A 72,089-nucleotide genomic window follows, 5' to 3' on the forward strand; every position below is an offset into this window, starting at 1 on the left:
CGCATGTACAGACCTCTCCAAAACACACATGGCTGCTCAGTGCCACTGCCTCTACAGCTGGCCTGGGCTTTGAGCTGGCAGCCGGGACATTTAACCCTGGTTCAGTACTTCATTTTATTCACAGACCTGATTTCTAAAGACAGCATTTAGGTTTCTTCCTTTTAGCATTTCCTTGTAAATCAGTCCCATGTCAATGCAGGGGACTCCAGTTTTCTGTCCACTTACTCCAAAACACTGAATGCAGCAATGGAAGCCACGTGATTTGTCAGGCACTTCTGAACAAGTTCTTCAAGACTGGAACATTCTAATTATAACACTGGAAAAAGCATCCGTTAAGAGGAAACTTTGCCAGCATTGTGAGGCAACAGAGGAACCATTTCTTTAAATGTCCTTCTCAATTCAAATTAGGAAAATTAAATTCTTGGTATCAGTTTTGTCTACAACATGCCAACATAGTTATGCATGCATGCACGTGTGCACATGTGCACACAGACACAAAAAAATCACATATTGATTTATGTCTGTGTGTGTATGCATATGCATATTATTATATATGTATACTTAGAGATACGTATTTTATATTTATCTGTATACACACATAATTATATGCATGTTTATAGCGAGCCTGTTAAAGATGGGTCTATTTCTGCCTGGCCACTGCCTTCAGGAAAAGCTATAGGGCTGTGGGCTTCATTCCCTGAGATGTGCACATCCCACATGGCTTTTGTGGTGGAGATTCCACATCCAGTAACTGTCAAGAGCTGTTAGAGAGGGCACGAAATCCATGCTGCATCTGACAGCACAGCAGTCTCCGGATAGCTGGAATCACAATCGATAGCTAACAAATGGCCATTCCACTTACAGTATAATGAGCCCCGTCTGAGCCTGCTTTTCCCACAGAGATGTAGGCACTAATTCTAACACCATTAGCTCCTTTAGCTGGTTGTAATGACAGTTAAAACATGTAATACCATTTAAAACACAGACTGTAATTTCTTTTTCTCTGTTCAGAATTTGTACTTGGCCAGCAAATGGCTTAACAAACTGGTTTTGGAGACTTTTTTAATTCCCAGCTGTCCCTGGAGGATTTTTTTGTTTTATTTTATTATGCAAAAAGTCACTAGACTAGCATCTATTTTGGCTGCTCTCAGAAACATTCTTCCTTCCAGTTGAAAGAGAGTGCATCTCGCACTAGGTACTAAGGAAGCACTCTGAACAGTTTCAAAGTCACTCTCACTAGCTTCCTCATAAGCCTTTGCAGCTCTGTGGAGTTGGATCAGTCCACTAGGCTGAACTTATTGTTTTCCTTTGGTAGTATTTTAGTTCTGGGTCAGATAATGCACTGGCAATCTCTAGTTTCTCCAGTTTCAACTGCAGACCTTTAAATTCATGGTGAGATAGGAAATAGTACACATGGTACATTAGATCTATTTTAAACCTAACTCCCTTCCGAGGGTCAGGCTCAGCCCTGGCTTTTAGTCTTGACTGTGCTTTTTGTCGGGTTTTTTTGCTGGTTTTCCATCACATACGAAATGTAAGAATGAAAATCTGAATCTTCCTGTGATTAGGTTCTAATCACTATCCTATTATCAGAGTGGCAGTAACATTTCCTTCTTTCTTCTTTTCACTTCCAGCTTGGTGCTGACGACCCGCTTGCTGTCGGGACACAGGCTGTGCACCTCTCAGGCTGCAGGGGGTTAGAGCCCAGGTTTCCCCTCTTCTTCTGCCCACTCCTGACTGTAGCTCCTAATCATGGTGTCTACAAGCCAGAAGATGCAGCAGCTCATGTGGGATGTCACACAGAAAGGAACCAGAAACTGAGGACGGTGTGCATATGCTCAGCAATGGTTCCCCAACACCCACTGGAGCGACCACCCTGGCACAGCTGAACCCAGACTGAGGTCCAGAGGGGGGATGCAGCCCTGCAGGTCTGGGGCTCCTGGGATGCCTGCAGCCTCTCACTGGGGCTGGGGCCAGGGGGATGGGCTCCTTGCCGGCAGGAGGGCTGTGCTGGGGAACAGTCTGTGCAGGGCCTGCACAAAAGAGCTGCAAGAGGTCAGCAGGTTGCACAGCATCAGGGGTGCCAAAGGGGAGACTGGATCTTCTCTGAGACCCTGCAGTTTCACCAGCACAAATCCCAAGGGGTACTGAAGGAGGGGCAGGCAGAGCCTGTGCTTACGTTGGGAAATTGAGTCTTCTCTGATGCTGAAGGCTGGGAGCTTGTGACTTCTGGCACTAGAGGATGCATGGGGGATGAACAGAGGATGTAAGGTTCTGTGTGCAGTTACAAGGCTGGAATCACAGAGGTATGGTGGGACAGCTCACACGACTGGAGTGCTGCCATGGATGGATATAGACTCTTTAGGAAGAACAGGACAGTATGGTGAACCAGGTGAGTTGACCTTTACGTGATAGAGCAGAGGGGACATTTGGAGATCTGCCTTGGCACTGGTAATAAGTGAAAAAGTAAAAGCGATCTCATTGTGGTGGGCATCTGCTACAGACCTCCTGATCAGGAATAAGGAGATAAGGCCTTCTTCAGACAGCTGGAGCCTCTTGCTCACAGGCCTTGGTTCTGAGAGGGAACCTAATCACTCCAACATCAGCTGAAAGGGCAGCACAGCAGGGCACAGGCAACCCAGGAGGTCTCTGGACTGTGTTGATGGTAACTTTCTGACACAGGTGATTCAGAAGCTGATGAGGGGAGATGCTCTGCTAAACCTCATACTTACAAACAAGGAAGAACTAGTTAGATATGTGGAGGCTGGGGGTGGCCTTGGCTGCAGTGGCCAGGAAATGATGGAGTTTGGGATCCTAAGAGCAGAGAACAGAGCAAAAAGAAACACAACTCTGGACTTCAGGAGAGTAGATTTCATGGATCTTCTTAGAAAAACATCATGACATACAGCTTCAGAGAGAACAGGGGGTCAGGAAAGCTGGTTGATTTTCAAAGATGCCTCTTCCAGGCTCAAAAACAGTCTATCCCAGGGGTCCTCAAACTTTTTAACCAGGGGGCCGGCACGCGGGTGCAGTGGCAGGCAGTCATCTGCGGCTGCTTGGTTTCCCCCCCCAACCCCCGGCGGGTGGTTCTGTAAATACCAGGGGGCGGATTGAGGACCCTGGGGGGCCGTATCCGGCCCGCGGGCCGTAGTTTGAGGACCCCTGACCTAGGAGAACTGGAAGAAAGGCAATGGAAATGAGTCAGAGGTCTTGCTGCAAAAACCCAGGAGAATTTGCTGGCTGTGTGGGCAGAAGCTGCAGATTTTCATCACAGGATCTTTCCTGCTGACGGCCGCCGGCAGCTCTGGGCAGCCACACTGGCACGTGCATGTCCCAGGCAGCATGGCTGGCCCGGCAAGGCTTCTTCAGCGCTGCCTGTGACAAGAAACATTTTGAAGCCAGCATTGTAGAGTCTGATAAATCGTTTATGACCAGACATGCGTTTTGTAGTTGTTTCTGACTTTCAGCTTGCATTTTGATTGACAGACCACTGTGTGAGCTTGGAGAATGGCTTGTATTAGCCAGTGTTACTAATTATACAAGAAGAAGAATCAGAGCAGACAGCTATGATCTTGCCTTCAGGCAATGGCCTCATTATAATAAAGAAGAAAGATAGCAGGAAGGTCAAGAGATTCCCCAAACTCTGATACCTCCAGATTATTTTCAATAGGACAATTTATTTATGCCTTTTGATTTTTGTTTGGAGGGCCAATTTTTTTAAAAGGTGTGGAATTTCTTTTTTATTTATGGTCTCGACTCTTTGGCGAAGCTGGAGCTGGGTGCCTGCAACCTAACAGGCATAAATTTAAAGGCAATATTTAAAAGCCTGTAAAAAGGTAGCCCTGAGACTCTCTCATGACCCGTGAATAACAAGGTAGTGTTTGCACCGTATTTAATATGAAGATTGTGACCAAGCTGTTAACCTGTAGTAGTGGCCACTGAGTAAATGTGTCACTTAGTACAGAAGACACAGTAAATCTGTGAAAACAGCGCACAGTATGTGGAGTGGCTTCTCATCTGCAAGCTAAGATAAATTAAAAGTTATTCATCAGTGTGGTCTTTATTCCTTCTAACTTTGGGACCTTCTAAAGCACAATTTCTGAATCCTACCTCATATCTTTACCCTGGTGATGGCTTTTTAAAAATTTTTTGATTGGTGACATTTTATGTCAAATGATGCACTCCTGTGTTTTTTTAATCATCAAATTTTAATGTCATTTAATTTCTGCTAATTCCATATGACAATAATGGCTACCACTCAAGTACTGACTGTGGTTGAAAAACACATTAACAGTACAGCTGAAAATTGAGAACTTAATAAGCAAACGCCCATTCTAATACCCTGGCCTAGGAAATCTGACGTTATATGGTTTAATGTCCAGCTACAGTTTCCTCTTTCTCAGTCTGTTATGTATATTTACAAACTTATTCACACTTCTGTTTCTAAACTGAGGTCTGCAGGCTGCCTCGGGTCCAGTTTGATTTTAAATGTGTAGTGTACCAAATTCATTGACAAGACAGTCAGGTTAAGTATTGCACACTTATAAGTGAGTGATCATTGTCAAAGATTTAAGAAAGAGTTTCAAAAATGTAACACTGAAATTGAGCTGTGTTATTCTGAGACCTACATATGCATCACAGAAAATGTAGCAAAAGTGTCCTCTTGTAGGCTGCAGATAGGTCTCAAACGTTTCTTTTTTTAATATCCACTTAAGTTCCTTTCATGTCAACAATTTAAGTATTTCTCTTCTTCAAACTGATGGATTAATGTATTTCATAAATGTATGAATACACTTAAATGAGCAAGTTACAATGCTGAATTGCAGGCTTTATAATTTACTATGTTGCCCAGCATTGTATTTCTATTTTACCTGTTATCAGTAAGCAGACAGATTACAGCTCCTCTTTTTGAATCTTTTGCTTATGTTCCCCGAAGGCCATCTCTTAACACTCGGCAACATGGCATTTGTTAAACACAAAAGTCAGTTTCAGCTGTGACTTTTACTCAAAAAAGGACGGAAAACTTTTACAGCTGGACTTAGCTATAGTAAACCTTGAACACATCATCATAGACAAGATACTTCAACTAGAAAAGATGAAGTCAACATATTTGGAGAGAACTAAGTTATGTTCACATGCTGAAGGACACTCCTACATTTATCAGCATTGAACAAAAGGATAACAATGTCTGGCTCACCAAATGTGTTCACTGCCCATAACACTTTCCTAAAGGTGTCAGTCTAACTGAAGAGACTTTGAGTTACAGAGCAGGCTTTTCTCTGATGTTTTTCAGCTTCCAGGGTGACTCTCAGCAGACACATCTCTGTATAGAAATGGGCAGTTTCTCCAGTTAGATGACATCCCATATATGTCTTCTGCCTATGTACTTTCCTGTATTTCCTCCATTAGGTCACTCTGATCCAAACCTAGATCTATAGAAAGACTTACCCATTTGAAACCTGAGCTTTTGCTTTCACTATGTCTCATAAAATCCATAGCTCCAAACCAGGCCACTAAACATATATATATTTTATATTTTTTATTTATTTATTTATACAGGACTTAAGCTAGGATGCATAAAAGCGCATGTATGAACTAAGAGACACATAGATTAATTATTAGGAATAAAGCTGTGGCCAAGATGCCAAACAATCTTTGCAATTCTTTCACTGCTCTGCACTACAGGGAAAAAACTTTGCAAAATTCAGATTCACAGATCTGACCAATTCATCTCACAAAGATCTTTCTTTGCTTTCACCTGGGAAGTGGCAGCTTCTTTCTAGCCCTTGCTCAAGTCAGTCAGATGTATTTCAAAGTTTAGAAATCTAACTTTTCATGCTAAAAATGCAAATCCCATTTGCTCTCGTATGAAGTTCAAATGATGTAATTCAGAACATATGTGATGAGTGATCAGAGGATGATTTAGCATCAGGTCTGGCTGCACTGGTAATCTGTTTTATCCTTTCTCTCAGGGGTTTCCAGCTTCAATGGACAGTTTAAAGCCTGTCGCATTAAAAGAAACCTGTATCAGCGCACTGATTTATTTTAATATGATAGGCTACATATTACAGAAATGTGAGTTCCCTTGAAAAACGGTGAGATGCATTTGCAAAAGTGGCAAGAATCCTAGTGATGGGCCTAGTAGCAAGACAAGAGAGCTACCAGCACATCCAAGACAAACCCATTCCTCTCTAAGTCACAGTCCTCAAATTCTAGGCTCTGATTTGTCCTATGTCCATTATTTTTCAGATGTTGCTGAAGGAACCCAAATTTCTCAAATTCACAGGTACGCTTACCACATTTTGCTGATGTTTTCCCTTATGGGATTGTTAGGGGGTTTTATTTACCAGGCCTGAATGGCTGCTTAATTTGTTTTTCTAGTGTCATTAAGGTGACAGAAATATTATGGATGCAGCCACCTCCCATCATCTGTAATAGTAATTGTATCATCTTCTCCGTATCTCCTCAGGCAGACTTCCCTGTACATCTTCTCTGTACTAATTTACCTTTATTTATAACTTAAAAACTTCTCACTCTCAGGATTGACAGTTTAAGTAATCACCCTGAATATGATTGAAATCAGCAATGGTTTGGGGCAGAATATACTAATGTATGTATTAAACAGAGCTGAGCAATCTTTTCATAGCTAATAATTGAGGTGCTGCATGTGAGGCATTTACCTGTTTTGTAAGGTATTTGTTAGTGTATTCCTATCCTTCCTAAAGCAAGTTCATTACCACAAATTGTTCAAATGCATGTTGTTATATTTCAAGTAATTTTTTAATTATTTCATTCTGTATTTAGCTATTTGCTATTTTTTTTTATTTTCCATTCAAGGTACTGGCAAATGATCCTGTTACCAAAGTCCTGCATACCAAGAATTCTAGCATGAAACTTAGGTTCTCTTTCCTACAAAGTACTTGAGAACCTGAGCCACGTAAATCTACTTCATACAGTAGGCCTATGCGAAAACTGAGATTTGAGTAGAACATTTTGTATCTCAAGTAGATCAGCAGCTAAGAATGCTGCAAAGTCCGGAGAGATTCATCCCCATTTGAATCACTTCTAAATTCAAGTCAGATTATACAATTTGAAAATGCAAAAATAAAAAATCTATACCTCTCATCTAGTGTGAATGTTCAGCTAAGAATGCTTGTAAAAGAGAAAGCAGTGTTAGAAAGTAATTGTAATACAGAAAGATTGGAAAAAAAAAAAAAGATAAAACAGACATATGGACTTTCTGAAGTGGTTCATTAAAACAATAGAAGGTAAAAGAATGAAAGAAATGTCATGAGATATACTTGCCTAGATTTCACACTCTACTACCATTTGATATAATCTAAATGCCACAAAATCCTTTTGTGAGATCAAATGGGGTTGGCAGTGACCAGGAGAAAAAAATGACATTGATGAAAAGTCCCCACATTAAGTGTAAATAATTAAGGAAGACCTTGACCTGAGGACAGATAGAACCTCACATAAAAAATTATACAAACTGGATCATAACTTAAGAGGTACCTTTAATAGATATTCATCATGTGTAATTGTTATAGATAGGAATATCACAATTATTCATAATGTCATACAAGTGATTTCTTCAAATATGTTCCATCTTTTATCAAGACAAAATGTGTTACTATTATACAACCTAACTAGGTGAAAAGTATCCACTGGGAAACGGTAGGCTAAAAATATAAAAACATCCCTATGTGGCCAGATACAACATTCACTGACCAGAGACATGGGTTTGCCAAAAAGTGGAAGTACATACCAGCAATGTATGGTTTCAGATGTCCCTGATCCAAAGATTCAAAGTGGGTGCATCGTGATACATTTTTAATGCAACTTGATGTATTGCTCTTGTGGATGTGTTTTGTTCCTTTCTAAGCTCACATATATTTTCAGTATCCATAACTTCAAGTTTATCTGCTTAATGATGTTTTGTGTGGAAAAATATTCCTTTTCTGCTTATTTCTGATAAGCCTGCTTATAATTTCATACAGGGCCATCTTCTGAATACTTTCACCTTCTCCATGCCATTAGTAACTGTTTAGAGTTTTCAAAGCCAAAAAATTTAATCTGTTTTGTTTTTCCTTAATCCATGTTTCTCATAACATTTTCCAATCTTTTTTTTAATCTTTTCTGGATCTACAGTGTGTGTGTGTATATATATATATATATATGTATAATGTTTGTTGTCTGATTTTTAATTCAGTAAGGGACAGTCTCTCTTGTCTACTTACAGCTTAATTTCCTTAAGAATTTTGGTGAGTGAAAAGATTCTTTCAAATCCAGATCTGAATTCCTCCCCTTTAACTAATTCCTCCCCTCAAATGATTCAAAGATGCATGAATAAGAGACATCTCCTTAGAAAAAAAAAACATGTTCTCAATCATATACTTTCTCTGTGTTCTATTCTCACTGTTTTTTGCTGTAATTTCTCTTATAGCTTAAAAAAAATTCCACTGGTGGAAACAAATCAGTATCAGAAGTGTCGTCTTTTTTTTTTTTTCCCCCTCCCAAAAAAAACTCTATTCCTCTGTAGCGAGTTATACCATAATGATAACTTTGGAAAATTCTTATTTCAGTTTCTGTAGAACTCTTCAGGAAAAACCATCTGGCCCTGCAGTTTATCATCCATTTTATCAGTTTGCACTTAAGACTCTTCTTCTGAAAGTTCAATTTGAAACAGTTTCTTAAATTCAACCCCTGTGAAGATGAGTTTCAATGTGGGAACCTCTCTTGATCTCTTTTGTAGCAAATGCTGGCACAAGGGATTCATTTAGCTTTTTTGCTATGGCCATATTTTTGTGTTTCTTTATACCTCAACTGGGAATCAGCAATACAAGCCGGCAAAATTTCTGCATTTGTTGTTTTTGAGAAACTGTTTAGTATTTGCTAGTGTTTCTAGCAAGTTCTACCTCAAAATAATTTTTGGCCTGCCCTATGATGGCCTTATGTTTAACTAGAGAGTATTTATGCTGCCTGCCAATTTTCTCATATGGACAAGTCTTCAACTTTTTTCTTAAGCATGCCTTTTACTTCTAACAGCCCCTGTGGTTAATGATGCTAGAATTTTGTTTAGCATTTTAATTTTACGTGTTCCTTTCAGAATCCTTTCTTTTGATAAGCAACACATACTTACACACTTTCACTGTCATGTCTGAAAAAAGTCTTCGTGTTACCTACAAGAATTTCATACTTTTCCACACTCTTATTAAGTCCCTTTTAATCAGATCACCTGTTTCTCTTCCTATAAGAGCCTGTAAGGCTGTTGAATGTTAGAGAAACTTTTGTAATTATGCCTTGAACTTTGTTCTACCTGTTGTTCAGGACTTAATCAGGAGTAGCTTTTTTTTTTTTTTTTTTAGCTTTTCAAAATAACTGTTCCAAGAAACAGTTGTTTATGGTGCCTTGGTGCCTAAAATTATTCTGTGGCACACTCCACTGTGATCAGTATACTACCTGTGCATGACATAAATTAAATTTCCTGCTGTTACTGGGGTTTTCCTTCTCATAAGTACACAGATTTCCTTTAACATGCCATAAGTATTGCCCCTATTTTTTTGGGTTATCCCAACTAATACCATAGGCTAATACCACATTCATTCTCCTTATGTCTGGGAATTCAGTCCTGGCAATTCAATCTCTCAGGATTCTGTAGTTCTCATTACATTACTCAGCTTTGTTTTCTCTAAGGTATAGCATCTGTCATCAATACAATTTATTTTATCATTTGATCAAAAGGTTTAAAACATATAAGGAATTGCAATGGACAGAGGTCAGGGTTAGAGCTGATCAGGAATTTTAAAATATGATTTCTTGTATAAATTGCAATTTTTTTACATTTAATTAGTTTACTATCATGTTTAATGAAATGTTTATTGAAAGAATGTTCTCAATTTCTAAAATTCTGACTAAATCTAGGTGAAAAAAGTAAAATGCTATTTCATAATGAGCAAGACAAACACATAAAACTGGCTATGCTAAACCTTGCTGTATCTAATAAATCTCAATACACCTACTTCAGACCCAAGTCATACACTCTGGTGCCCTCTAACTCACATATGTGTCTTTATTTCACCCTTTGGCTGTTCTATTACACCTCTCTATACAACAGGGAAAAAAATGAAATGTCAGAAGATGGTAGTACTTGAAAATTTCTTCTTACTTTGGTCTTTCCAGGGTTTGATTCCTAACTATGCTACTGACTCCCTGTGCCATTTCTCTGTCTCTGACTTCTAAGGGCTTTGAATTAGACCCTATATGTATATAAGGCAGAGAGAACAGAAAATTGCCTAAATCGTTGTGGAGAATATTAAATAGCATGAGTCACATGGAGTGTCATCTTAATTCTGCATTTCTGGGGAGGTTTTTGGAGGTTAGCCTAATAGACCTAACTACTTATTACTTACTGTAAAGGAAGGTGGTGGCAATATTTACTTGGGCAAAATTTAGTTCTATTCTATTGCTTGTATATGACTCATATAGGTGTTAATGATATTCATCCCCTAATTTTTGCAGGGGATCTGTTTTACAAAATATTTTAATACCTCAATATGCATAATAAAAATATTATTGTAATTTATTCCTTCTGGGAAAAACACAGTCCTGCTTAGTCATTGTCCTAAATTTTCTCTAGATATTCTGAACAACTGTAAAGTAAGTTTAAACTGTTCCTAAATCCGAATTAACTCTATCTTGTATTCACTTGGCACTAAGGGCACAATCAATTTTTTTTCTTGACTAGAAACTCAGAGAGGCAAATGGAATTAGTATTGATGGATCTAGGAGGGTTTCATTACTCAGTGTTGCTGAGTGGTACAAGGGCTCCATGGATAGAACCAGGAAAGGTCAAGATTGACTGGAGACTGAAATCAGGTTTTTGAAAGGAGAGGTGGTAGTCAATGTGAATCACGTGGTCCAATCAACAATTCTGTTGTGGGTGATTCTGGCAGTTTGATGCTATTTAAAATGTAATACTTAACACAGCCACAGAAGAGGGTCAAGATTGCTTTTCACATATTTCCTTAGAACAGTTTGACATGTGGTTGGTTTTGTAAGCTCTGCCTAAAATCTCTTTCACTATAATAAAACAAAATACATTTATAAGGTAGCATGAGGTTTGTTTCAGCTAATAATATGACACAATTCATTTTTTTACGTGAACTCTAAATCAGCAAATTGTGTAAGCACGCTTCTGTATACATGCCCATTCAGGAAAATTCTTGAGCATATGCTTAGCCATAAATATGCAGTACAATCCCCCATATCTGTAGGAAGTGAATATATGCCATATGCTTTCCTGACAAGGGTTGGCTTTCCAAATTTGACCCTATAACATGTTGCTCAAGATAAATAAGCATCTGGTTCATAAATGGCTATTTTAAAAATGTCAGTGTTGACAAGTAATAATTGAATAAGTGAAGGTCCCCTGCAAGTATAACATTTCTTTTAAAAATGCATTGTTAGGAATAAATAAAGTTTATATTCTTATCTGCCTTCTGTGAAGCGTTCAAAATCCTGTGATATTTAATTTTGTCTTAAGGCCCATTAATCTAAATACAGGAATTATGGAAATTAACTTTAACATTCTGCCCATCTTAAACCGAGAAATTAAATACCTAATCCTCCTGTAATGTAGCTTTAGTCATCAGTACCTTTCTGTACAGGGGGTTTTTTGCTAGAGATACCTGGGGACTAGGTGAGAATAGTTTTTTAGAGCCTCAGGGTGAGGAGGCTGCTCTCCTCTGTTTGTACAGCTGGGCAGACAGTGTTCCTGACCAGCCCCTGGTGTGTTTCTGCATGGAAAGGTGCTGAAGACTGCCTTCAAACTTGGCTCTCATCTGCAGGCAATCACAGACCTTGTTAAAGCTTTGGAAAATGTTCAGCACCTTTTATATAAGCTAAATGGATGAAACAATTAGGCTCCTTTATGTAGTAAGATAGTTGAAATAGGCTTGGAAACTCTGAACAGAGAAGGCACTTTTTTTTCCTCCTGCCTTAGGAGAAGCCAGACCTCTTGTGTACACTATAAGTAATCAGCACCAAGAGAAAGTGACAATACAAGCCAGGCATTTTTCTTCTCAAGAACAAGCTGGCAAGAACCCAGGTAGTGACTCAGGTCAGAGACATGAGTACGCTAATAATGTATCTTTTGAAAATGCTTACTGGGCTCTGCTTCTTCAGTTTCCCAATGACAATTCAACAAATTAAAGTGAGATTTTGATGATTCATTTTTATGTGCTAAAGTACAGTAATACACCAAGAAAATCTGGCTCCTTGAAGAGAGAAATCAGCTTTGACAGTAAGAAGCATATTCTCCATCTAATATGTAGCAGTTACGACAGAAAACACAATAAATAGAGAGAGGGGAAATGAGTGCTTGAGAGGCTATAGTTTTCCAAGGTGAAGGTTTTTGGCGGCAATACTGGCCTAAAATGTTCCTGCCATCAGTATCTCCCTTTCAGCTATATTGGCACTATGACCTTGATTCAAGAAGTGGTATGGCTAAAACTAAATAAAAAGAAATAAGCTCTTTGCTTGAGAATTTTCATGCCAGAAATTTTCCATTCCTCAGTCCAGCTCAGAGACAGAATCCAGTTTCTGAATACCAGGGGGTATACAAAATTGTCATCTACAGTACATCGTGCAAACTGTAGAGGGATTCACACCAGAACCACACCTGTACTACACTCTAAACTGCTAGTGTAGACGCACTCAGAATGGCTGAGCTTGATTCTCTCCCAGATCTCTCCAATCTCATCCAAAGCTAAATAGTTTCCTGTGAGCAGAGATCCCTTACCCCATATGTTATTTTGATCAATAAAGAAACTAATGCATGAAACACCTCAATATATTGTATTACTAAGTGGTTAAGAGGAATACTGACTGCAAAGCTTAGTGTCACTCTATAGCTGCTTGATAACCCATGAGACAAAAACATCATGAGAGTAAGAATTTTCATTACATATGAGGAATTCTTTTCCGGCAGTACAGGAAGCCTGTGTTAAAGTTGTAATCTACCATATTTTAATGCATTATATAGTCAATATGCATTTAATCATAAAGGTTTTATAACACAGAAACCTTAACAAGAATAAGCTATGGCAATGCCAGTATTGTCATAATACACACCATCAAGGCAGAAAAGGTAAATCCCTCTGTCTAAACAGGTATCAAGGTGCTGCAGTGATTCTTTTTTATTTCAGATTGAAACAATACACCTATTTTTTTAAATTTCAGGGAATGCAGTACCAAACGATGTTATGTGAAAGACACACCTGAATTCTGAGAATACTGCACGTGAAAAATCCATCAATGTCACTGTCAAATTGCTGACTTGATTTGTTGGTTTGAATTTGGGACAGATCACAGTGTGAGTAAAGAATGAACAGTTCTGGCAATGAACAAGTAGAAGAGGAATTAAGGCTTAAAAGCTTTAAGCTGAAAAAAGGGATGTTTTAAAAGACACCTTGAAAATGTGATCCCAGTTGAGTGTCTAAGGTGCATTATGCTGAGAGGCTGGAAAAGCAGGAGAGGGGGAGACCATAATAGTGATCTGGATGGTGGCATTTGTGATCTGATACTCCTCTGTAGTTCCTATAAACTTAAATAAAGCTTAGGAGGTCCAGCTGCACTGGGAGATGTTACCTTATTTTTGGAATTTTACACTGCAAGCTCACAAGCAATCTTACCACAGAAAGGTGGTAGGAAAATGCCAGTCTGTAAGGAGACCACAGCCCAGCTCCCATCCTGGCTCCAAGGAAACAAAAATCTTCCACACCCAGAAATTTAATTCAACTGTACTGGTGGCCTGAAAACGTTTTGTAAACAGTTCTGTTAATATTATTGCTAAACACCCCCTAAAATATGAAGAATTAAGCTATTTTTTAAGAACTTTGGAGTAGCAACAAGAACAGCATCACCTCTGAGTAATGTTACCCTGCCCTTTTGGATTCTGCCTTTTACAGTATTTGGGCTGCTAGGGCTGCAGTGGGATGGCAGGCTTTTTTTGGGCTGAATTATTTTTTATGTTAACAGCAAAATGTTTCTACAGCAATCAATTTTTATCTTTTATTCTAAAATAACATAAATTTGGAAGGTAAGATATCTGAAACCTAAAAGCTAAACAGTGCAGAGGACAGCCTGTACCAGGAGCTCAATGGCTGAAAATGGACATGGAAGGACTGTTCCACAACTTAAAACTTATATTAAATCCATACTTAGCACCACAATACAGGGTTTGGCTTTTAAGAAATGGAAGGTGACATGGTTTTGGAAAGCAGGAATCATCTGTAAACAACTTGGCTTTTTGCCACAATTTGACTTTTTATGGATATCTTTGATAGTAAATTTCACTGTTCCAGAGAGCAAAAAATTACTTTTCGCATAATAGGTTTTTTATTAACTGAGTTTTCTTACACTGTTCTGTATATGAACTCTGATCCAAATCAATACATACATAAGCTCTTTCAGTGTTTGCAAGAACATAAACAACTGGCTGATGAACAAGTCAGTCATGTGATGCCAAAAAATTGCAGTAAATGGAAGACAGCAAATAACATGGTTTATGACTTGGAAATAATACATTTTTACTTATTATTTTCTGTCTCAGTGTGCAATACCCCTGAAAACAGAAACACTGAGTTTTGCAAGTGAGACTGAAAGATGGGTTCTCTTCTAAGTTGTTTAGGGCTGTTATGGGTCCAGACTACAGGACTAAAATCTATAATGGACATGCTAGAAGGATATGACCTCTCTGGGCACTGTACCCGGGCAAGGTGAGTAGAGTGGGTCACATGATGGTGACAGACTACTCCAACAATCCAATGACCATCAGAGAAATGTGAGATGGCAGGTGAAGGACCATCAGTCCTAAGTAACAAGCCAGGTCCACCTACCATTGCTATAAGTAGGGCCTTGAGACCACATCTCTAGAACTAGACGTTCCTCAGTCCTATCCCACCACCTCAGTCCCAGGCAGACAGCACCAGGTCCTGTCCAGCTGGGGGAAACAGCAGGGCCTGTGGTGGTGGGTGAAGTTGTCTGGAGTCAATATCCAGACCTGCTTTCAAGCTGAAAAATGGATGGCATTCAGTCTGAAGGTTCGTTTCTTGCTGTAGGTCAAAAGGGAGCTTAAGCTACACCCACAAGACAACGCAGCTACTCTGTATTAGCAGAGCTCTGAGACAGAACTCACATGCAAGTGTCAGCTGGTGCTGCCAATTCTTGATTATTCAATCACAAAGCTATTGCCAAAACTGCGGGAGCAATGTAAGAGTTGTCATGAAATCTGATCCTGAGAAGTATCAGGAACCATTTGCTGCCCTTAACTCCCACTGGAAGCTAAAAGACCTTTACCACTTCTGAAGAAAATACTGCAGGACTTCCTATCTTTCACAGCACAAAGCACTACAGAAAGGCAAAAATGCATTTTCAGTCCAAAACTGGGGGGCAGAGAAACTTTTGCTCATAGCAAGGTTTTGAGCTGGAATCTGATTTTCTGACTCTGAAGCACTGAGGAGTGAATTAACTAGAGTAATGCTGCTAGAAGGGAACTCAGCTTCTCACTTAACACATCCTTTGCAGAACTCCCTGGGTTTTGTTAGGTGATGGAAGTAGCAGGTTGTGTGTCTGGGCTGAATATAAGTGCAACTGACTACCAGCAGTCCATAAATAAACCCAGCTGGATACTGCAGGGTGACTGAAGAACATGCACTGTGCTGTATCCAATTAGTGCCACAGACCAAGAGGGAAGGGTGGTGAAGGATGCACTTGAAAAGTCCTCTATGTTCTTCCTGCTTCTGGGCCTGGCAATACTTGAATTCGTCTTTGGTGCAAATCCTTGTAGTTTTTTTTGACCTTTGTGAGATTGCTCACAAGCCGCGGGGTAACATTCAAACCTTTTCCTTTTTTTCCATTCACCTTCTCTAAATGAATCTTCCTCACAAAGCTTGGACCAGCTCCAAACAATGTGCGACTGGAGCTATAGGTACTGTCTATTTCCTTGGTAAATATTACAGAGATCCAGAGCAAACAGACAGACAAAAGCAATAATAAAAATTTTAAAAAGCCTAATAAAAATTGAAATTACTCCTTTGTACTGCCTGGAATGGAAAAAAGGAAGATGAGAGGCAGGTAGAAAAGAGTGAACAGACCCAAAACAGTTACTTTCCAGTGTTCGTGTAACGTCCACAGGTAGAGATGCAAACAACACCGCGACCCAGCTCTTTAGTCCCAGTTGCTACTGATAACAGATTATACTGTTTGCAAACACAACACAAACTTAGAAACTATGTGGGAAATAAGGTTGCTACTTACACCCAGTAGAAATCGCAAGCTTTTCACTGATAGCTCAAGAGCAGAAATAGAAGCAAAACTTCCTATGGATTTGTCATTCAGCTCCAGTTAGCAATATGACAGCACGTTAGTAATGGCTGCTTTGCTCATTTCTGCCAAGGGAATTCCACAATCTGTTCTACACGGGCCTCAGATTCCTCCAGGTTAATCTAATGCATGATCTCCAGCCTGAAGAACTTAAATACTCACAGCTTTTCTCCCCAAGAAACAAACATATAATCAAATCTCATGCTTCAGGGAATAAGCTGATGGCTGCAGGCTCTGCAAGGAATACTTCCCCTATTTTATGGCTTTGCACAAATTGTGGGGTTTGCCTTTCCTCTGAAGCATGAGGCATTAGCTACTGCTGGATGCAGAATACCAGGCTTAATAAAACAATGCTCAGAGCTAGCAGTGGCTGTGGGGTTATGTTTTTGTCAGCAGCACACTTTTCTTCCCTCTAAATTCTGAGGTAAAGGAGAACTACTAATTGGCAGCACTGTTTGCAATGGTGTGTCTGAAAGTAGATGCACTGAAAATGACATTACCTGTAAAGCAAGCATGACTGATAACCTGGGGATCGTACCTATGCTTGGAACTTCCTTCAGGATCAGAGGGTCTGCTGCATGTAAATAGAAACACCGCTTTTATGAGCGTTTCTCAAATGAGCCGATCTCTCAGAGGATTTGTTATAGCTCTCCAGTTATTATTTTATGGGCCAGAAACCAGGCTGTCCTTAGAGCACAGAAAGTAATGCAGTTGCTGTTTGGTTTGCAGACATCTGACACAGTACCACAAGTGAATGCAAAAAGCTTTTCCATGGGAATAGGAATGCAGTTGTAAAAATACCTGTGGGCACAGGTGGGCTCTCCTCACCAAGGCTGCCAGCCCTCTTTGTCTCACAACTGATGCTTGAAAGAGAGCAATTCCGACTGCTTTTCACAAAATTAGATTTCATTCCACCATTACCCCTTCTCTATAAATTCTACATGGTGTCAGGACAAAGTGTGGAGCCCAGGAAAGACACTGCAGCTATATTATCTCAAGCAAGGGAAAAACCTTGAATATTTTACAGAACTGAGTGGCCCTGCATATTGTGTTAGTCATAAACAAGCACAATGCGAACTCGCATCTGGGTTCACAGCTTCTAAATATACTGAAACTGCCACGGCAACAGATGAGACTTTCCCATCAATAGCCATTGAGCAGACACTTACTCTGTGATCAGTTTTAGACCAAGAAGTAATATGGCCTTGTCACAGGTAAAGTTCACGATTAGAAATAAACAGCCTTCATTTTAGGCCAATCTTCTTAAAGAATCAAGGGCAATTATTCTGACAACAACAACAAAAGAGCAGATAAAAGATCTGACCTGCAGGTTCATTTAATAGTTGAGTAAATGGGGTGGGGGGGTGGGGGGGGATGTGCTAGAAAGCCAAGTTTGTTAAAAGAAGACTGCAGCTGAGCAGATTCAAACTATCTCTTCAGCTGCCTTTAAATTGTTTCTGCTTTTAAATTTCACATTTGGTGCAGTTAATTAATCTTCTAGATCCCTTTTGGTTGGCGTCTTTGTAGGTGGAGCTAGGAATAAAACACCTCCTGGAAACTACAACGAGCCTCTCAGGACATTACCTTGTAGTCTTCACTCCCTCTAGGTAATTACTGGAGAGCCTCCAAACACATGGTATTTCAGAGGAGAGACATGGTAACATAGCACATCTCTGCGACAGGCAGAGCAGCTGTCAGGGACCTTAGCTCAGAGATGCTTAATCGAGAAGTGATCACCTTGCATTTCCCCTGCCTAGTTCTTTTATGCATCTGAATGCCTTCCATCCCATAGTTGACGCTGGAAGTTGCACAGGACAGGTGAGGTCCCCATTGTAGATGTGAGCAGTGCCAGTCATGGAGCAGCTCTGCCCCCTGGGTGGAGGTCTGCAGTACACAGGCAAGAGATAATGACAATAGCAAGCAGAAACGATGGACTACATTGTCAAGACACAGCTGAGAGCAAAATGTAGTGGACAAACTAAAGTGCCTCATAATTACAGCATAAGAGTAAGAAGATGAATAAGAACCGTATAAGAAACGTATGCTTTTTAACCTCCCAGTTAAAAGCTAGATGGAATTAAGGCAGCAGCACACAGAAATTGAAATGCAAGTACAATAGTAAGAATCAGGATGTGAAAAACAAAACCAAATGATTTATGACTCTGATTCCCAGGTGATAAGAATGAATATAATAAAAGTAGAACAGTAGAACTAGTTAGACAGGAGAACAAATCACCTTGATACCAATTTGTAAAATAAATAACTTTTCAATAAAAATTGGAACTGGAAAAAAAGTGTATTTTCACACATAGCTCAGAGATCACATAAATGCCAAGTGACATGACAGTTGCTGAAATAAATGCTCTTTTTATGAACAGCAGGGTAGTAAAGCAAGCAAAATAGATGCATAAAATGGGTAAATTTCCAGTGTATTAGTTATTGCTGCCTCTGAGCTGCAGTAAATTACAAACTCATTTTTACCTTTTTTTGTGTTCATGAATACATTTTTGGGACCAGTTTTCCACCCCCTTCTTTCACAACTCCATTTTTTAGAGATTTATATTCTATTTTAAAGTCTATATATAAGAAGTATCCAGGTCTTTTCTATATGAGGGAAGAGGGCAGAAAACTCAGAAGAAACTATTTATTATGCATTTCTGAACTTTCTTTGCATAAATTCTGTTATCTGTGAACACACTACTTCCATAAAACTTGTTTTTGTCTGGATATTTTTCCCCTTATAAATGAAAACCAAAGTAAGTTTTCCTCCAAAAATCACAGACCTACCCACCCTGTGGTTTTCTCCTTTATTTTTCTTTACTTGTTTATAGCACAAAATCACAGTATGTTCTCTTTATTTACTGCTCACTATGCCTATAAATAAAGGATGTAAGATTATCAAGACAGAGTGGACTAGAGTCAAAAAGATGAAAGATTTATTTGAAATACAAGTTGACCGTTCCCAGCTGAAAGGAGGAAACCGGTCAGTGACTGTGAAAGTGAATAGAATAAGTAAGTGCCACAGAAAAAAATTTCATCTCTGACTCTGATTACATCCTTTACCATCCCCCTCAAAAAAATCCAGCAAACCCACACCCTGAAAGAAGAAGTAAGATTAAAGTTAAGGATCTTTAAGTTCAGATATGTCTTTGTTTTCATCACCTGTGTAGTCATTTATATTGGTGCAAGAGATTGTCCTGCTCTGCATCCATGGGGTGCTCATTTTTGCACTGAGATAAATGAGCATGCAGAGAGGAGAGCAAACAGGAACCACAGCCACAGTTATTTAGTGTGTTCATGAGTTCACATGTACAAATACAAGAGGGGTTAATTACCTCCTGTGCTTGTATATAAGATACTCCTTAAAATAGCAACACAGGAACTCAGATGATAGCAAATGTTTGAAACCACTTAGGTGTAACCAAAGAACAAATGCCATATCTACTCTTATTTTCAAGTCAAGGTGAGGGACCTGAATCCTGTTTAACCACCATCCATTTAACCACCCATCTGCACCTGTTTTCCAGAGCAGATTCCTGATACAGATTCCTTCCATTCCCATGGGTTCTGTGGCTTTGCAGAGATCAAGACATATTACCCAAACTGAATAAATCTTTTTTTAATTTAATTTCTCAATCACACCATTCAAAATATATCCAGAACAGATTAATGCATTATAACTCAAGCCCTATTTAATATAGCTGCCTGATTAATGTGTAGTTCTGTGACTTTTGCATGAAATTCAAAACAGGCGTACCAAATTATTCAGCAAAAGAAAATAAGCCCAGCAAAGAGAAAAACATCCTGCTAACTTTCATTAAAAATCTCATTCACATTGGCACAAAATTAACCAAGTAAAATAAGAAATGTGTCAAACCTTAAGGACTAGATTTTCTTCCTCCCTCCCCTTTCCCCCATCTTTCTGTACCTTTACTCATCATTAAAGCTGCTAAATGAATTAACAGTCCTCTACCCATGGAGCTGATAGAATTGAAAAGGAGAACAGCAAAGTGTAACAACATTTTTAATTCAAAATTTAAAAGAGTCACTAGGAACTCTTTGATGGGTTTTGCAGTGAACACACAAGTCCAGTGGCACCCGAGTCCTGATAGTCAGTGAAGGACATCTCTTTGTTTTTTATTTTCCCAGGCTGTTGAGTAGAAACATAGCTGAGACTTGATCTTAGAGTCACAGGTGGTATCAGTTTTCGGTCACTGTTGATTCAGGCTGACATATATATCTATACCCTATTAGGCACAAACACTGGGCTCTGTTACCCGTATCATTTCAATGCTTAGCAGCCTGAGCTTTTTCTTGCTTGTTTGTTCCTCCAATCTTCATTCTAGTTTGTTATGAATTATAAATCTCACAATTGCAAATAAGAAAGCCCATCTGGGAAAACCGGAGCTTTGCCTGGGTATCATTTGGACTGAGCTTTCAGACTTCACAAGTATGTTTCCATCTTTCTAAACGGGAAATAAACAGCATTGTTGACTGAAATTAATGACAATGAGACAAAAACAATTTTTTTTCTTTGTTGTGTGACTCCAAAAAAGTTATGGTTTATTTTCTCCTGACAACTGGCTATCAATCATGCATGAGTCATGAAATCTTTTCATCGATATGACTGTCAATCACCAGATGAGCTAGATGTAGGAATCTACAGACCTAGTAAAGTTGATTCCCATTACTTTTAAATTCATCAAAGGCTTCAACCACCAATACAATCAATTTTTTTAAACTTTTCTTTTTCTTCTTTTTTCTTTTTTTTTCCCCCAGACCAGATGACAGTTGCCTCCTATATTGTACAAAGAATATTTTTGAGAAATGGAAACTTCCTTCAACCTCCTTGCTTTTAATTATTTTTTAATATGTTTTAGAGAGTTTGATGATCTTTTAATTAGCTGTCTTTAGTTACATCATGCAGTTCATGCCTCATCTCTCAAATCCTGAAGCTATACAGCAAAGCAGCTACTTGATGGGTAGCTTTGTAAAATTCATGATCTGGAATCTACTAATAATGTCTCTCAGGTCATCATTATCAAGATTTACAGCATCATAAGGTCTTAGAGGTAACTTCACTAGCAAAAAGAAAAAAAAAGTTATTTTAGGGTACGTTTGTATGTAAAATGAGATCTCCACTCACTGAAATTCCTGAGCATTAGACAGTGTGAAATACTGGCATATATGTGAAACTTGCAGGCTTTGTCTCCATTACCTATTCTCACATTTAAAATAATTGTCTTAGATATTTCATCTACAATGCAAGAAAAGAAAGAGAGAAGCAGCTTTCCAAATAACATTCTACTTCAAGGATGCATAACGAACTTCCAGATTATCTAAGATTTATAGATCTATCATTTCAGGAAAATATTCAAAATACAGTTCCTTAAAAAGTTTCAAATTTTATTAATTCAGTATTGAGTGATATTAGATGAACAGAACATAAGAGCTGAGCTATTTATGGCAATTGCAAGAGATCAGTTGTGAATAGCATCCATTGTTCAGCAATTGGACATTCTTTAGGAGAGAAGGCATCTTCAGACATAATTCTATCTTGTACTGTGAAGCCTTTTAAATCCAAAGTTTGAAATTGAATAAAAATGGCAAGATAGAGCAATTTCAGTACCTCTAGAACAATCTTTTCAAAACCATGTTCTATTTGGTGTGATGCTGCCTATTAAAAAAAAAAAAAAAAAAGAGGAAAAGGACGAAGTGAGAAGAGAATGTGGGTGAAGAAAAATACTTGTTCAATTTCCAGAATCTGATTCAATGGAAATAGCAAATTAGATCATCTCATCTCAGTGTGGTTCCTTATTAGGTGGAACTGCAGTGTCACTGTGAACACTATAAAGGGAAGCAGAGAAAGACTATCCATCAGTAACAGTAAAGGAGGACATGGATAGTCCTTGGACAGCCATTGCAGAATACCTGATTCCTATGCATTGCACATAATCAGACGTCGCTCCCTTTTTATTTTCCTCCATTAGAGATTAGAGACTTGTGCCTAACTCAAATTAGATCTTGTTTTACCCTTTTAAGATCATGATCTCCCATGACCTCCAAAAATAAACTAGATAAGGAATGTACTTCAGAATTGATTTGGAACCTGAGGCCAGATCTAACCAGAACTTTGTTCACACTGATTCGTAGCAGTGTACTCTATGCTGGGATGAGGATTGCCCAGGAAGCATGTGAGGGACTGAAAATAGTTTTATTTCCTCCTCATACCTTTTGTACCCATACAGGTGTCACTCATCAAAGCAGCTGTAAAGGATGACCACTTAAAGAAATATAAATGAGCTTTACTCAAGAATTACTTTTTTTTTTACTTATTTATAAAGTCAGTATGGACTTCTGAAGTAATTTCCCCTTGTTTTACTTTAGAAATTCATATTTGGAATTTTGAAGGCTAGAGAACTGGGAAAATGAGATCAAAGAAAAATGAAAGAAAATTAGACCTTTCTTAGCTAAGCAGTTACATTTGTTATTTTTCCTTGACATTATCAGCAACTAACAATCTTCAATGACAGCTTTTAAAAAAAATACTAAAGTGTTAATGCCCTCTACTAGGAGACACTTGAAATCATAAAATATATTCTGTAGGGCCTCTCACAGGCATGACAGCAAAGGCGCATAATGTAGTAACTGATATACCTTTATCTGCAGAAAGAAAGGTGGCATTTTTCTTCTCCTCTTAGTACTTTATCTCTTAAAGGAGTCCAAAACCTGAATGTAAATATCATACAAATCTTAAGTAAATGAGATCAGCTGAAATTGAGTCAGGCTTTCATGCCTAAGATGACTGCTAAGACAACGAGAAATCTTAACCACAATTATTTTGGTGGCATCAACTCTGATAAGAGTTTTGTGCAGCAGTCGTGGCTTCTCATTGATGGTGAAAGGAAGGAGAACAACTATTACATTTGCCCTTCAAGGAAGGCATGACAGGCTAATTTAGGAACAGTTTTAAAAGAAAAGAAAAACAGCTGACAGCCATTGATAGCTACTAAAAAAACCTAAATTAAACACTTGGAGGAGCAAAAGTCATGGACCAAGATCAAGAGAACCAAGAGACTAACAATCCTTCAGGAAGAAGTTGATTTTGGTTAGGTCATTTTTCAGATGAGGGTAGCAAATGTTGTCAGGTGAGCAAGTGGTCTCTGCAGAATTTTTGGATGACAAAGCTTGATCACCAATAGCTCTTCAGTTCAGCTTATCCCAGGGATGCTGATATAGAGAGATGATGAGAGATCCCTTATTTATTCATAAACAAGTGGCCATGGTCATTTGAGAGTGTGTGGCTACCAACTGCTGTTGGCACTTTGGAACGGATATGTGGCTCATGGAGACAGATGAACTGGTGTGGGGAATTATCCTCAGCTGGCAGCCAAACACCCACCCAGCTGCTCACTCACTCCACCCAGCAGGGCAGAAAGGCTAAAAATAAGACAGCAAGAACAGTTGTGGGATGAAATAAAAACAAGGGAATCACTTACCAATTACTGTCATGGGCAAAACAAACTTAGCTTGGGAATTTAGCTTAATTTATTGTTAATTCATGTAAATAGTGGAGTATGTATTCAGGTATTAGGAGAAAAAAAACCAACACACACACACAAACACATTTAAGCATCCCTGGTGGGCTCAGCTGTTTCTTGTGTTGGGTTCATTGCAGAGCCAGCTGTAGCCATGTGGAATGGGCTGTGTCCAGTGTGGGGCCAGCCCCTGGCTCCTTCTCACAGGGGCCATCCCTGCATCTCGCCCCCTACCAAAACCTGGCTGCCTTCACTCAATAAAACCAGTAAGGGTGAACTGATGGAGGTGACAAAAAAAGACAGTGCTATAAACTTTAGTAATAACCTGAGCTCTGAGATTATTGGCAGACAGATCCCAAGTTCCTCTCACCTCCTTCCCATAACTAACCTCATGTACCACACCTCAGGCTCCATCAATGGAAAATGCTAATTCTTTGTATTCTGAAGCCTTTTACTGGACATCATGGCCATAGAAAAGAATGCTTTGATTATTATTTATCTGGGCTCAGACTGATGGTGCCATGTCACCTTTCAGGACACCGGAAGGTGGGCAGAAGATGATGCGAAAGCAATCAGTGGAAGGCTGTAGGTAATAGAGCAGTAACTATGTCACCCAACTGCCTTCAGCTGGCTGCTTGGCCTCGATGAGAACAAGGAGGAAAGAGAGCATCAGCAAGGAGCTGGTGGGAGGAAATTCAGAGATCTGAATGGATTTTCCTCAGAAGGCAGCAAATAATTTTGTAATTCATAGACAACATTAATCAAGTATAAGGCCTGATCCTTCACTTTGTGCACCAAATTCTTAAATAAATCATTGGGCAAAAGAAGTTCTCAGCAATATCAAACTATTTGCACTTGGCTAGATTAGCCAGAATAAGAGCATAAGGTCCTTGCAGTTTGTGAATATAGGCATATTTTATTTTAAATTTTAATCTCTTCCCAAACCAGCTGAAAATCACTTGAATCTCTCTATGCTTCAAAAGCTTCATTTGCAATGCAGTAAGTTTTGTTTTGTTTTCACATTACACTGTGCAAAAAACTGCTAGGAATGCCAGTGTTGGATTGTGATTAGTTCCAGAGGAAGCTGATTGCAACTCAATAGGTCATATGAACAAACAGGCTTTTTCCAAGGCTTTTTTTCTTGTCTAGATGTTCTTTTCTGATGCAAGCTTTTCTTTAAGAACTGAAAAATCTCTGCCTACCTAGGCTTCATGGAGTAGGTCATGCTATGGTTCAATTAAAAGCGGCATAGTAGGTATGGCATATTATTAACTCTTTTTCTATCAGCTTTAACATCATCCTTGAAACTATAAAAATGCAAAAAAAAGACATTTCAAGGACAGGTCTTTTTTAAAAATGTCCAGGGTTGTCCAACCACTATAGCAGGTTGTCAAATTCCTTAATTGACAAATAGCAAGGGATGAAAATTACAGAAGAAATTGCCTGTTTCTTCAATTAAAAGAGGTTGAATCAGAATTACTTTCTGGAAATGGAATGTTATTAATGCATGTGGGTGAAAACAAATGACAAGGAGTTCTGATTTTCTTGGCATTTTTAAGGTTTTGAGCACAAAGATCAAGGCTTTGAATACAAATAATTTGTGTTTGAAGTATTTTAAACCATTTAGAAACAATCAGTCTTGAATCTGCATTCTACTCACAGTTGGAGAAAGCTGCAAGAAAAAAAAGATTTGTAGAGATGAAGAAATAATATGTTTGATTCTAAATTCATAGATTCTTTAAAGGATTTATACCTATTTTTGAATTTTTGTCTAAATGTTTTCTTATGAAGTAACATAGATTTCTGTCTGAAATCTCTGCAGATAGTCTAGTGTCCCATTTGGATACACAGTGCCAAGTCGTAAGGCTGCAATACCCACCCAGGAAGACCTAGAAACAAAACGGCTCCAAGTTGGTGAGCATTTAAAGTTTATCTTTTACAGTATTTGTATTAATAACTACCAGGTACAGAATTTTTCATAAGTTTTGCTGGGCTCATCACTGAATGTGTATTTCAGACCTACTCAATACCCGCTTTTCTCTGAGAACCAAATAATAAATCCCAAGTAGAGATTTGAAGACATTCCTAAGAGCACGGTTTAATTTACGTTGTCCAAGTAACTTTCTATGTCTAAAATGTATTCAGAAAGTTTGCCTAATCCATTGGACATTACTACGTTTCAATACCTGGTCAAAAATCGGAGTGTATGGAGTAATTAAAAAGAGAACAACTTGTGGGCCACTTCCTCATATTGTGTTTGATGCAGCAGCAGAAATACACTTTGTGAATACTTTAGGCACTTTTCACTGCAGCTTTTACTCAGTGTTCTCTCGTGCAAGAAAATAAAGAGAGAGAATGAATCGAGAGAGCGATACTAGGGAGTGACACGGGAGAAAAGGAAAGGGTTTACGTCCAGGTCTGATTGTTTTTGAAGAACATCCTCCTCATCCAGCCATCTCAAAAAGACTCTAACTTTCATGTCTCTGCCTTCCTAACTCCCAGTTTTTCTCTCTACATTTAATAAGTACAGAAATGTTTCTTAAGGACGTAAAGATTGAGAGTGAAATCATGGATGCTTTCAAATTCAGAAGGAACTCCTACAGATGTAACACAACCAGAATTCCAATCACAGGACATTTTACTAAGGGTGCACGTGTAACAGAAAACAATTTAAGTTAAGTTGTGAGAGTCATTAATGTTTCCTACCTGCACCTTACCAGTCCTCCCCGTCTTTTCTCCTTCACAAAAAAAAAAAAAGTTTCTACCTTGCATCATCCTCAAAGAATTTGTTTTATAGTTTTGTTTCATTTCCTTTTAAAAATTCAGTTTCATAGAAGATAAAGTCATTCTCAATTTGAAACTTTCAAAACGAAAAGTTAAACTGTTTAAAAGACATGCAAGCAAATTATTTATAATTTTTTTTTTCCAATCTTTTTACCTACTTCAGTCATTTTAAGGTCATCTGCGCACCAACTTTGCCCAATGCACTGGTAGTTTTGTTCCTTAACTAAGCTGCATTTTGAATAAATATACTATCTACAAAAGCAATTCATCAACCCCTAGCAATTTTTCTCTTTTCTCAAACTATTACCTCACAAATAAAAATACTGTCCTGTATGTCTTCAAGTGTATAAACATGTCTAGATGTATATTATGCAGTAGTGAAATCAGCTGATCATGTTTATTATATACTAATTAAAACTGAGAGAGTTCTGATGCAGATCTCAATGACAACTAACAATTTACACTTTAAGGCACAACCCCTCCCCTGACATATCTTTCACTTATGGTCTTGTTTGTGAGTTTTTATTCCTATTACCAAGTGTGTAGAAACATACTTCCAACACCCATATCAACAGCTTTTCTAAAAACATGTTTATTGCATATGTTCACAAGTTCCATATAGAACAGAATATCTACTATTTTGAGATCTATCCAGTGAGAAACAGTTTTCCTCAAAGTACACAAATTAGTAATACCTGAGAAAGTTCAAATTTCCCAAGCCAGGTAATTTTTGATATGTATGAAATCAATGACTTGCTACAAAGACTCATAAAGCTTTATGAAAAATTATACTATATCCTATAAACATCTAATATACTATAAAAATACAGCAGAAATTTCTCATTAAAATTCTAAATTTCTTTCTGTGATATCTTGCTGTATAAAACGATGCATTTTTCCATTGATAAAACATAATATTTATGTAAAGTAGAGCTAATAGTTTCATAGGACCATAATTCTCCTGCACACATTGATTACACAGCTATATAAACAAGCAAATTTATCTAGATTAAACATCAAGGTTTCACAAACTGGCAAGCTTTAGGTTGTTAAGTCATTAGCATCCTTCTGTGACAGGATGATCCTTTAAAGCAGCACACAAGTGTCAGGATATAATATAACACACTTAGCTAATGTTTTTTTAACACTCTTTATTACTGATCAGCAAAACACGGTATGAAATATTCTGGAAGACTCTGAAAACATGTATAAAACTGGCTTTAATTAGTTGAAGTGGTTTAATTCACTGAAATGTATGGTAGCTATTCAAACAGCACAATTTGTACAAGGAGAAACTTTATTTTTGCCTGCACAATTTTTTATAACCTACTCCTATTTTCTTTCTTCTACAGTAAAATCAGATTTTCTTCTGCTTCCTCCCTTCCTTGCCTTCTATTTTCCCAAAAATAAAATAATATCCATTTATTACAGAACTCTTTTTTACCATTCAGCTGTCTGCAATTCATGCAATTTATGAATTCATGCAATTCAGCTATGGCATGAGGCAGAAACTTAGCTTTTTATAATTTCATTTTTATTTAACCACTGCATGCCCTCTGTAGTTTTATAACCAGGGCCAAGTAATTTGTCATGCATAAGGTAGTTTACAGAAAGAAAATGAAGAAAACCTGTGCTTGTTCAAGATCAGTGGCTCACTTGCTGATACCCATTAATGCCTTTCAGAAAAATTCCTCCAGCTCAATTTTGTCCATCATCTACATGGAATTCTAAATGCTGACAGCCTCTGCAATCTGTCTGTACGACTGAAGTGTTATAATAATAGTAATATTACTCATAAAACTGCCTAAAACTAATACAAATCAGTGAATAGGTGGCAGTCTAAATAGCAATATGTAAAAGCAGTGGGAAGAAGCCACTGAAGTCTGCAAATTCCATCCAAGTCCAAGCCATGCTAACTGAAGTGAGCTGGGAATCTGGCTCAACAATTTGGTAACGCCCATGTGAAAGATGGCAACACACCAGTTCCTGAGCCTTTTCTAATCTCCACACCAAGTCATTCAGCAGTCCACCGATTTAATATCAAGACTGACCTGGAAGTGGCTATCAAAACTGGGGTTAAGGGATTGCTTGGTTACAGCTCTGTGCTGCTGTGCTTAGCAGAAAAAAAAGCAGTAGAGAGTGAAAGAACAATCATGAGGCTGCCCCTGACAAGGGAAGGGTAGATGCAGCTGTACTGGGTGTGTGGGAACAGGGCAACCACTTCAGTGCCGCAGGATGGGAACCCTCCCATTGCAGCAGTTTGGGAAATGAAGGGGCTATCACCTGTTTAGCTCCCTGATAAGTGCAATCCTGCAAGGAGCAGAGGCAGAATATACAAGACAGTCTTTGAAAATGTACACAAGAGGAAAGAGCTTCCATTGCATTCAGAAATCTGTGCATAGTCTTTTAAACATAAAAAGACTGTGGCAGAGAATTACCTGACCCAGATCAGCCATTTCCCTTTCAGCAGCAATAATTTACTGTGGTGCTCTATATTGCCCAAAAGGTAAAGATTTAATGACAATTATAGGCACAGGAAAAAAAAAAAATACTGCCGGAAGTGTTCTGGTTTGGATAGTATAGAAAAGAGCAGAACCAGAAAAACAGACATCCATCTGTATAGTTCTGTTAATTAAGAAAGCAAGCACAAAGTGAATACTTCATGCAAGGCAGTATTGAAAACTGTGAAAAATCTTTGAAGGCTCTTGAAGGTAAAATTATCCCAAATCCAAGAAAGGGCTGTAATGGTGACACCATTGTATTGAAAACAAAGAAAGAAAAAGCTGCAAAGGTACATTTAATAGCCACAGGAGCACACATAAAACACTGGAAAAGGGATATAATATGTTCTTTAAAAGATTTTTCTGCTGTAACTGGTAAATGCTAGTCTAGCAGGGCTTAGTTTAGCACTGAAGTCACTGGAAATGGGAGCAGTGTTTGAGTGGTGTGTTTGCCCTGAGCAGCGGTGCGTGGGATCTTCTTCTTAGAAATACTAGCTTGTCAGAGTCTAAATTCGCATGGGAAACTGTCTTATTAAAAAATTTGCTCAGGTTCAGGATTAATTCTGTGGTAAATGAGAGCAAGAAGGAAACTTTCAGATTAACCTACTGGTTTGGACACTTAACTGTTGTGCCCTTACCTGGGCACAATCTGATCCTTCACATGCTGAGCCTTCAGGTCATCCACATCCAGGGCAAATGCTGCAGATTATGAAGCAGGCACGATTCTGGGATAGCGTAAAAAGAACTTTAGAGAAATTGGTAGATAAACCCATCCCATCCTGGACAGCCTTATACTTCATTGTACATAGAGGAAGATTTATTGAAGACCAAGGAGAAATTTGTATTGAGCACTCCAAATGAGAACCACATGGCACTGCGGTCAACTGGTAGCTGTGGCATGGTCACTTGGCTACCATGCCCTACACACACACACACACACACACACTGGATTTTATTCCTCAGGGAGCTGAAGGCAGAGCCTGGAGGGTGACCACTAGAGTGTTCTGAGAAGCACAAACACAGTCCTTAATTCCCTGTGCGTTGGTAACAATCATATCCTGTGCAAGGCCCATGTAACTCAGTTCCCAGTAGCACGTGGTCCACACTGCCCAGCATACAGCCATGCCTACATTAGCAAGTACTTTTCACAAGCTCCTACCTTTACTCTGCAAGTAGTTCAGAATTTTTTCTGCAAACTACATTTAGTTTGTCCCCCAGATGACACTTTCTGCAGTTTATAGATGCCCAAGGGACCTATGTAGCCACGTATATTCAGGAAAGGCTGAAGGACATTTGGGCCTTCACCTGCAGCAGAGTTCTGATTTTGCCCAGAAAGGATTCTAGTTCATACACAACAAAACTTCTCTGTGAACCAAGCCAAGATACAGCGGGAGATCTGAAGCAAAAACACCAATATAGATGCAGTCAGTGCTGTCCCCATTAGATTTATCTGAGGTCAACAGATCTCATACTTCCTGCAGTGCCTGACTGCAGTTTCTGACCTGTTGTCTGTCAGGAGGTTTGCACGGAGGGTGTTCAGATCTGCTGCTTCTCACCTTGGCATAGATGGGGCTAAGGCCAAAAACAGCCTGGCACAAACAAAATAGTGATGGAAAGAAAAAACTTTTTTTTTTTAAACACAAGGAGTCCAGACTGTGAATCAGGAATCTTAAAAAGTGGTTCAGATGATAGCTCAGGTGACTGGGTGACAAACATTGTATGAGCCAGACTTACCACCCAGGAAGCCTCTGACCCATAGGGAAGATGGTATACTGAAGTGCTGTAATAGCTCTTCGTGACAGCAAATATTTGGCTGAAAACAGCCCTTCTGTGAGGTATTTAGACAAAAGCATATATGGAGAAAGCACCACTGTTATGAGCTTCAGCAAAAACAACTCTGCACTCAATTTCAACAGCTAAACTCCCTTGCAACTTGCTTTAAAACTTGCCGTGTGTTCTTGTCTTAGCATTTACTTCATGCATCATCTTTCAGCTTCCATCATCTTCCTCATTTATTCAGGAAGGAAAATGTCAGTCTAAGCCGTTTGGACTCAAAGTCACTGCCAATATTTCTTGTTTCAACAAGTACTATAATTTTCATTATGTTTAAGTGGGTCTTATTCCTGGGAAAGAAATGGGACATCTCACAACAGGCATATGGCACATTCAAAATTGCAGCACCTGCACTTACTAGGGTTATAACTCACAGGGAGAGAGAAGTATATTTTTCAGGAGAGGAGAGGAAACATTACCAATACCATTGTCTTTAGGGCTCTGACAAGCACCCACTGCAATGGTCAGGCTACTTGCCCTCTGTGTTTCCTTGCTTCACCCGGCTTTCCCAGCTGGGGAAGTCACCTGCACTACTGGAGACACCACCCTATCCTGCTTAAATGCTGAAGAAAAAGCAGAAACTTCAAAACATCACCCTCATTTGGCAAAAAAGGAAAGAAAAAAGAAAGTTTTCCAGAGCTCAAAGACGTTCTTTCACCTAAAACCTCTTTATTTGATGACTTTCTACCTAAAGCTTGTGTAGATCTACAGTCATGATTCAATGGCTTTTTCATCAGCAGATTTATTTTAGGAACCTTCTTTTCCAGAATAGTTACCCTTCAAGTTTTCAATGAATCCCAGTGACTGAGCACCCACAGATCTTCTTTATGGCACCGATTCTTCAACATCTCAGATCTTACCTAGAAACTGTGACTTTCTGAGGGTCACATATCCATCTGTTTTTTTATAAATAAAGCCTTTTGCCTTTCCCATTCTTCCATATCATCCTGGTCTCTTTCCAGCAAAAATGTGGCAATGTGACACATGGATCCCTCCTTACAGATCATTTCAACCCCAACTGCTGCGGTTGTGACTCTGACAAACAGAACACCACTCCAGTTTCTGGGGCTGGTCTGATGACAGGTTTGTCAGTTTTTCTTAACAGGGAGTCCCTAGTCACACAGATCTGCGGTGTGTATCCTCAGTCCTTTCCCTTCTGCTCTGCCTTCTGTCTGCAGATCTTTCTCCCTTCTGTTCCCATCCTCTCACACAGACTTCTGCACACTGGCCTCATTTCTCCTCAGGCCCCTCTCTCCAGTGTGTCTTGAGTTTTGTTTATTGACTTTTGGGTTTTTGTGGGAAAATTATCTTTTTCTTTTTTTTTTTTAATGTATTTATTCTTCCCTTCTTCTTTTCCACTATATTTTTTTCTCCTTATTCTTCAGCAAATCTTTTCATCAGCTGTGTATTTATCTTTCTTCCCTTATCCCAGGATTTTCCCTACCTCCCCAGGTCTTTCCTCCCATCCAGGAACCTGCCTCCCACAGAAAAGTTCCAACTTTTGGCAACACTCTCAGAGTTACTATTTAGATACTTCAGACACCGCTATTGACTTTATAGAACATTTCAACAAATCCTGTTTAATAGCTGTTGGGTTAGGGATAATCATTAGTCACTTGCACACATCTGTTAAATTTACAGTGATATATATTATAATACTTAAATATCTGGTGTCCCAGGACAATACTACCTTACAGATTGAAGCATTCTTGCACAGTACTACAAGATTACACCATCAATCTCTTTTAGAGCTGAGAATTTTCATAACTTAGTACTGAGTTTCATTTCATAATGGGCCAGATCTTGCTTGTCTTATTCTTATGGTACATGCATTTCATTGTTTGCAGAAAGAGCACTACAAATTCCAGCAAAACAGTGTAAGCATTTGACTGTGATATTCATCAATAAACTGTGAAAGCAGCATGGACTTCTCCACTTACCCTTTGCATCTTGTAACTGTCCAATTGTATCCTCTGTTTCAAAAGAAAAATTGCAGCAGAAAATTTGTCCAAAATAGCCAGCTGTCAGATTGGATATGATGCTGCATTGTGTCTGAAATCAGAGAAAACTGGATTGCCCAAGTTTGACTGAAAAACATAAAATTTGAACAGTTTCTGTCTTTAATTTTGAACATAACAATCTAGTTTCACTTAAAAATCTCTGAAATGCTGCTAGCTTTTAGATGAAAAAATTATTTATATATATGTATATAAAGAAAACAGATCAATGTTTGCTCATAAACCACTCTAATTTCGAACAAAATCCCCAAGACAATTCTACAGCTCATCAGGAGGAAAAGGGCAAAATCCTCTCCAGCAAGCAAGCAAGCAAGTACTCTTGACTGCTGTTTTGTCCAGAAACCCAGGAACTGAGCATGTGTAAGACCTTCCTCCTGCAGACCTTTTTACAAAACCAGAGACATAGGCCTCCACATCTGGGAGCAAACAGCACCTGCTTTACCTTCTCCAGCTTCTCAGCCAGAGTGCACCCTCACCTGCCTGCACTGAACTGCCAACAGTTTCGTATCACCCCTGCTTCAGCTCTTGCTTTGCATTAAGATTGCAGTGGCCATGCTGTCCAGGTCCTCTAAGAAACTGAAATATTTCTACTAACTTCATCATCTACTAGGTGAGATGTCTTCAGATATCTAAGACCCCTGTGTTGCCTAAGTGGCTTTCTCATAGATACACAGCACAGCTGTCACTGATAACTGAGGCATCTAATGTATGAAAAATCCTGTCCCCTCTTGGTGCAGTTTCCTAATTCTCTGGAGTTTCGGTTGTGCCTCATTAACCATCAATGGAGTCTTGTTCTTGGGGAAATCCACTCCTGGCAGCTTGGAAATTAAGTTCCTGAAGTAAGAATCAGATTGAAAATGTCTGCTGCTGTACACTCATTTTAGCTTTTCAGCACAAAGTAAGAGAAGCAGAAAGAGGGAGGGAAGGGGTTTCAGACAAGGAACAGCAGTTAGGATGTATTAGGTGGGGCCAAGGAACAGGCATAAGGCTAAATGGGGTCAGCCCTGAGAGCTGTGTGGATGGGCACAGCATGAGAAGAGACTGGATCGAGCCTAGATGAAGGATAAGGGAAAGATGGGAGAGACCTAATTACAAACGGAAACAATATACAAATGGAATATCAAACGCAGAACTCAGTAAGAAGTATGTCTTAATTTCATTTCCTAGAACTTAATATATTAATGTGACATGTTCTTATCAGCTTCATAAACCTGTTTTGTGGAGTTCACTCTAGTACTTATAAAGTAATGGTTATTGCAGATTCATCTTTTTCCTCACTAAATAAAACAATTATAGGTAACAACCTATCCATTCTAAAATAATAAAATATCAAGTCTCCATTTTCTTTTCTAAATAAAAAAACAGATCATTGTTCCTGTTCTGCACAATAGGCCAGCTTCTTTATAGCAACATATCAACAATGCAGTTCACTTCGGGCCTTTTTTGCTTTCCTTTGTACCCTTTGCAAAGCTGAAACATTTAGTAGAGTCAACAGAGTATGTATAAAATACTTGCACAGTTCTTCATATGGAAGGGGGAATGATGCTCAGGCCTTGTAGTTCAGATACCCCAAAACCACAGCACTTGGATTTCTACGTTAGAGTCAGCAACATCTTTAAAATTAATATCATCCATAAGATAGGAGCATCCCATACCAGAATACCAAATGTTCTAATGACATGGGAACTTCCAAAGACAGGTAAACTTTTGAGCAGGTTCTCCCCACACAGGTGAGACATGGAGTCCTATAAGTCTGGTGAGTCCCGCAAATATTCTGCTATGTTCTTCATTAATTAAGCACTAAAATATTCCATCTGCAGCTATTCAATTTCAGTCAATATGGGAGAGGTAGTTTCAAGCTGATGAAAAACAACAGCTGACTTTATATCTACTTGGCTTTACCCTGCTGCAGTTCTGATACAGACCTGCTGCTGAAAAGTAGCCAAACTTTGTCTTGCTTTCCATGTAGAAAGAAGATATGACTAAATTTTTAGCTTATTTCCTGAGCACTGACAGTTTCACCACACTGCATGTTCTTTAGAACAGAACAGTTTGTCAAGAATGAGGATGCTGTTGTTGCATAGAAGTAGAAAAAAATTACTTTTCCTGAAGCGAAGTAATGATAAAAGATTTAGCAAGTCCTGATGCTTTCAGCAGTCACACCTATGGAATAAATTTGGCTAAGAGAACTAACCTAGTTAATTTCATTTTTCTGTGGTTATCTGATGGTGGAGAAGACAATCCCTTCAAAGAGGACTTCACAGGGCAAATGATTTGCATTCATACATAAATGAAAGAGAGAAATCTCTTCATATGAAACTCTTCTGCAAGAATGCCACTAACAAATTTAACTTCAGTTGGTATCAGATATGCATCGTGTCAGCAATTTGGAAGACAGAATAATACTGTTACTGAGGCTTTTTGAGTTATCCTTGAAGGTTCAAGCAGCAGCGATGTGGTTTTTATAGTTTTGTTTATTTTCTTTCCTAACGACAGTAACCCCATGATTTATCTTAACATCAAAAATGTGTAAAAAAGCAACAAGAAAATAGAGTAATTACTTTTGGAAGACATGACAGAGTTCAGGGTGTATCCAATGAGAATAGAAAGATTTTTTAAAATGCAGAATTATGGTAATCGTGTCTGTTTACCTGTTATGTGCTGTGCATGGTGAATTACCTATGCTTAAAAATGTGCATTACCTGGAGCAGCCTTCATTACAAGGGTAAAATTAATCATGAATGTACCAATATAAATCACTGAAGAGACATAAACATAGTGTCAAGAGTATGAAAAATTGTGAGATGTCCTTCTTTATTATTCTTTTAAATGAAACAGACATTTCCTACAATAATAGCTTTCTAAACGGGATACTGTGACGTTCACTTCCAGTTTTGCAGTAAGTTCTGTGAGATCAGCCAGCTTCACAAGCGGTACTCCCTTGGATCTTAAAGGAAGAACCGGCAAGCCTGGAGACTGTCCCCTCCCCTGTTAGCCCTCCTCTGAACAGACAGATGAGTGCATATTGCAGGCAACCACAGATCCCCAGCTATGCTCTCACCTGGTGAGACATGACACTATGTTGATCCAAAAAACATGTGACCATGTTATCAGATCGTCCAGTCAGAGCTAACGTATTTTTTTTCCCCTCAGCAGAATTTATTGTCTCAGCCTGAATACACCCACAGTTCTGCAAATTTTGCTTTTCTGGGAGTGCAGCAGCATAAGCTCATGTTGCTGTGTCTCTGGCCACACGCATGCTGGTCATCTAAGGATGTAGCACCTTCTAGACACAAATGTAGGAGCTCAAGCTCACTAAGAGTAAAAGGTTACAATTCCTTGTTCCTGGATCTAGCCATTGCCTCCTTTTGTTTACTGTAATTCCACTACTGCAGTTTCCCTATAACTTGCTGTTTGCCTATACCTTTCATCTTTTCTGAAAGGAAAACTGCCATAAAACTCTTAGCGTTTGCTTCAATAGATGCCCATCTTACTTTTTTGCACGTTTATTTCTAATGTTTAAAATTACATCCCACATTCAACATAACTGTAGAATGTGTTCCTCAGCCTTTTGAGGTACTCTCCTGGACCATCTCAGAAATGTTTTCCTCTGAACCAGGAAAAGATCCTTCAGCCCTTTCAATTACATCACGTTCTTCAGACCTATCAAACCACTCTGTTGGGATGTTTCACTGTCACACAGGGCACTGAATATCAGCGAGGTGCCTTCTAGCATTCCATTCTACTGTTCCATTGATATTCTGATCTCACTCAAGCTTGTTTTAATTTTCTACAAAAGATATAATTGTACTGGGGTTTTTTTCAGGAACTTCCCTTAGCATTCTCTAAATAGCATATACTCACAAAGGAATTTTCTTTTTTATTATTTCTTTGCATTGATTGATGTACGTTTATCATCTGAATAACCAGAATGTTTTTGAAGTCTCTGTACTCTTTTAGTTTCTTGTACCAACATTAGTTTTGCTAAGTGCTCTGTGTGACTTCTGATCCTGATTCATCTCATCTGCAGAGGTGGAATAGGGCAGAGGAACTTGTTACAGCTTTGCAGACTCTGAGATCTTCAGCTGTGAAACTGCTCTCTGTTTGCCCAATTGGCCACCTGCCAGCACAGAATAGCCAGAGCATTTTCAGAAGCAAGGCACGTCTCTCAGCTTAGTGTGCCCTACAGTGGAGAAATGCCCAGCTAGTAGTCATACCAGAACACCGTGAAAGAACAGGAAAGAGAATGTGCCTTTCATTTTCAACTGACTGATGCAAATTGTGCAAATGCATACAAGTGTCTAAAGGTATATATCCATTTTCCCCATGCATGTGTGTCAGAAAATAACAATGTGTTGAAGTCTGCACATATTCTGAAAGTAAGGCAGAGGAAAAAGGACTTATTGGGACTAAGTGCTAATCAGTGATGTGAGTTCTCCTCAATACTATTGCCTTGCCTTCCCTCTTTTTTTTCTCCCTTTTGTCCACCACCGTCTTACTATGCTATTCTGAAATATCTTAAGCCACCAGCAGTGTAAGAGAAACTCTGAGAAATGAATTTTGAGGTTTTAAACAGAGCACTGTTGTGAAAGTTCATTTCCATGAGGCGTTACTCTGTGTGAGTCTCCAGTTCCCAGGGAGTTAGTCCTCAGGGATTGCTCTTCTGTGCTTCTTCCACAAGAAAACTCTCTCTAGCTGTTCTAAGCACTGGTGTTCAGTAATGTATGAAACAACTTTTTTGACAATATGAAACTTGTTCTCTGGAATGCTTTCTAAACAGCTGCTCTCTTCCTGCTTTACAGTATCCTTCCCTCCATCATGTGTTCTGCTTCCCTGTGGATTTGTTCTGAAATCCTGTAAATAGCAGATTTACAAGTGATTCCCATGATCCTACATAAGCAGCAAATGATAAATGTGTAGTAAAGAAGTTCTTGCTATTTACCAGAATCCAGAATTCTGCAGTAAATTAATGAAATTACAAAAATAAACAAAAAATAAGTAAGATCATAAGGCAAATTAATACTTTAATTTCCACATGCAAAGAGAAAAGAAATCTACAAAGTTATCCATAGCATAGGGAATTAGACAAAATCACAAAAACCGAGGGAAACATTTTAATTTTCCATTTTGTAGAAACGTTTTAATGATATAAATTATATTAATCTAATAGATATAAATGTGAAGGTTCTTTACAAAGAGAAAGTCTTTCATTAGATTTTTTTCTGTCTTCTCCTATTATCATGAATACCGTAACATATAGTCCGTCTGTAGCTATAGAAATCCACAAACAGGCTATTCCATTTAAATGGAATGCTAATTTCCACAAGGAAACTACATTTGTAATTTAAATATAAGTTTTCACATGAGGCTTATTAGCTGTGTTTTAATCTGCATTAGTCTGGTTAAAACATCCAATTTTCTTTTTTCCTCCTGTGAGCCTATCAGACTTTCTTTAGCCATTAGGAACAGTAATAGCAATTAGCAACATCACTTCCAGCACACAGTCATTTCAGGCTTAGCTGTGTAGGCTCCATGCTTAATGAATCCAAGATAACTAGGAATGCATGAAATAATAGAAAATACAATAATCACAGAGGAACGTCAGCCTCTACTTAATAGTCTACAGTAAATTTTACATGTCCGGTTTCTAGACTGTTCCAACTCTACTTGGTCCATAACTGTAAGTGTGAAGAAAACTAGCATTTATATTTCTGTACTTTTGTTTAACCCCGGGAAAAGAAGGACATTCCTCTGTGACCTTTACCCTGACTTGCCAGCATCCACTGCTCCCAGTCAGTCCCTAATAATACCTCTCAAACAAGTCACCATCACTGGTGTTTGTTTTAATGAAGTTCATCCTATTGTTTGGGTACATATGTATATAGGGTGAAAGTGGCCAGGTTTTGATAGAAGGGGGGCTGCAGAGGTGTCATCCATGAGAAGATGCTAGAGGCTGCCCCAGATCAGACACAGCCAGTTCCAGTCACCTCCAACAGACCCACCGCAGGGTACAGCTGACACCACCAGCCAATCTGGCAGTGCCTCTTTGAAAATGTATTTAAGACAGCGGAGAAAATGCCAGTCAAAGAAAGGAGAGGGGAACAAAAAGAGTGAGAAGCAGCAGAAGGAACGCCAGTGTGAGAGGAGGAGGAGGAGTGGAAGGGGGTGGAGTGGAAGGGGAAGGAGGTGCTCCATGGTAGAGAAGACATTCCCAGAGGGACTGCAGTCCATGGAGGTCCCACACCAGAGCAGAAGAAAAGAGAAGGGAGGAGTGGCAGTGTTAAACCACTAATTCTTAACTGCAACCTACCCTGCACCACTCATTGCCTCACTGAGGTGACTGAATGTAACCTGCAGCTTGTACATGGCATTTCTAGGTTGAGAAGATGGCTCGTTTCCCTGAAAGACAGCAGTAATGTTGTTTGTGGGCCAAGACTTTCAAAAAATAGGCTTCAGAGCAGCCTTCTGAAGTCAGGGAGCATGGAATCAATCAAGAAAGAGCTACAAATTCTTATTTTGCCGCCTCTCTTTCCAAGAAAACACAGAAGGAAAGTTTTGTTGAAAGCTGAAGGGGCAGAATGTGCTTTTTCAAGATGTGAATGAATAAAGCTAAGTTGTTCTATTTTTTTCTCCCCTTCTTTTTCCTTTCTAAGACCACTACAGACAAAGAGTTATAGAAAAGTAAACTATTTTGCCAGACATTAACATAACAAGAAGTAGGGATGCAATATCTAGGCCATATCAGTATTAAGAAGCAATGCTTAAGAAGATAGAAAATATCTTAAAGAACATTTTAACCACAAGTCAAATAAATAGAGAAAACTAATGATAAAGATTGAATAACAGCTCATAAGTTTACAGAGAAAGAGAACAAAAAGGAAAAAGAGAGGATAGAAGTAGTATAGGACTATAGCCCTACAGCTGAATATCATCATTCAACTTAAGTAAAATTGGCCAGACTTTGCTTGGACAATGTTTATAAACTCCAAGGATGAAATACATTAAGATGTCTAATGGAATCAAGGTGTGAAAATCATAGGAGTACAAGCTTGACAAATTATCATGTCAAATACTGAAATCATATGAACATCAATCCTAATGTGTGTGAATGAATCTAGTGATAATAGACATCATAAGATCTGCAATACATGTGTGGGAAAGGAAAGTGATGACAATATGAATTTTTCATGTTGTTAAACAAGGGAAATAATTGTAAAACGATGGTGAAAGTGGTGATAACTCAGAAGAAGCCCTCAAGACAGCTTATAACAAGTGCTACCATTTCTTGCCTGCTTGATTGTCCCCAGAGCAGACTCTGCAGTAACGCAGACACTAGTTGCTTGCAGGGTTTGTTGCACCTCTCACTGATGAGAAGTGTGCTCTGGTGCTCTGACTGGCAGAAGTTGTTCTTAACTAGTTTATTTATTAAAAGGGGTATCTATCACTAGGGTCCTCAACTTCACATTAGTTTCACAGTAAAAATATTCAGAAGGATAAATCTCACTAAATCGCAACTTACTAAATGGTAAGAACCTGTTTCGTTAATATGTTGGACATAAACAATGGAGTATATTAAAGGAACTGAAGTATGGATACAAAACAGACTGTATATTGTCCTTGGCACACCGATAAACCAAACCTCTACATTGTTAGAAGTATCAGTCACATGTATGGTACACCACCTAGAGTTATAAACGGGTGATAGAAAAACCTTTTGAACAACACCTGATAGGTATAACATTACTACAAGATAACATTGAGGCATATGCATAAGTGTATGTGATAGAAAAAATGAAAATAAATCTCTTCACAAAAAAGATCTGACCTCAAATTCTAAAGAGTCCTAACTACTTCTGAGGAGCTTTTCGATGTGCTGTTCTCTAAGAGTCACTCCGTGTAATTTTGTTATAGCTGTCTATCCAGACATCATCAAAGCCCTAGATATTTAAAAGACTTTCTTTCAGAAAAGGTATTATAAAATATAAAGATTGCTTTAAATTCTTTGCTTCAGTTTCTTACAGTACTTTAGATCTGTGAGCACACCAGTATCCACAAGTGATCCTTTGCTTTGCTATACTACAATTTCTATCTGTGGGCACCACGGCCACAGCAGCAGGGACCATCACTGGAGGTGTCATACATGCTAATAAAGCTTTTTGTTACAATAGTTACAACCTGTCCATAAACACACAGACTTTTTTTTTTTTTTAAAGAAAAGGTTTTGTCCATTTTATAAGTACAGGACAATGGTTTTCTTCTCCACACTCCTAGAACTTCATAGTGTAGACTCAGTCACTATGGCCCTGTTTGAAGCTGTACAAATGGGCTGAGTTTTACAGATTGAGATGTCTGTGTTCCTAAATCCATCATTAGGTATAAGGTATGAGACCTTGCCCCCTACTACCACCATGTTAGCCTCTTCACCCTAGCCAGGTTTAATGAAACGCACAAGTTCACAGCACTTCTAAATATCAGATTGTTTAAACTAAGTCTCTAGATACAGACTATGCAAACCGCAGGAATATCATTTAGCAAACAGATGTGATTTTAGAATTTTATTTCCTTCCTCAAAGCAATGCTCAAGGTGTGGTAGTATGCACTGGTTCCTCTATCTCAACACTGTTTACACCACCCAGCACTTAGTGCTGTCATAGGCAAAACAAATACAGTCAGCATGCCAGTAGCAGCTGTCGTGTTGGGGACAGGTAAGGTAGGAATGATCAGCGAGGTTCTTCCCACTGAAATTTTGCAGTCCTGACCACTGCCTTGTGAAGAGCAAAGCTGCTTCCCAGAGCAATAAGAAAACTTGCTTCACAGCAGCTGCAGGAACTGAGCAGAAGCAGGTTGCTTCTGACTGGCCTCATGATGTGCGGGGCACCAGCTTCCCGTGAATTTCTGCAGGCGTGGCAATCGCTGCCTGCTATGCAAGAGAACTCTGTCAGCTTCCTCCTCTAAGAGAACAAGGTAAGCCACCTTCTTTCCTCATCTCTCATGGCCAGGGTATTACTCATAGGTAGGAGCCTAAACACTGATGTAGTTCTCTACTGATCACAACCCTTGGCCTATGTCAGACACAGCAAAACAATGAACATCAAAATATTCACTGTGCTGAATTTGCCAGATGGTCGTCCTTCACTGGACAGTAGAAGAAGCAATGAGAGCTCCAACTCCCAGAAATTGCAGAAAGAAAATTTTTAGTTATAACGCCAGGAATAAAGAAAATTTCTTCCCAGTCCTAGTACAAAGGGTAGTAGAGCAAAGCTAGTTCAACTTAACTGTGGTCTACACTACACACACACACAAAACACTGTAACTTTGTAGGAAAAAGAGTAAGTCTGGTTTGGGTTTGGTTCGGCCAACAATAGCAGCGCTTTCCTCAAGGGAATGAGGGTACAGTTACTGAAAGTGTCAGCTGCACTGAAACAGGAACAGCTCCTAATAAACAACCATCAAAAGTTAAGGATCTGCATTATTAAAATGAAAACCACATAGAATGTTTAATAGCAATCACTAACTTTTGATATAACAAAACATACATTAAAAAACTGAGATGTTTGAGATATTCAGCTTCATTAAAAATATATCCATCCTTTTCTCTGTCCCCTCCTTCTCACACATTTAGTGATGGGAAGGATAGTCAAATACCAGAGCTAATCTTAGAACACTAAAAAGCAGGCTCAGGCTGGAAGTCTCAGAAAGTTGTGATATTTTGATGGATGCCCTCTATGAAAAAAAAACCCAAACAAACAAAAAGAAAGAAAAAAAAACACAACGAAGAAACCACAAACCAATAACCTCCTTCTATTCACTGGCAATATGATAAGTAGTCTCAGTACAGAATGCAAGGGCTGGACAACACCCAGGACTCAAACTGGTCCTCGCTTCTCCTGTCGCATAGTCCTATTACTCAGGGATGTCAGTGGTGGAGCCACGTAATGCAACTTAAACAGTCATTTCCCATGTTACTGTAAATAATAATTCTATATCAGTACTAATATCCTGCCTTTAAAAAATATTCCTTTAGATGAGACATTCTTTCAAAAATTTCAACTTTATGCAGTTCTCTCTTTACTAGTCACATCATCACATAGGATTTCAGTAAATATATCAGAGAAATCAACAGGAAAATCAGATTATGAGTTAAGAGTCTTCCCATAAGATTTTGCATTAACCCCTATGCTCAGAACAGCAACTCCTTATAAAGCAAAAGAAAAAAAAAAAACTATAGAGTTCATTCCACAAGCTAGTAGGGGTTCAAATCCACCCTCAGGAGTGCTTTCTGAATCCCATTAAAATTAGAAGAATAGCTCAAGCTTGCATACAGAGAATGACTCTGCTGCTTTTTAAAGCATACAATAGGGAAGCAGAGCCAACAAGAATGGAAATGGCATTCTTTCAACAAGCCGAGTATTTATTTAACTCCTTGGGGAAAATAAACTGACAAACCTACATTACTGAAATTTTACTAGGTTTTAATACCATATAAGCTGTTTTTCTTGGGAGTTTTGGTTTTTTGTTTTGGTTTGGGTTTTGGTTTTTTTAATCTGTAAGACAGTCCTCTCAAAGCTGGATAAATGTTGCAAAAGCAACATTCACTCAGACTCCAAATGACTATTGAAATTTAGTATATTTAACCCCCTGATATTTATGAGTTTCCATCAATGCCTATAAACTCTCACATACTCTCATTTCTCACATACACTTTTCACACATGCCTGTACTGATAAATGAGAAAGGGGACAGGAGGTCCCTGAGAAGGAACTGGACAAACGAGGAAAGGTTTGAGAACAAAATATTTCACTATTTGTCATGTGATCATTTATGCTGTCTTTGAAGGTCTCATGCTTCCAAGGAAGAAGCAAGACCAATGTAAGATATAGATCTGCAATCTTACAATGCATAAAATGAGCATCCTTCATAAAGTTCTTATTTATGAAATAGTTTTCAATTTGCCCAAAGCAATAAACATTCACAGAAGCAGAGGTGGCTTTGCCTGACAATTCCGGCACAAGTAATAATGAGTCCTAATTACGTTAAAATTTCTAATTGCTGCAAATACTGAGCAGGTGGCCATGGATATCACACACTGACTTCCAGTTTGAAAATATTTAAGATGTTTTCTAATCAAAATCTTCCTCAAGTCTCTCCTCAGTTCCTAATTGAAAGGAAAATCGTGATAAAATGATTATTTTAAAATTTGGCACAAATAGCATATAAACAATAGCAGATTTTTGCCCAAATTGGAGATTCATGCTGATGCTGGTTCATGTTATCAGATGTAAACATTTGTTCTCTCCAGAAAGCCTAGGAAACAATAAATTCAATACTAAGGATAGATCCTCTTTATGTCAGTGGTAGGGTAATAAATAATTTTTTTCCAGTGAAGCACATACATGTACACACACATACACAACGCAGAGTAAGAGGTAGATTCTTTGCTTTGCCAAGTCTGCTTTGCATCATTCTGACACAACAAAGTAGACGGACAACAAACTAAACAAAGAGCACCAGTAGAAAAACAGGAGAATTTCCTGAAGAAATAAGGCTGAAATAATCATCAGCAGAAGGGTCTGGCTGAGGAAAAGAGGACTGTCAGGCTCCACATGACTGTTGTCATATGAAATATCTAAAAGAATGCTTCCTTCCATTGAAACATAGTTTAGATAAACCCTGCTTTTGTCCTCCAGCCACAGTCTGGGCTGGTTTATGCATCATTGAGGATGGAGCCTTTGAGAACTGGCTCTCTGGAAAGGCAGCTGGTATGTGCCAATATTTAAAATGTTAGCAAATGCCAAGAGCAATTTGGTAGTGGGCTTTTTCAACATCTGGTAACCAGAGGGTGTTTACAATCTTCCTACCTATCCCCAACCTAGATATGTTCCTGAAGCAAATGTGTGCCTCAGCTGCCACAGAGAATCAAAGCACAAACATTACAGCTGACTTATTTCTTGTAAACCAGAAGAAATTATTTTTCCATAAGATGAAGTCTACAAATATTTTTTTCTTCTACATCTGAAGATACTTTATTACTTCCTAAGATTGAGACACTGATGCATAGCAATGTTGACCATGCTGTCAATCTGAGGGTCATTTTCACTACGCTTGTGTGCAACATAGAGATCAAAGTAATCCATAATCATTCACAATAGAACTTTTTCCCCATTTCCTCAAAACTGTGAAGGAACTGATGACCATTAACTAAAAAAAAAAAAAATGCTGAAAACATGATTTCTAATGTTTAGCTGAAAGCCTGGTGTCACTTGTCCAAAGAAAACCACAGTTTCTCTTCTGTGTCATAGGGCAAATAGCAAATCACTGTGAGAATGGCAAGAAAGTCATCTGTTCTGACCATTAACATAGGCTGTGTTAAAGTCTGAACAAAATAGATCAAAGGGAAACCATAGAAAAGCCACTCATGTGGCAGCAGCAACGGACCTGAGGTAGAAGGAAAGAACTCAGGTTTATCCCGTACTTGTAATTGTGGTGTAGCTGGATATCAGGACTATCCTTGGGTGCACACCCTGTACACTAAAGTCACCAACTCCTGGGTGGAGTGGTCCAGGAACTCCTCAGCATATCTTTGCGTAGAAAAGACACTCGGCTGGCTTGAGAGAGTAAACTGGGCTGAGACAATGTGACAGACTCAGCTCATTAGTTCAGGTGGGGATTTCAGGCAGTCCAGAAGATTCTCCCCCAGACAGCTCCTGCTGTGCCAAGACTAATGTTGCGTTTAAGAGAACCTGGGTTCAGAATGTGGCCCTTCTAGATGGTTCCTGCTGCAGAAATGACATAGATAAAATACTCATAGTCAGAAGAAACAGTTCCCACAAATGCAGGAACAGTCACTTTGTAAATGGGAGTTGGAGATAATTTAATTCTATGATCCAGTGAGGTAAGCAACTCTAGCAATGGATGTACACGTGCTGGAGTGGTCATGCAGGACCGCAGCCCATTTTGGCTATAAGAACTGAGCAGAACACCACTTCAGGCAATCTCATCTGCAACTCTTACAACAGACTCAGATTGCCACACAGACAGCAATGACCGTCCTGTTCAAGAGATTTGATTTCCCATGCAAGTTATATTTTATGCCAAGGTCCCAATAATTTACAGTTTTAGCAAACACTCTGCCTATGGGTGTCTGTCAACACTAATTTTATTGTCACTTACACAAAGTGTGGTGGGTGAAAATATTCCCAAAGAGACAAATGGGATAGTGGAACAGAAAATGGCTCAAGAAGGGTAGGGAGCGGAGGAGACAGAAGCCCTCCTTCTGACAAGTAAGCAAACAAGTGCTGACACTTGAGCAATAGATATAAAAGTATCAGCTCTTTCATGTGGGGTTTGGTGGTTTTTTTTTCTTCACTCTGGGTATGTTCATATCATATTTGGATGCATTAGGAAAGAAATGTGTCCTTTTGAAGATGACATTTAAAGGTTTTGGACAAGCCTTAAGCCTTGAGAATTAATTCCCCCCACAATCAAGATACTTAGTGCTGCTGCCATCTACCACTCTGTCCTGGACACTGGTGGCTGGAAGGACACTGGTGGGTGGGATTTTTTTTCTTTTTATTGCCGCCTTTTGCTTTTCCTCCCATAAACTCTGTAGGAACTCACTTTCAATAGAAACTCTGATTTTTGATTAACAAGATCATTGTTAATGCTTTATGGTAATTGCTAGTTATATTTTGTGTTACAAATTTACTTCACTGAAAACAAGGTACATAATTAATTAAGGCCTCCTTTGGGAGATGGAAAATCAACTGACTGATAACGGTCAGTTCTTGAGAATGTTGCGAAAAGCATCAGGGTAATGAGCAAGCAAGTCCTGCCCTTTCAGCTTTAAATTATTCTGTCATTTTTAGTGATGATGTTTTTCTTGTCTTAACTAGCAATAATAAAGACTTTTGCGCTGTTATGCAAGGGATCCAATCCTGATCTCCTCATCTACTCTCTTACATAGACGAGCTTTCAAACCATGTGGGAATACTGTCATTTTGTACCATGGCAAGGGACAAAATCCTCACTGATTTTTTTCTTACTTGGCTTGGAATTGGTAATTGTGTTGTACACACTAAAGACTAGCTAATTTGTGCCTAAATTTTTGTCATCTAAAACTGTAGCTGCTCATCTGCAAAGACAGACATTCCTTCCAATTTTCATATTGGTGGGTGGTCCCTGGACCATGGAAGCAAGCTCACACTAGTATTACAAATGTTTTCCTGCTTGCCCATGTAAAATCTTGAGCATCAATGTATGGGGGCCTCTCAAAAACAAAAGCTGTGATAAGGTTTTGTTGAAGTAAGTGCCATTGGCCTTTTAGGTGCTTTGAAATATTCAGGTTCAGTTGTTGTTAAATCCTGAAGAAATTTCCCTTTCACACAAAGAAGATGCAAAACTTCTGGCACTTTTCACTACCTTTTCTGTTCTCACCTATCAAAATAACAAGTATGATCCTAAATGATTTAATGTAATAATTATTTGCCCAATAGAGAGAACGTTTCTTGAATAATATAATGAAAAACCGTCTAAATACATTAAGAAACAAATTAAGAGGAAACAAAGGGAGTTTTGCTGCAAATATTTCATACATGCATCTAGATATATAGTATGTGCACATATAGATACAAACACAAAAGATAGGTTTACACGCTTTTTGAACACAGGCAACATACTTGTTCATTCCTAATTGTAAGTTATCTTCTCAGGGACTAAACAGATTTACATATTACTATTTACATGTTTTAAAGTTTCACCCCAGACCAAAAGGAAAATTATTGTAACTGATCCACTTTAAGAAGAAGGTGCAATTTAATACAATTGTGTCACTGGGTTTCGTTATGTAAGCTGTTCTAAAGAGAACATACTAACAGGTACCATAATAATCAACAAAACTAAAATAAATCTCTCATTAAAGCAGCCTCAGAAGACCAGTTTATTTAGCCTATAGCAGTGCTGTGTTATCATTATAGCCAGAATGAAGCCGGCAAGGAAGTCCTGGCAAAGGTTTGAGAAAGAACAAGCCAATTTTGACAAAACTAGGGTAGAGAAAGAGACCATTTATATTCTTTAAAGAGCTAGAAGTTTGTAATACCATAGAGCAATACAAAAATTTACAATCTCATCTATCTGTTGCAGGAGCCTGTGATATCATAACTATCAAGAGTTTCAGGACATACTTTTGATATAGAGTTATTTGCCCTCTGAGTTATTACTGACTAGAGTAATTGTTTAATCTGGGTGCAGAAAATTTAATTTGCCCTCTTGGTGCATTTTATCAGAGTGGGGACCTCTTCCATAGTTCTACCAAAAAGACAGAAAAATAAGTTTTCTGGTACCACTCACAGGCACACACACAGAGACCATACTATCACTTTCATACAATTTTAGTGCAGTGGCTCAACTGGAATAGCTTTTGGACACCTGTACGTTGCAGTGCAAGATGTAATACATTATTGTTTGTGACACCCTCAAACACCAATTTGCTAGGCTACAGATTGCTCTGAGCCCAATAAATCTTTACAAACTCATCTAGAGTGGTGGAGGAACACTTTCCTCCCCCCCCCCCCCCCCCTTTTTCTCCCTTGTGTTTGGCAGAGCTGGGGTTTTTTTGTGCAGGCATTCTCTCTCAGATTCTGTCAGCCTGGGGAATTCCATTTTTCTGTTTTGTAATGATGGAGAAAGGCCTAGAAAGCTGTTCCAGCTTTGTAATGCAACAGTTAACATTAAGAAGATTCAGTTATTTATGCAGTTAGAAGGAAGAAAGAGAAAACTTATCTCAACAGCTAGGTATATTATTACTATTTTATTTTAAATGCTGTGAAAGCTGTAAAATAAAGCCAGTTCCTAGGGAGAGTTGGCTTTTATTCTCACCTCCTCAGTTTCTACATGCAAAAGACTGTTGCAAGCAATTGGAGCTCCACCTATCTCTAAGTGGGAGCTACATGCACTCTACAGTGTGTTATCTTTAAAGCCAGGTAAGATCAAGAGATGTTCTGGCTGTGTCTACACAGATACTCCCATCAAACAGCTCTCCAGCTACATTTCAGTTTTCAGGCACCCTAAATTTGCATATGCACTGCTGGGTTTATTGCACATTAAGCTCATCCATGCAACAGGCAATTGTTTTGGGCTAACAACAGCTTTCTGCTATCAATATGCACAACACTGTAGTAACCAAACCCAAACCCTGGGTTTACAGTGGACAGGTTGCAGGGGGTGGGAGGGAGAGAAAAAGAAAAGAAAATATCCCTTGCTATGAGACCCTAAATTTCTTAATCACTTCACGCAATTACTTTCATGCATTTTTGACTCACAGGTGTAGAAACTGTACCATTCCCTCCTCTGCCTCACTGTGTATGTTTGATTATTTTTATACTTCTTTCCCAGAAGTTATTGACAACATGCTGACAGTGAGGAATACACAACACCTCACGCAGACACTCTGGGAGCGCATGTATGAGAACACATTTTCCACGTCACTCTCAGTGAATTTACAGCCCAACATACTGAGAACAAAGAGCAATCTGCCACTCAGCATCAGAGACCCCAAGATCCACCCTCGAGAGAAATGTCTTAAAAGCAGATAACTTTTGTAATTTTAGGTTCTGCTTCAAGCAAGCAAATGATGAGAACAAGCTGGCAATAACTGTGCAGAGAGAGAAAGAATCAGCTAAACTACAGAAACCCTCTGGAGGCAAGGTTGGTAGCCTGACTCATTGACAAGGTTGGGGAAGAAGGCAAAAGGGTTTTGGTTGGGTTTTGGGTTTCTTTAGGTTAGTATGGCTTTCAGGGCTGAATTTTACATCAGCAGAATTTTAAAAAACCAAACCAAAAAACAGGCAGTCACTAAACTGAAAGCAGATTCAAGTTGTCCAGGAAGGCAACTCTGTGAATGCTAGAAAGATATTTCCTTACTGAACTTGGGATACTGGTGGTACTAACAAAAGAATAGTTACTGTTCAAACTCACAAATCCCAGCCTTGCTTTATTCAATTCTTTCCAGCTCTGATCTTCCCAAATCAACATCTCACCTGATAAAATTAACCTCTCTCTACGAGCACATTAGTTGTGTTCACACCAATTAGTCAGCTGTAATTAGCCTGCAGGCACTTCTAGCCACATAGTGAGACGATTTCTATTTAGATGACAGAAAACAGTCAGATTCAAGAAGCCAGATTTTAAAGGTAAGTTGAAGAGATCACTTATGTTGAGGCAGGAGGCACTCATACAGTGTTCTTGCCACTATTTGGCTGAGCTCCACCCAAATGTGAACAGCCAGTTCCAAGCCCAAATAGAGCTAATTGTTCCTCTTCAGGGAAACTTCTTCCAAAGTTCAGTGCTGAAGCATTGGTAGACACTACTCAAAACTCCTGAGTTGTTTACTATGAGCAATTTGTCCACACAAGTACAAGGAAGGATAGATATATAGTGAGAGGCAGATAAATGTTTCTTATTTATGCATCCCAAAGAGGGCCAAAATGCTAAATGACCTCCTCCTTAGCATCTGATTATATTTTTTCCTTATGAGCAATGAAACAGCAAAATTAAAATTAAAAATAAAGAGGGTTCAGAGGCCTGGTGTAACCAAGAATATTCATCCGAAGTACAATGGAAGCCTAAAAGCCCCATAAATATTTCCAGGAAAGGATGCTTCCATATGCACAAGAGTCCCTTTTTAGAGGTTTAGAGAACTTTGAAGCCTGAATTGGGGATGTTTTAATTTACTTCCAAAGGGTAAGTAATGCCAGGAACTAGAGAATCTGAATTGTTATGACAGAGACTCCTAAAATCACCTTAAGTTGGGAGCTGGCTGAAGTTCAGGCAGCATGAACCTGCCTTCAAGTCCTTTTTTAAGATCAACCATTAGACATCAGTCTCTTGGTCAACAAAGCTGAGGGGTTTTGCAACACATAGAAAAAATTCAGTTGCCAACAATGTCAAAGAGCAGTTGTTGGGATAGGGTGGTATCTCATCAGTCCTGTTCTACAAGCAGGAAAGAAATCTGAGAAAGGAAAGTCAGTTATAAAATTACCAAGAATTAAAAAAAAAAAAAAAGACACCAACATCTTTCTTTTTTCCGCTGTGATTTTTCCAGTTCTTTGCCATTGCTGAACGCTGGTATCAATTTGTAACTCCAGCCCTGTGAGCTGAATGATGGGTGCTCCGCACCCCTTCAGGCCGGGGCCAGCAGCAGGTCTCTGTTCAGACAGTTCAAATTGATTTTTTTGAACACAAAGGCAGACTAGTGAAGGAAGGCACATGCTGTGCAGAATGTACTGGGGGGAAAAAAGGATTTCCTATCATGTATAAAATTCTGACATTTCAGTGTTTGTTTTTGCCCCAGATCTCATTGCAAAAGTTTAAATTTAGAGATTTGTGGGAGATGCAAATTTCTTATGTCTCCTTAAAGAATCATTTCAGAAAAGACTTTTTCAAAACTGTCAGAACATTCTGGTGATATACAGTATGCTTAGAGTTTATGATAGAAGAGAAATATAAGAGTTTTAAACATTATCAATACAAAACACTTTAAGACTTTTACACTGAAAATAGTTAAAATGAGAAATCTTCGTATTTTGAAGAAACTGGTTTGTTGGATAAAAACTTTTCCATTGAAAAATTTTTGTCTGGTTCTACTTACAAGTCAGTGAGGTGTATTTGCTTTCTACAGTAAACCCAATCTACAGTTAGGCAGAGCTGAATTATTATTCTTTGGGCAGCCTTGGTTTCGTAACACATTCCATGCATAGAGCACTTCTTACCTGGGGATCTCAAAACATTTTGCACAGGTGACAGGCAGGAGCACACTGCACCTGTACCATTGTGAGGTTTGTTCCAGCCTGGTCCACAGCTGAAACCTAAATCCGCACTCAGCCACATGGCACACATGATGGTTCATATCCAAGCTTCTCTCCAGCCAGCTGAACAGTTGCCTTGTCAGGCAACCCAGCCCAGTGCATGCTGCTGCCCTGCCCCCAGGTACAGGCTGGCTCAGCCTTGGTGACCATGCCTGCCACTTGAACCCAGCTGTGTCTGAGGGGAGTTGCCCAGGTGGCAAAATTAGGTGGAGGCTTTTTGCTGCCAACCTGCTCCCCACTTTGTACCCTGTCCCTTATCTGCGCAACTCTGTACCAGAGCTACAGGCTTACAGAACCTCCGTACTTATTTGAATGACAAAAAAAGTCCAAAACTGGAAATACCGTGTTTCAGGAATCTTGAGGGTTGGGTAGGAGAGAATTCAAACAATCTCCTGTCACCTTCGAGATTTTCCATGTCTGCTTGCCCAGAAGGTCAGACCCACAGGATGACATGGAAATATTTCTGAAGAAATCTTCCTTTGTTCCCTTCCTTTCTGTGGGAGAGAGAAAAGAAAGCAAGCAAGGAGCTATTTTTCCCACCCTTTTCTCAAAGAAGGTTTTGCCTTGACTGCCCTGTAGACCCGTTTTTTCCTCTCACAGTTTAACCATTGCTCTTTAACAAGCTTTTGACATTAAAATAACATTCAGGATCATTACTTTTTCTTGCTCCTGTCTAGAGTTTAAAGCCCTCATTGCAAGGACACACTCCTTGTGGTGACAAGTGGAAGTCATTCTTCTCCTATGGGGTGACATCTTATAGATCTTCTATAAGAGATGTTAATAATAATTTAATATCTCTCCAATAAACGTGTTATTGACTGTCCCTATAACCTAGTGGTTGAGACCAGCCAAAAAAATCAGTCTTTCTCTTCTGAGATCTGTAGCATAAGAACTTGTGCAGTTATCTCCTTATGAGATCAGATTTCATCCAGATACTAATCTACTGAATTGATGTCAAATCAGACCACTCTTGATTTTATGGTAGGCATGTATTAGAGCAATATACAATACTGGAGTGATATTAGGGAGGTACAGAAGAGAGTTTCACTGCTGGCAATCAGTATTCACTTCTCAGGTAGACCACAGCAGCCGCAGGAAAATGCAGATTGCTCTTGCACTAGAAGATTTCATCATGACTAGTTTAAACTTAATCATGGAAAGAAAACACGTAACTTTCAACTTTTCTAATCCTCTTCCACTGTCACATTCATGTGATTTTCCAAAATGACAAAGTTTGTCTATAAGGCTGATGGAAAATTCATTGCAGTTGAAGGTGTTTGGACCTGCTGCAGTCCAGGCTCCTTATCTAGCAAAAAACCCTTGCCAGTCCCACCTGCCAAGCTTTTGTCAAGTTGTTGCAGATGTGGTGTTTCCTCCACTCTGCGGCCATAACAATGAGTGTGCCAGCTACTTCTACACTGCTGAATCCTCATCTGGGCAAAAATCTTGGCCCTGCTGCATCTGATGGCACTGACTCTGTGGATATCAGTCCAGTCAGTGTTTCACCCCAAGTTTCTGTCACTCCCATTACAGCCTGCCACCTTCTTGTCACAGCTGCTGCAAGCAACTGCTGTGTGCTTGCCTAGCAGGGCTTTATATTACTCGCCAAGAAGCTATATTCAATGTTAGTTATTAGGCTTTGATGCCTTCTGCCAAAAATAAAAGCAGTTTCTATATGGATTAATTGATGACAAACAATCTTCAGTCAGTATATTTAATTGTCTGGTGCTGCAAAACAATCTCTCTCACAAAAAGCTGCTTGAAACCAAATCAGCCTGAAAAGATCTTTTCCTTTAAATTACAGTGGTCCTCAGTCTTTCTCAGATATTGTAGCTCAAGTGAATTACTGGAAAGAATGGATACTGAGAACAAAAGAAAAATGATTGGCGAGAATAGAGGCTGATAGGATTGAAATAAAAACCTTCCAGTGGGGAGGCCTGAGCATAACTGCATGTCTTTGCATATTTCCCCAAGGAAGAAGGTAACAAATGGTTTTGGCAGGAGGGAGACATTTTAAGGCAGCAAAATAAAAGGGTCATGTATCAAACCAAATTGTGTTGGCTTTGAGATATATTAAATCTTTACATGATCTTGTTTTTCTTTACAAAGCTTTTTTTCTGTTTAAAGAAGCTGAAGATTCAACATTTGAGTTTCTTTGATAATAATTATACACTGCATATTTCTGCATTTCTGCCTATATGCATTGAATGTAAGATTATAACGTCCCCACAAAAAGCAAACTTCAATTTAAGGAAACGTTAAGGTTGCAAAGACTGCAAAATCAAGCAAAATTATGAGATGCCAAAGTTCTGATTGCTTGTACTTCCTTAATTGAATCTCCCAAATTAAAGCATAGGAAATTGCTTTTAATTGCACACTCACACATACCTACAAACCTATAGTTTCTTTGCCTCATACAGTGAACAAAATGTTTCCTGCCAATGGGTAGCTTGAGCATCCTAAAATAACACCGAACAGGAATTACTTTGAAGAGGTATCTAGTATCAGGCCTACTGTGGGAGTCAAAGAAACATTTTAAAATGCAAACTTCTAAGAGGAGACAAAAAGAACAACCACACTAAGAATGCAGGAAAGAAGTGAAATGAAACCATGAAAGAAGAGAGGGAAAGGACAGAAAGGAGAGGAAACAAAGCCTGTGGTAGGATGTGTTACAGAGAGGATTATTAGTTCACTCCTGGGAATTGAGTGGGATCCAAAAAGCTGAAAAATGGTCAACTGCTTAAGGATGAAAAGAATCCTGGAATCGGCAATAAAGAAAATAGTGCCTCTCAAAAAATTGTTTTTTCACATCTGCAGTTTTCACTTGCCCTTGTTTTGTTAAGGCAACATCAGTTGGCTACCCAGTATAAATCCTGAAGCATTTCCCTCACGCTTAAAGTCTCCAGTTTAAACAAACCACCTAGTGATTATGCAGTTCCCTGTCTTTTCCCCTTTTAAAATCTGCTGACAGTGTATATTAAGGCAGCAACATTTCACTGCTCTTAAATAAATATGTGACAGTTTTTCATTCTTTTTTTTTTTAACTCCAGTATTCTACAGTCATGCAGAGAAATGTAAATCTCCTCTTGCCAGTTCATTTAAGAAAGGCTCTGGAGGGGAAAAAAATAATCCTTCACAAAAAGTAATATTCTATAAGGATTCCAAACAAAAGGAAAAAAAAACCCCAAATAAACCAAACCAAACAAGCAAAATAATAATAAAAAACCAAACAAAACCAAAAAACAATTTTGTATCCCAAGGCCTGTTTTTCTGGAACATATATAAAGACTTTTTTGCACCTCATGACAGATGATTCAGGGCCCTTATATCCCAGTTTTATTTAAATAAAGGAACAAGATACCCAGCAATAATCTGAAACGTCACCCAGACCCTGATACGTGTGAGCAGGATACAGTCTGCGTTATGTATTTAAAGCATTTTCTTCTAACAGAGTTCATTATTCTCAATGAATATAAGACTCCAACAGTCAGTGATAGGAAAACCACAGGGAATGAAATACTTTTAGGCATGTGTAGAGCAACTGTGCCTAATATCCTCATCAGACTTTCACACTGGAAGAGAACAAATACCATATGGACAAATAAGGACCAAACTTCAAGTCACCCTCTGTTCAATGGAAAATAATTTGCGTTAGGAAAGGCCCCCTCAGGATATCAGAAGGCTAAGCTGGCACTGTGTACATACATCCAATTCAGCCATGCACAAAGGAATTATTCTGACAACTGCCATGACAAACCCAGCAAAACAAAACAATTAAGCTCTACAGTTGGGATCTCTCTTCACAATGAGCAATAGCTGCAATAATGTTGCTGGCTCAGCTGCAAGCCTTTGGTCCCTCCATCCCACTGCGTCCTGCTTCACTTTTTTTTTTTTTTTTAACACACTTCCAGAAAGTGTTCCCATCCTCTCTGTCCCCTCTGGGGCACAGCAGTCTCTTCATGGGAAGCTTTTGCCAGGACTCCAGAACATTGGAACAGTTTACATTCATGTACAAGATGTCTTGGGGAAAGCAGATTAGTGCTGGAACATTGCATGAGTAAAGGCACATGAAGATAAACTGGGGGCAGTGCCTAAACAGAAAGATGAGATGAGTTAGCTGCTCGATATTGTTTTCTGTCAACCCTTGTATTTGGCAAGAAACAAAGAGAGAGCATGAGGCAATTTTTTTCATTTTAAACAAAGACTGATTTCAGTTTGCCATTCCTGACCAAGCTTTCATTGCTGGTTATTTCTGTAACTGAGGGTGATCTGGGTTCAAATTCCTCCTTTAGCTAAAGAAAAAAAAAAATCTCCTATCACCCAGTTAAGAGGTGGGAGGCTCTCACACTCCTTCCCCTGGATGGTGCTTCATCTTACAAAGAATAATTACCATGCTTTGCTTAAGCAACAGAGAGAGTCCTAGTTGTTAGTCCACTCACCCAGGAAGGACAAGATCAGTTATACTTAATATTCTCAAGAGATAGTACTTCATAGTATAATTTTTAAAAGAGCGCGCAAATCATTGCTATGTCCACTGTTTCAATTAATCTAAATACAGGTTTATCCCATGATATTCAATCACCAAGTGAGGGAGAAAGAACACCCTTCAAGGGGATCCCTTAAAGATATTTCTCCACCCTCATTTATTTAAGTGTGCCTTAGTTCCACAGCACAGCATAGCTCATGCCACATATTCATTTAACTTTTATTTTATTCTGGGAGCAAAATATTATGATTTTTGAATATTTTTTGTACAGCTTGGATGAATGTATTCAATAAATACCATCCAACCCTTAAATAGATATACAATATCCTTCTACTATTTCTACAAAATAAACTAAAATACATGTATCTGGATATAGTCTATTCATTATTCACAGCTAACAGCCTTCCCCCTCCCACCTCCCCACTTCAAAGGATGGATTCAGTGATCCTGTTTCTCTCCACATCTTAATTTACCACCCATCTAGGGTATCTCTCTACACTAACAACTGTTGTGCCAGTTCCTGCATATAGAGTTGATGACAGAAACACCCTGGCTTTTCAAAACATATCAGCACTTCCTCTTCAGCCCTTCAGACATGCAGTCATTGAACAGTCCCCAAATACCTAAATAGCTCCCTTTCTCTCCAAAAATCCAAGAAAAAGCCTCAAAAGCCAGGGAACCAAAATTAATTTCCCAGAATAGCAAATGAAATCACAGCCCAATTAACACTGTTACAGTCACTAATGCTTCTACCTGTTAACAGTAAAAGTAGAAAGCAACTATGGCCCAAGGCCAAATAGATGCTTCTACCCATACTACGTTATCAGCAGTGTCTTTAAGGGATTGCTCTTGGAAAAAAGGCACTGGAAGTCTTGATATTTGGGTAGGAAGACAGAGTCTAACAGTATACAAACTTGTTATACAGTGATGATCTAGGATTGCTGATGCTCTTCAGGCAAGATAAGAGCAAATGTTCAGAACCCAACAGGTCATGGTGACCCTAGCTGTTTTGCTAATATGGAAACAGTACTTCAGAATTTTATCAATAGAATAAGACATCCCAAATACAGTGTGAGAGTATATATGTGTGTGTGAGTGTGTGTGCATATATTTATATATCCTGTATTTTTTTTCAGTTCAGGAAATAAAACTAGAAACAGTAACAAGGATGAAGTAGGCCTGGCTCAGTGTCAGCCTAATTTGACAACGAGCAGTGTGGTCACAGCTCTGGAGGGAGAGACCGTTCCAGTGCCCATGGCAGCCATGGGATTGCAGCCCTGCAACATTGTGTCGCATTTGGCTACGCGTGCTGGCAACACAGCCATTGCCAGACCACCCTATGGTACAACTCCCCCAAGAACAAACTCATGTTCTAGGGAAACACCATCTTGGCTGAGGAAGTCTGCAGTGCAGTGTGGCACCCAAGCAGCTTTACAATACATGGAAATCCTAAACCACGGCTAGCTCCTGTGCGTTCCCTGGTGGCCTAGAGCAGTAGTGTGACAACCACAGCTGACGTACCATCAGCCTTGTCTAGTATAGGGAATGGAAACAGCAAGATAAAGATGTCTTTTTGATGGCGATGGCAGCATGTTGCAGGTCATTTTCTGGTATTCTGATACCACAGGCCTGGTTGGGACTCTACACAGGCTTCCTTGAAAAAAAGGCTGAAATTATACTGCTGTTCTTTCCCTTTTGACAACCAGTTCATTTTTTCACCACAAACTGGATAGGTGTCATGCCTAGATGTAGCCTAGAAAATGTACTCTGGGCTAAGAATGCATAGAAAAATGTGAAACGGCATGACTGTATTCAAAACCTTGCTCAAGATCATTTCAGAAGCCAGGGCTGAGCTCCAACATGGCCATGGTACTGGTATTGAACATGTTCTGATCATCCTTTTCCTGTCACACAAAAGATTAGTACCATTCAGTTCTTGCATACTTCCTGAGATTAAAAAAAAAGTGACAAATTAAGCCCTAATGCCAGCAGCTGTACCTCCCTCTGTGCCAGTGAAGTTTTAGTCACTTCCCCTGCAGCTATGCTTGATACAATGAAGATGTGGGAGCTACGGAGCTGACTGCAAAACATCATTTAACTCAGATAATACTTTTTGTGGAAGTCTGAGAATAACTATTGTCAGGCTGGTGGTGATACAAAAAAGATTTCAGGGTTTTGGTTATTTACATGATTTTAGAACACTGGATTTGGCTAGAATCATGAGAAGTTTTATGATGCATATAAGTTAATGTTGAAACAACCCTTCAAATACTTCAGTTGGGAATATTCCTAAGAACTAACTCCATGTCTTTCTTAGTTGTATGCTTGTGCTGGACTCTATTCAATCCTATTAAATTTGGAGTTTAATATTGAATTCATTAACTGTGAATTCCTATTAGATTTGAATTCCTATTTGTATTTGCTTTGGGGGCTGGGGGTGGGAGGGTGGCAGGGAGGTAAACAAACACCCACAAACCCACACACAAAAGGGTTTTAGACTTTATCTGAAAGAGAAGGAAGCCCTGGGGAACCAATTTAATACTTTAAGTTTGTCTTATCCTGTTATGCTGTGGAAGGCATTATACTGTCACTGCACTTTGACTAAGCAGAGTGCATGAGAGTGTGTGCTGACCAGAGGAAGAACAATCCTTTTGCTCAGATACAGTTAACACGTAAGCTAATTGTGACACATCAGTCAGCAATCTTGTTAAAATATCATTGTGCTATTGGCATTTGATATGAAAGCCTGCTCATTACTGAAAACAAACAGGATCAGCAAAGCTGTGGAGTAACATTTTTCACTATTACCCTGGTACTTTGCTATCTTAATTTGACACCTAGCCAAAATAATGTTTTAATTTATATTGCTGCACTTGGGCTAGCAAATACTTTTTCTGATACACACACAAAAAAAAAAAAAAAAAAAGAACAATTTTTCAGCAGTAACAGGATGCTTCTAAACTTTCAATGCAATTGTTCTTTTACTCACAGGCACTGAATTTATGTGTGCTCACAGGCACACAAACTCAAGAAACATCTCTTCTGCCAAAAGGAAATACTGATTTAAGAAATTGTCTTCTTGCTGCTCCAGTGCTTACTTTGTCTTTTTCTGCAGTATAGTTCTTGTTTCACTTTTTATGATCATCTGAGAAATACAATCTACCTAATTTCTTACCCTTGCAGGGACCTACAAGTGACACATTTGCTTTCCTGTTTTCTTCCAGGGTTTTATTATTGTTTTAGCTTTTGGTCTTCTACTATTATATAAAAAATAGCTACTGAGTGGTTTGTGGCCTGCGTGAACGGTGGAAGGTGGAGTGGACGTTCTGCATATCTTTCTGAATGCAGATTCTACTATATATTGCCTGTGATAACAGGGAAACTGACTTAACCCACCTGGCCATCTGACTTTTTCCAGTGCTATGCACCTATGATGTAAAAACCAAAGGCTTAAGTATATAAGTTAAGAGTATACAGTCTAACAGGAATTTGTATTAGAAACAACTCAGAGGAAAGCTCCAGACAAATCTAAAAGAAAACCTACTTGAGAGAGAACACATATTGCAGCACTTGCTAGCTTGAACACAGCACTCTTGTGAAGTGGTTATATGGCTCCCAGTTCAGAGCTGGCTTATGCCAACCAGCTGACAACATAGTATAACATGAAAGATCAAGAAGATCAAACATACCCACTAAAGCAAAAATATTTTGTCATCTTTAGTTGGGAAAACAAAAGCTGAGTGAAAATATAATCATGCCTTATAAACGTTCTTGTGAAGACAATACTAGAAGTGCATACAACACCTAAAAGTAAAGGACAAAGCACAAAAATAAAAGACCATAAAGAGGTGTTTTCTGACCATTAGACCAGTCAGATTTTGAAGCAGTAACTGTACAGTGAGGACAAAGATCTAAGCTGATTTTAAGACAGAGCAAATCACTTTTATCATCAGATATTACATGAACTTCTAATAGCAAGACATGGGACTTGATTAATGCTGCAGTTCCCTTCCTATTCTGGGGCCGTTTCATTTCATCAAGCCTTCATGTTTTAGTTGAGTATTATTTTCACAACAGTCCTGAGTTAGCCTTCCTGAAAATTTGTAGTTATCCAGACATCAGAAGGAAGAGACATGAAATCACTGCTGACCTGTGATTTACCCCTAGAATGAAAGACTTCAGATCCTGCTGAGGAACTCGATCTCAGGATTCTCTCATTTGAACGCATTGCTTTCTTTCCATCCCCTTTCATCTTTTCATCTTAAACAACTACACATTATTCATCCATATTTCAAAACCATCCTCACTCATTCTCTCTGCTGCACTAACAAGATAATAACTCCTATTTTTTAAGTTGCCAACATAGCATATGCAGTACTTGGCTTTCAACAAAAAAATTACAAATTAGAATACAGGGATGATTAAAACATGAACAGAATGTAGTGCATCTGTCAGAGCATCCTTTCTTATAAGTATCAACCTGTCTAACATCTCTTTAAGGAATGTAGCTGGTTTTCAGAGGTCTAAAGTCAAATACATTGCCTTAGGAAGTAGATTTAGAGCAAACCACAGAGCTCTCTATTTAGTAATTTAAATGACTGACCATCCAATTTATGAGCATTCTTAGCAATAAAATTCAGCCTGAACTTAATAATAGCACATTTTATGTGACAACGATGACAATTACAATCTATAGTTACTGCAGTCACCCTTTGGTCTAGGGAAAGATGACAGTATTAATTACACACACTTGCCATTTGTCAGACTTAACTTGGCAGGCGATTGAGCTCTGAACCATCTTCAGCTTGACTTCTACATTTTCCATTTTCTAATCCACTGGAACGAGGATAATTAGAACAGAGAAAAATGAGAGGCTTTTTCCTAACTTGTTTAAAGATGTACCAAACCTCTACCACGTGTTAGTGGCATATTCAGTAACACCACAGTAATATCAAGGCTGTGCCACTCCACTTAAGAATCTGTCGGCATTTACTTCACAAAAACTAAGCTGCAGAGGTACTGCATATCTCATTCATTTTAATTTGCGTTGGATGAAACGCGACATGAAAAGTCTCTCAGCCCATATGTAACTTTCACATACTAACATTTCTTGCTATTTCTGCCTGGAATTCTATTTTCTGTGCTTGTTGACATTTCTAAACTTCTGGGAGAATTAAAATTGGCTTTCTTTAAAAATTACAAAAAGCATTTCTTAAAATTCTTTGTCAACTGAAAGGAAAATAATTGGTTCCAGTTTAGGAAAATATCTCCATTTAGGAGAACAGCTAAGTATGTGGTTGTTCTGTACTTATGGATGCAATACCACATAAGAATTCAAGGTCAGATTCTGAAGTAGACATGAATTTAAGTATACACGTTAACACTTTCTTGAGCTGGTATATCTATATAAAGAGTCCTTCCAATCAGTTTACCCAGTACTTACCTACCTGTGGAAAAAAAACAAAAACCAGAAACCAACCCAACTCTTCCCATGTAGGCATTTAAAAGGAAGAACTTCAAAGCATGAGACAAGTTAACAAATTTAGACCGTTTTGGGCTCACAATAAATGGTTAAAAGAAAGAAATAAGTAACACATTTCAAAGTTAAAATACCTTCGTAACAAACAGTTGTTCTTTGTCTTTCTTTCACAAAGATCCTGTGATGCTCACAGCTACAGCAACAAGCCTCAGGTAGAAGACTCACTTCTAAGGCCACAGCTCCTCAACAGTTTGAGCTCCCCTGAAATGTGGGTCAACTCCACCATGCTTCCTTCTCCCCAGGCTCCTTGCACTACCACTGATGTTCATCTGGCCTCACAGAAAGCAGGTTCAGAGGGAGGATTCCTCTAAAACATTCGTACCTTGCTCTTGGCCAGCTTTGTTGCAAGAAAAAAATCATCAGCAGATGAGATATTTGCCTGCACTGTCTCAAGAGAAGAAATGCATCAAAAGAGAAGAAAAGATGACCTGAGACCTCTTTAGGCTCCAGTGAAAACAAACAAACTTGAAGTTTGGGGTGTTTCATAGGTAAGATCCAGACTGAAAACTCTTCCCAGCAATATTCAGCCACATGAAATAAATGCTTTGCCACATCTTACAGCAAGGTATTCCACATGCAAATGTTTGCTCTTCAGCTCTACACACTAAATGAAAATTCATACATCAGTGCTAGAGTTTTTGCCTGGCCATCACCTAAGCTTCTAATATTGCTGTTTCACAACTTCGTGTGTAAATGCTTTAAAGAAAGGGCAGCGCAATTTCAGAGATTGTAAAGATTTCACAGTTATTCTCCGCACTTAGTGGTGAAAACATGGCTTGAATTAGTAACATTTAAAGAAATACTGTATATGCTGAATAGACTGTTTCAAGTACATGCATCAGTTTTAAGCATTCTATCATGAGTGCTATTTATTGTGGGTTACATCTGCTTTTTGAATTTGAAGATATAGTATTGCAATACTGGATGCCATTTAGAAATATCTGGAGTTCTTAATATTTTGTCCACGCTGTATGTTTAAAAAGAATATTAAGTAAGTGTGTCAGTGGAATTGTTGAGGGCTAATGAACCAAAAAGTAATCATTAAAAGTAATCATTAAAAGTAAATAAATACTTGAGGCAGAACACTCAGAGCAATTGGATCCATAATCTCAAACACTCCTCAAATGCCCATACCTACACTTAAAAATCTGACCAAAAGATCATTTTTAAGCACTTAATAACACTTGTGGCTGTAAATCAAATACACCAAAAATATTTCCTCCTATAAAATTTAAATCCCTGATTACTGATGCTGCAGTCTTCCTCTTGATACCATTCCTCTTAGCTTTGGCCATGAACTAGCATTGTTCCACAGAGACAGACGAAAAAACGTGCCCATACAAACATGGGCATACAAACACTGCACAAAGTGACAAACTGTGGCAAAAAAAATTGCTGAAACATGCCTTTTGCTGCACAGTTGAGGAAAATCATAAAGCCCCAAAGTTATTGGCTTAGTGGCAATGCATGTGATGGTTAACAATCCCTCAGCATCCTCTGCAAGCAACACTTCCACAAAGATTTTTTAGAGCTTTTAAGAATTCTGTTAAAGTTATGACACAAAGCAAAATGGATCTATGGGGAGATTTTGTTTCACAGGGTGTATTTATACTTTTATCAACATGCTTTTGTGGAGATAAAAAAGTAAGATGTATAAATATAGATAAACATATACAGGCAAACACACACACAAACACATTTACTTGTTTGTACCTTGCTACTAAGAGTAACAGCAGCAATAATAATTAACAATGGATTTAGAGTGAAGATTTATGGCAGTTTGTACAATTTCCAGTGTTGCTTTACTGTCGACAAAAACTTCCTTTCAAGCTAGGGAAAGTTATGCCTTATTGAAGAACATGGACAGTATTTTGAAGCCTGGGTGTTGTGCTTTGTGTCTTAGAAAAGTGATCCTGTTCAGCTGCTAGCTGGAAAGGGTTTTTCAGACACAAGCAGCTGCCCAGTGTGCGGCTGCCCTGTGCTGCAGCTGCCTGCGGACAGCCCACACCCCCAGGGCTCAGGCTGCCTCAGACCACATCTGACTGCTGAGGCCTCAGAGGGGAGATGTGATGTCCACGCTCTTCCCTTTCCCTGAAACAGAAGGCTGTGCAATGAAGCATTTTACATCCCTGCATAATCCTCACGAATAACAACTCGACCTATTTTACATCTATTTAGAGGGGGTTTCAGGAGCTCTGGGTGTTCAGATCGCTGTGCAGAGGACTATCCCAATTTTTATCTACTTGCAGCTTCAATCCTGTCCATTAGTGGCTCAGCAAAATCCTTCATTTCCAATTTCCTTTCAGATGCTTTGACTCTTTCTCTTCCTCCTTCAATTTTCCTCTTTCCAAAGGCATAAATTGCAGCTGTTCCCTCTTGTCCTAGAGCAAATTGCTCAAAAGACAGGAGCTCACATAAGAATCAGGAGCAATCTTCCTGCCAGCTGCAGCCTTGTAGGACCATGCAATGCACTTGTGTATACAAACTGCTTCTGCAAACCACTGTATCTATAGCATGTCTGAGGTGTATCTTCTGTATGTGGGATATTCTGATCTCTTCTACTTTATACTCCTAAGCTGTAATTCCTGTTGTGCTTTTGGCTAAAATGGAAAGTCTTTTTCTTATCTTTCTGCTCAGTGAGTGTTTAGTCGGTAGCAGTTCACTTTGTAAAAAAAAAAAAAAAAAAAAATCTGCTGTCAAGTCCAGCACCACTGGATTTGTTTCAGACTTCTTAACCTGCATTTAGCATTTTTTGTAGTGATGTTAGCATTTTCTACCAGACATTCTGCTGAGGACATTTGGGACTTATTATATGTTGAAACATAGAATGTCATACAAATACTTTTAACAACTTCAGATAAAATTTATGGGTTTCTAAGTTCAGCAAATACAAATTTAACACACACCATATTGTGATTTAAATAGGATGTGCAATCTCAGAGAGAAGTGAATAAGTCAATATTTAAAGGTACTCCTTGCAAGCATGTATACTTGCCTCCATACCTCCTCCGACATTCTGATTCATTCAACATTTTCTTTACATTTATTCATGTTCAACTGACCTTTAGGTACTCACTTAAGCAAACCAAGAATTTGCCATTTTTTAGACTCATTATTGGCTCATTGTTTACATCAAATAAATAGACCCACTTTTTCTTACAGGTTTCCATACAAGTTCACGTAATACTTGAATGGAAGTTAGGTCTTCTCTGTGAGCCTTCACTTGTAGTGGTTTGTGTTCTATGTATTCATGTTTCTTATTCTAATATTCTACAATATATTCAGATACAACATCTAGCCAAGCGTTAGCTCCCAGTTAATAACTCACAACTGTTTCACCAGTCTCCACTGAAGTAGTACGTTTCCCTCTGTCAACTTCTGGCTTTTGGCTCTGAATAGAATTGTTCTTCATTCCTGTTTACTTTGCCATGCTGATAAATATACATCAGGCACTGTCAATGTGCTTGCTGGTTGTTCCATTTTAATTGTCCTGGTTCTGATTGCATACTTCTGCAAAACACTAATACACTTTGCAATTGTCTAATGTTTTCCAGTTGCAGACATATGTTTGGATCCATGCACCTTTCCCATTTCATGCTCTTGTTATTAACTCTACAGCTTTGTAGGCACTTGCTCTATAGTGTTTCTCTAATACATTTAACTTCCTCACAACCTTCCACTTCCCAGTTTCATGTTCCTTTAGCCAGTCTAATGTATCTACCTCTTGCTTTCTGGCATTTTTAAGTGTGTTTCAATATTTTCATTTTCCTAGGTTTGATCTGTTGCTTTAGATCTTTGATTCCAATCAAAATCCAACCATATTTGATTTTAGAAGGTTATTCCAAACACATCATGATGTAATAAGCGTAGTTACTGAACATCTGTATCCTCCATGTTATTATGTCCAAGTCTGTGGAAACTAAAATCCAGATACATACTATCCATCCCACAGAGGGGTGCTAGGTACCAGATGACCCCTTTTCTAGTAAACAAGTACCTCTTCCCCAGTCCTGCCCAATAGCTTTCTTCTGTTTTCTGACCCAGTATACCATATATCATCTCATCACCTGGCTCAGTATAGCACTTATCTTATAAACCACAATATTAATTTTGATTTTTCTTAGTTGGGGTTCTTGCTTCAACATCTATGGAATGTGCCAGACAAACTTTTTTGTTCCTTGTAGAAAGGTAGTGATAAACACATGTACTGTCATAACATACAAAAATGAATATTTTACACTGTTGTTAGTGCCAATAGGTATTAGATTTAGTGATCCAGGATTTCTCTTTCCATCCAGTGATTACAACAGTACTCTGAGAAAGACTCTCGTGTGATCTTGTACAGATGGATATTACTAAAAGAAAAAAATATTTTAGAAGGGACATTTCAATAAATCACATTACATAGAACTGTTTTAATAGGTTGTCTCTGTGAACAGTAGATCTAGAAATCCATTTTTAAAAGCATAGGTACCCTAAGACTAGAGATCTATATACCTCTGCAAACTAGCCACTAAGCATTAAGAAATAGTCAGTCTGTTACATGGAGAAGAATATATCCTATTGGATAGTATAATCTGCAGCCTAATCCAATTAATTTTAATGGGTGATTTACATCCTAGTTGTGTCTTAAGCATGTGTCTTTTCTGGGGCATGTTAATACATAACCTATGGTCAATACAGTAGAAATATGCTGCTTATAAGGGAAAACAAAAAAGTAGTAATTTATCCTGAACTGATGGGCAGATGTGAGCTGTTTTCAAGCTGGTGTTTGCTAGGATTTTAAAAAACCACAGGGAATACAATGAGTCATTGCACTTGAATAGTAAATGCGTAGTTGACAACAGCTGAAACCTCAAGGACCACAGACCTGCCTAAAGCGAGATATATGAGAGAAAAGGGTCTCGAACAAGGGGTTCCAACAACATTCCACTACAAGAGCAGCATGTTCTACCCAGGGATAAAATTTTTTGCTGGAATTGGTCCGGCCAGTCCGACTCATAGACTTAACCATTCTGTAATACATTACTAGTAAATACAGGTATGTTTTCATAAAGCTAGTTATGAATAACTTTTCCATTTGCTGCCCAACTGCCTAGTCAGCATTCAGAATTAACAGAAGAGTCCCTACAAGAGCCCAGAAAAAGCCAAAAAATTTAGTGACGTGGATGATTGGGCACAGGGTACTCTCAGTAAGTTTGCAGATGATGCAAAACTGGAGGAGTAGCTTATACACCAGGGGGTTGTGCTGCCTTCCAGAGGGACCTCAACAGGCTTGAGAAATGGGCCAACAGGAACCTCATAAAGTTCAACAGCTGCAAGTGCAAAGTCCTGCACCTGTGGAGGAACAAGCCCAGACACCAATATATGCTGGGGACCACTTAGATGTAAAGCAGCTTTGCAGAAAAGGAACTGCTGGTCCTGATGGACACCGAGTTGAACACAAGCCAGAAATGTGGCTTTGTGGTAAAGAAGGTGAATGATATCCTGGGCTTCATTAGTTGTGTTGCTGAGGCAGGTGATCCCCTCTACTCAGCACTGCTCTGTCCAGTTCTGGTCTCCCCAGTACAAGACATGGGTATACTGGAGAGATCCCAGCAAATGGACTGGAACATTTATCTAATGAGGTAATACTCAGAGGGCTAGGGCTGTTTAGACAAAAGTCGCAGGGGTATCTCATCAATGTGTGCAAATGACTGAAAGGAGGGTTCAAAGACAAGAGAGCCAGGCTCTTTTCAGTGGTGCCCAGTGGCAGGACCAGAGACAACAGGCACAAACTGAAGCACAGGAGATTCCTTACGAGCATCAGAAAACACTTTTTTACTGCTAGGGTGCCCAAGCACCGGCAAAGTTTGCACAAAAAGGCTGTATAGTCTCCATCCTTGTAGGTATTCAAAAGCCACCTGGACACAGTCCTGGGCCACCTTCTCTAGGCAGCCCTACTCGAGCAATGGTGTTCAGTTGCAATTTGAGTTAAGACAGACTACAAATGTTGCAATACACCCATATTGATTAGTTGTCAACAGCTCACCTCTCACAGTGATTGTTACGGGTCACAGGTTCTCCCACTTGCCTCAGCTACACTGGGCACCAGTTGCTGCAGTCAGAGTCCAACTCAGCCAGCCTCACACAGGGCACCAGTTGGTGCAGCACAAACAAACTAGCAGACTGCAACAAGGCTTGTTACCATCAGTCTACTACCCATGCTGTTTCTCCTTCCTCCAGACAACAAACCACACTGCTCCTCCCACACTCCTCAGGGCTATTTAACCACTTAGCAGGATGAGCTACAGCTGCACATCATCCATGTCAACCAACCCACTGCCTCTCAGGCAAGGCCACAGCTGCATGTTATCAATGTCAATCAACCCACTGCCTCCATTCCTCTACAGTGTTGGACCAAATGACCTCCAGAGGTCACTTCTAATCTCAACCTTTTGTGATCCTGTGTGATCTAGGGACCAGTTCAGAGATTATGGAGGTTTCTTTCTCATGCAAAACCAGTTTAATACAATCTAATATGTTTAGAGATTGTAATGAGTGGCAGGAACCACCAGCAATCGAACTCATGGGTAGAGGTAGCAAAGACTATCTAGAAGTTGTGCTACTAAGCTATGGAGTAAATCAAACACTACTGTTGCATGAGTTTTCATGTAGTGCCATACTCCATATCTTTTCTTGTTCTTGCTGTTTAATATCTTTAGCTGTGCTGCTCTGAGATTCTTATTGTTCTACTTCCTTTTATTGCCATACCCCATGTCCTGGGGTGCATCAAGAACAGCATAGCTAGCCAGTCAAACGAGGTGACTGTCCCACTCCGCACTGCACTACTGCAGCCCTGCCTCGAGTACGCTATGTATTTTTGGGTGCCAGATTGCTATATCAGCAGGATGTCAAACTATTACTAGATTTTGTCCATGGGAGGGTAAAACTTACAAGGAGCAGCTGAGGTCACTTGGTTTGTTCAGCTTGGAGAAGAGAAGGCTGAGGGGTGACCTCATCCCAGTCTGCAGCTCCCTCAAGGTGGCTAGCAGAGGGGGAGGTGCTGATGCCCTCTCTCTGGCAACCAGTGACAGGCACAAAGAAATGGGATGAAACTGCATCAGGTGAAGTTCAGATGGGACATTAGGAAAAGGTTCTCCACTAAAAGGGTGGTCAGTCACTGGAACAGGCTCCTCAGGGAAGTGGTCTTGGCACCGAGCCTGTCAGAGTTCAAGGAGCACCTGGATGATGCTCTTAGTGAAATAATTTAGTTTTAGGTAGCCCTTTGAGGAGCAGGGAGTTGGACTCTATGATCCCCATGGGTCTCTTCCAATGTGAGAGATTCAATGTTTCTATGATTCTATACATCACAAATGTTTGATGGCAGAATAAATTAGGAGTTAATTATTCCTGCCTGGATAAACTGCCACCTTGTCAGCTGGCATGTGGCCATCATGCCAAGACACTCTTCCTACACACATATGATAAGTGCTATGCTGAGGCAGGTGATGAGGTGGTATATGGTACACTGGGTCAGAAAACAGAAGAGGGAGCGGTTGTTGGGCAGGATCAGGGCAGAGCTGCTTGTCCACTAGGAAAGGGGTCATCTGGTACCTAGCACCCCTCTGCAGGGTGGATAGTGTGTATCTGGATTTTAGTTTCCACAGACTTGGACATAATAACGTGGAGGATACAGATGTTCAGTAACTACACTTATTACATTATGATGTGTTTGGAATAACCTTCTAAAATCAAGGATTCATACCTTTATAACTGAAAGACATTTGGCTCTGTGTTTTGGAAACTTAAGTAATGGATTTAAACTGTGGTAGTGTATAGCCATCAGATAGAAGAAACCAGTAGTCTCATAAATTACTTATCTTCAGTGTTCAGACTATCCCAGTTATAGCTCCCTATGCCATTTTTAAAATAATTGGAAGGTCTCATGTATGGTGGGACATTTTAAGTAAACTAGTCCTGGTTTTTCAATCCCTTTCTGCCACCACTTGGAAGTGATTTCTTATTTAAGTCAGAGAAAAAAAAAGATGATAAAGCTGTTGGTTCTAGGAATTGAATTGCCTTCATGGAGGATTGAACATACTGCGTGAAGCTGATTAAAATATAAAAAGCAGGAGGAAAGCTGCTCTGTGTCTAAAAGAACATGTGGCTTTGGAAGTCTTTGGGGTTTTGAATTTTTTTTAATCTTAGCTGGAATGTGTTTGATGGATCAAATTCTGAAAGTCTGATAACAGCTAGATCAATTTAGGTTTTCTCTCTAGCTAATAGTTCTATGGAGCATTCATTGGACATATACATGCAACTTGTTATTCTTGAATGTGTATATTGTGAATGAAAGCCTGGGAACTGTAGCTTCTGAACTTTTGAGTGATAGGTATATATATTTCATCCTCATTGTTGGCAGAAGACAAAATTCTGACAGATTTGCCTGCAACTTGCAAAGAGGATGTAGTCTGTAAAAAGGTCCTTCAACATTCATATTTAAAGGTATTTGAAGTTGTCTGTAAATTTAGGGTGCTGGTAGGAGGACATGTAGGAGGAATGTCATTCTGGATATGAAAAGCTTAACCAAAATCTTTGGACTCTCATATTGCTGCAAACAAGAAATGTTTAGAAGTTCAGGCTGTTCTTTAGGCTCTCATTACTGAGATGTTTGGTGAAGTGTTTTTCTTTCATTTGAAACAGAAATTCAGAGCTGCAAAATGAACACTATGCCCAGTCCCCTACCCCCACCACCTCCCCCCGCCAAAGTTATTTAGTTTAGTAAATGGATGCTAAACGGGAATATTTAGTAATTTCCATTCTCTTCAGATTAAGAATTTTTCTGTCTGAGCTGAGATATCATATTTACAGATGCCTTAGCACAGATTAGAGATCAAATAAAAATAGCTAGGAGAGCAGAAAACTCTCTTTGTTAATGGGGAATCACATTCTGCTTCATGCCCCAATGTAACCATTGGTTATACAGCAAGAGTCCCTTAACATATTTTTATATAAATAGTGGATCCATAATAAATACAGAAGAGGGAACAATCTAGTTTTATCTATTTCAATGCAGCACAAACAATTTCAAATACAACCTCCAAGACCATGAACTGAAAAAGAATAATTTCTAGGATACAGCCCTTCAAGGTACCTCAGCAATGTGTTTTAGGGAGAAGACTGTAAGAGATAAAGTTTCTCCTTTTCAAGGACAAAGAAAAGCAGAGCTTGGGCTATACCACACCACCGTATTTTTTTCTTTTTTGGGAAAGGCATCATTTGGCTTGGCTGAAACCCTGTGAACACTGCAACCAGCAGGCTCTGCTGGCTGTGGGAAGGGAGGGTCTCCAGCAATTAGAGGCAGCAATGTGCCCTGGCCGAGTCTTGCCAGATGTCTGCCTTGTCCTGGCCATCCACAAGGGAGTTGCACCAGATGGTGACTGATCATCTCACAGCCCCGAGGAATATGTTATGTCTTGTACAGTAACCCTACATAGGTTGTTGTGAAAGCATGGCTTATTGTGAATAACCTTTTCACAGGCCCACTGCATTTTGGCTCCTATCGCCCTTGTACCTCTGCTGTTTCTGTAACACCACAATAAAACATGACTTGGAACACAGTTCAGCAGTATTCAATGCACTGTATTGAACGCTGTACAGTGTTCACAGCAGCTTGCAACAGTGCTAATACACAACTTGTTCAATTATATTCACTTTAAAAAGCCATTATATCCCCAGTTGTCAGAGGGACTAACAGGACTCAACCTCCCTGTTAGGTCCAGGGAACTTGCATCTAAAGAAAATCTACTTAGAGGGTTCAAATGCCCAGTTTCCTCAAAACGAAACAATATATCTATACAAATTGTAAGTCTAAGACAGGATTTTGCTCCTTCAAGGGGCAGCAAAGACCTTTTCAAAACCATAATGACTTACTCTGGGGATTAGCCTGGCAGTGTAAGTAACTGGACAGGATTTCTTTCTTACTTTGAGTAGAAAGAGCTTAAAAGAATCACAAGCTAAGCAACCACAGCAATACAGAAGTAATAAATAATCACTTATTTTTATCCACAGTATGTAACATTTAAAAATCAACATTTTGCAGTAGATTATAAATTATCTCCTCTTTCAAGCATGTGTGTGGGAGTAAGGGAGAGTGGTC

The sequence above is a fragment of the Falco rusticolus genome, chromosome 4, assembly GCF_015220075.1.
Source record: "Falco rusticolus isolate bFalRus1 chromosome 4, bFalRus1.pri, whole genome shotgun sequence".
Taxonomy (NCBI): domain Eukaryota; kingdom Metazoa; phylum Chordata; class Aves; order Falconiformes; family Falconidae; genus Falco; species Falco rusticolus.